The sequence below is a fragment of the Arachis hypogaea genome, chromosome 13 (genome assembly GCF_003086295.3).
Source record: "Arachis hypogaea cultivar Tifrunner chromosome 13, arahy.Tifrunner.gnm2.J5K5, whole genome shotgun sequence".
In the NCBI taxonomy this organism is placed as follows: domain Eukaryota; kingdom Viridiplantae; phylum Streptophyta; class Magnoliopsida; order Fabales; family Fabaceae; genus Arachis; species Arachis hypogaea.
In genome coordinates this window covers 131,298,978-131,357,728 of record NC_092048.1, presented here as the reverse complement: position 1 = coordinate 131,357,728, position 58,751 = coordinate 131,298,978, and the positions used below count along the sequence as shown (strand labels likewise).

The window sequence follows — 58,751 nt, the reverse complement described above, 5'->3', positions numbered from 1 at the left end:
AAAAACTCAGAAACTATACTCAACCCACTCAAAAACTAAAATCAAGTATGGCTAAAGCAAAATCCAAGTCAAGAAAGCAGACATCCTGGAATGGTAACCCCCTAACAGCACCTACTTGACACTAAAAGGTCATCTACCACGCAAGAACCAAACAGACAGCAAGAACAAGAAGCAAATACAGACAACAAACGCACAAGAAAGACACCAATGAGAATATGAAACAACGAAGCAGAAAAGAGAAGGGATTAATGCTTACCTAGATTGGTTGCAAAAACTGGGAAGGAAACAGGGAAGATGCGCAAGGATGCTAGAACGAAGCTTTGGGACCTTTGGGAGTGAAGAAGAGAGAGATAGGAGGAGCAAGACTGGGAGAGGAAAAACTAAGGTAAAACTGTTTAAAACTGCCACTCAAGAAGCGCGAAAGGCCTGGGGGCAAAATGGTCTTTGCATACAGGGTTTTCCAACCCATTATGAGCATTTAATGCTCCACGCGAAGAACGAGGCAACAAGCGGCCATTCCAGCAACGAACAGACACGCGCGCAAGAGTCACGTCCCCTCCACAGACGGCCGACCTGGCGACAACGCACGAAAGGAGAGAACACACCACCAACGACCCTCACGGTCGTTGCTAGCGCGTTGGGGGCACTGTTACGGCCTGGCCCAAACTGAATGTGGGCCGGCCCAACCCGGGCACAACCCGACCCGAACGGTTAGGAACAAGGCACCCGTCCGCTAACCCGGACACGCGTCCCTGACAGCTTCGCTACAGCTGTGCAGGGGAGGTCTCGAAGAAGGTGGGCCTATCCTTGCAGGGCCCACCTTTGACACGGTATAAATGGGGAAGGACCTACCCTTCTCCCAAGGTACGTCACACATCATTTCCCCTTTTTCGCCTGCACACTCTACTGACTAGAGCGTCGGAGTGTCTTTGCAGGTGACACCCCTCCCCCCCCCCTTTTCTCTCCACATGAAGTGCTCGGGAAGTCGTCTGCACCCTCTCCAACCCAACGGCCCAGAACCGTCCGGTACCCGAACAAAAATTACTTGAAAGAGGATGAACTTACATTCATTTAACTAAAAGAAAGAAAGAAATAAGGAAAAAAAAAAAGAAGAAAAAAAGCGCAACATTAGAAAAAATATTTTTCTGTATTTGCAGCAAATTTTGGTGTAACACGAAGATATTTAGGTGTAATACGAAGATATTTGGGTGTATTTTAAGAATTTTTTAGTGTATTTTTATTCTGATAAGTTCTGCATAATTCAAAACTCTTCCTCTTCCTCTTCCTCCTCTTCATCTTCTATTGCCTCTTCATATTCTACTGCTTCTTATTTCGTTTTCTTATAATTCTTCTTTGGAAAAAAAATCAAACAAAGAAAAAAATCATAATATTGCAAAATCAATAGAAAGAGAAAACACGTGAAGCAACAACAACGGTAATAAAAAACAACGACGAAGATGAAACACGCGAAGAAAAAGGAAAAAAAAAACGCAAAGAAAAAGGAAAAGAAGAAGAAGGAAGAGGAAGAGGAGAAGGAGGAACGTGAAGAAGTGTCTTCCATAATAGTGAGTAAGAGCGCACTTTGGAAATAGTTGAGTGACGCGCGTGTTATCACGCTCCAGTGGGTGAATGTAATTTTTGTTATATTTGGCCCAACTTGTAAGACTTGTAAACCAAAACGAGTTGTATGTGTAGCATAACTCATTCATTTTTACACATTAAAATTTAATCCAAATATTCTTTTAACATGTTATCCGATTAAGACTAACATTCAAGTATACTAATAAGCATCTATTTCACATATGGACTAAAATAAATTTAAGTACAAAACCAACATAAAACATCTTATGAAAACATCCACGTTAAAAGATATCTACGTTTGAGTCTAAAATCTCGTATTTGACTCGTCTCCTCTTAGTATCTATGCTAAATTAAAGACAACCAAAATGTTTAAATGATTGATCCATCTTGCTTCATTAAAAAATAAGCCACAGTAAGATATATAAGGAAAAATTTCTCACCACTGAAAGCACGACATCCGCACATTTGAGAAAAATATTACAAATATGTAAGGAACATTACCTAAATTTTATCCTACCTAAAAAATTAGGTCAAGGGTATGAACTTGGAAATTGCTTATAATCGGTAGGAGAGAATGCATTCCGATCATTGTGCTAAAGAACCTTACCAATTATAATTTGACATAAGTTGAAACTGATTCTACTAGTCAAACGTGGTCTTGAAATAAATTGTCATTAAATTACATGCAATACATACCAAGGGGCATAAGAAGTTTCTTCAAGTGGTTCTCACCTGCTGCTTGCATCAAGTGGATTTGGAAAAATGATCAACAAGTCGGCACGTTACATAAACAAGCTTCCGACAAAGTACAACTAATGTAAACTCTGATCCTCCACTATAATCAAAACTTCCTCTGACAAAGAATTTTAGTACATTTAACAGGCCCTATTCGTAGTCACCTGAAATCCAATGTGATCTATGTCACCACAAGAAAGTTACCGATACCCTCCTCTTCCTCTTCCTCTTCCTCTTCCTCTTTCTCGACCACCCCAGCCCCTGCCTCTGCCCCTTGGACCACCCCTTCCACCACCAGATAATCCTTCCAGCGCTCTATTGACAAGCTGATTTGGCAAACCGCCACCACCTCCTCGACCCTTCTTTGATGGAATATTGTTGGATCCATTAGTAGAACCAGAAGATCGTTTGGATCTGAAGTAAAATAAATAAATAAATAAATAAGTTAATCAATTTCAAATATTTATATTGCACAAAGGCCAAAGCCATGAGATCTTTGATATTCCAAGCTAGGGGGTGAATGGCCTAGGTCAGGCTGGGTTTTAGTTAGACCCGGAGCCGATTGTAATATGTTTCCGGGTCTATTTTAAAGACCAACAACCACCCTAAATTAACCCGAAATAATATGGTTAAACCGGGTCAACTCAATAAATTATATAATATTTTAAACCCTAAAAACCTTATCTGTAACGATTAAATTTAATAAATATTATATAATATTTGTACGAAAATAAATTATTTTAAAGCAAGAATAACACAATATAATGTAAAAGATATTAATTGAAATATAAAAACATAACATTTCATTACTAATTCCACTTGAAAGTATGTATTTTATTTATAAAACATGGGCTCAGGCCGAGGCCTCCAAGTCTAACCAATGCATGACCCGAACCCAGCACAAAAAGGACATCGGGTAAAGATAACAAAACCAAACCCGGCAAAATATGCTTGGGGTCCAGGCCAAGCCGGGCTTTGAATACTGTCACTAGGGAAAAAGAGTAAAATGATATTTAAAAGAAGAGAAGGAACTATACCCAGCGGCTGGTGTGGTAGATGACGCAGGTTTTGTTGCCTCCTTCCAAGAAAGGTTGACTCGCTTATCTCCAATGAAAGTCGGCACTTTAGCATGCAATGGCTGATCATATAAATCAAATTAGTAAAAATATATAAGAAAATAAAATAACGTATGTGACAGCACATCTGCAAAAGAAGCTGGCACTGCAGCCCTCTTACCTTTGTCATGGTCAAAATGTTGTTGCAGGTCCGCAACCCGGTTGTAGCATTCTGTTTCTTAGTTTTCTGCAACATCGTGTAAAAATGTTAGGATACAACATAATCAGAGAAAGGCAATACATTACTTCAAAACCACAAAAACTCACAATTTTTTCCTTTTCTTCATCAGTTTTAGCATCAGCCATAGATTTGCTGTTTTCAGCCATTCCTTGTGTTAATTTCTTAATCGTGGCCCGGGTGAACTCCTCAACGTTATTCAACCTGGGTGAGAAAATAACAAAAAAAAAGGTGATCAGAAAACAAAAATCATCAAAGTCTGTACAAAATGGGTCAAAAATGGTAAAACAATGGAAAAAAGTTACTAGTAGACCACTCTCAAGAACAGGACTGAACAGTCACTGAGAACTCACAAATAACAAAGTTTACTTCTTATTGAACTCTGAAAAAGCCTATTAATATTAAAATGTTAATAACCCACCCCTGCTAAGTGCAGGCTTCATACACTGATCAGGTTATAATATCCATTTCATAAAAGGGTATATGTATTAACTTTGGGCTGAATTGACACCCAACTAATAACAATAGGTTCAAATGGCACAATAATCCCCATAATAGATAGTAAAAATGAGAGGTACAATCTATATGGAAAAGGAGAATTTAAAAACAGTTGGGCACCAAAATCCAGAGGATGGGAGAGTTGGTAAACAAGGACAGCACTAACACGATGCCAATTGAGATAAGTAGAAATCATGAATTTTCACAAAGATGTTCCAGGCAGGGAAGCCTTTTAAGGTTATGAAAAAGTTAAAATGTCTTAAAATTTGAAAGAATAGAAAGAGGATATGGTGACATAAGAGTCAAGAATGAATTCTTGGAAGAGATTGAGGCAATGTATAGATTGAATATGTATGCCTTGGTTCTACTGAAGATCACATAACAAGAAAAATCTACTAACAAATATGAGGATATGTTAAATGATCTTAGGAAAATGAAAACAAAAAATCTGGTGAACTCTGTTTTATTTTTATTAAAAGATGGATAATCATAATACCTCTCAGTAAAATCATTGTATTGCTCTGAAAAGTCCTCTCCGAGCCTATCAGATGGCTGACCAGTAACAATCTTATAACCGCATAAACTGTTTGTAGCATTGGGAACCTAAGAATAATCAAATTCAGCCATGCCTTGCATATAGGGTGCCAACGCAACATTACGATATTTTCTTAAAGATAGAGGTAATACCTTGTGAGCGAGGTGATGAAACGTGTACAACAAGCACTCAACATATGTAAAGTTCATCTCCTCCCCAGACTTCTTCCAAGTCATATATTTCTGTTAAGAGCAAGCCAGCTTAATGAAACATAAAAAGAGAGAAGAAATTACACCCATATAGAGCAAATTGATATATTGTCCGTAGTCCTGAGATTTTTTTTTTTTTTTTGGTATTAATTGAGTCTGTGAATGATTACGCACAATAATTAATCACATCATTAATAAATTTGACAAAAAATGAATATAGTCTTCAAAAAGTGACCTTACTTTTGTCTTTGTCAGGACTCATGAATAAATATAGGATATTAAAGTGATCAACGATGAAATAAACTTTGAAGGAATAAACTGATATAATCCAATCTTTTAGTAATCAAACATTAATTCTTTCATAAAAATAACGAAGTAGAAAATTTGAAGGAACAGAGATTTGACCTTTCATATAACAGAATAAACTAGACTTAGTAGACAAAAAAACGTTAAAAGTTTTCATAGCAGGAAGCAGTGCCCTATCCAAGAATTAACGCATTGAAATATGTCAAACATGCCATTTTTAAATAATATATACCTTCAGCAACTGAACAATAGAAGGAAGCATTTGGCGTGAATCTTGCGGTGTTGTGTAAGGTGAAAATTCTGCAAGACTTCTGAGCAAATCTACTTTCCGTTCCCCAGGAAGCTGAGAGGGATAGAATCATTTTAAGAATAAATTGATAGACATGACTATTCTTCCCAACTTAATTATCTAAAGTATTACCTGGTCAAAAACAGGTATTATGTACTTGTTTATATAGTTGAGAAATTTGTTGCTAGATGCACCCCTCTGCAAGGAAAATATCAAATAAATAAATAAGAAAAAAGACTAAACGAAAAACAGTATGAAAACAATAAAGGGGTGTAAACACTCCTTACCACAACAAATGGAAGTGCCATATGAAGGCATGATATCAACCTGTCAATATGATCTGCATCGGAAACCTACAAATTACCAGTTTAAAAAACCACAGCATGAGACCAACAAATAACAATATTAAACATGCAACTAATATTACGCCTAAAATCATACAATCTTATATAAATATAAAACAGACTCTTTTGATACCAAAAATGACCAAGTTTGTGTGTCTAACTGGATGAGAGAGAGAGAGAGAGAGAGAGAGAGAGAGAGAGAGAGAGAGAGACATTGAACTGTGCATCTAGATCAGCTTGCCCTTCAATGATTCCAATCAGCTCTTTCATCCTCTCAGGCGGAGCCTTCTCTCCAAATAGGTTCAAGCTCTTGAGGAAATCTATAAACATTCTAAATTCTATACCAGTTACATCTTCTACACTCTGCGATGAAATGAAACCAAAAAATTCATCAACATCCAAAGACACAACAACAATAGCAGAGAACTAAACTCAATTGATAAAAGTAACAAGATAGGCTGATTAGGAATACCTTTTTTATGAGATCAGTTATGTGTCTTTCCATTTCTTCTTGAGGCTTCAACAGTTCAGCTTTAATAGGGAAAACCTAAACAAAGATATCTGAAACTCAGCATATGCTTATATTTTAATGATGCAATAATAATAATAATATGGACATTATAGTCAAGCTTTCTCTACTCACCTTATCTCGAACAAAGTTGATAACCTTTTCACGAATAACTTCATCTGTACTTGGCTCTTCAACACTCCCAATGTGCTTAAACAAAGCCGTCAAAGAAGCTGCATTGACAATCATGCTATAAGAGACAACCAAAATGCACCACTAATTATAATGTTTGGAATCTATAAATAATATTGTATGATTATCTCAATATTATTAATTAAGCATTCAAATATGCATTATATAACAATACAGGTTTTCTCTTTAACTGTAGCTTTCAACGAAAAAATCATAAGTCCACCAACACTATTCCCTGGAGCTTTATTTACAAAATTATTGAACAGGCAATTAATCCCATCCTTGCTATCTGAGTAAATGTTTCAAGTTTTATCTCTTCATGAATCCATACTATAACATGATACAGGTGATCTTAATTGGGTGCAGGGAAGAAAAACTAGGGGGGATTTTCTAAATAGGACTCACTATTCATCCCAATATTGTGACGACTCCAGCCAATTGACAAACCAATACTTTCAGAGTAACGTATTTCCCAAAAGCACATACCATGTCCATCAGTTAGGTGTTAGACAAGAGTATTGTTAGATTGCCATTTTCTTTTTTCCATTATACATAGATGACAAGGCTTGACACGGATCATGCCTGATGGCTCCGTTGTTTATAGATAAGATTGGCTAGTATTACTACCCGTGAAAGGAAAAAGTTGCACATAGAGTAAATCAAATGTAAGATCAGCTTGAGAATTAGTTTACATGATAATGAAGATTAATATATCAGAAGAAGTTCTTGAATTCAAGTTTAAGCACTTTACTACCAGCTACCAACTATAGGCCTTTGGATTGGCATTTTGCTATATTTCTATTCCTGTGTCACGTTAGTGTACATGCAACTCAGCAATCATCACACTATGCAACACCTAGAATTAGAAGCAAGTTATTTTTGCTTTAAAGTAATGTGGACACACTGTTTTAAATTTTAATCTAGATGAACTTAAGGTGCTTAATAAAATTTAAATCATTCAACTACCAGAATCTGCTCTGCCAGAGAGACTTTTTCCTAGCATAAGGGCAAATCAGAATACCTTTCACATCCTGCCGCAGCAGAGACATAAGAGCCTTATGTACAGCATCACGCTCCACGAATTCCTCTAAATGCAACAAGGGGGCAAAAATCAGAATCTCAATTGAGACCAACATCTTAAGAATGCAAAATCTTCAAACAAAGACTGCAACATACCAGACCCAAGAATTTGCACTAGAATATCAACCATCTTCCCAATGTTTTCAGGCGTATCCTTGCAGAAAAGAGGCAGTCCTCTAATTGCTTGCACCCGTACCTGTACAGCAGGATCATAAGTTCATAACACAAAAGAGGGAAAACAAACCTCAGGAAAGAATAATAACACTGCATTCCTTTACTGGAAAAAGAATAATAAATAAACACAACAAGAACAACAAAACCTTGTCCTACTAGGTAGGATCCACAACATAGATCAAATGACTAACATTGCTCCCTGTCATGTAAAGACAAATAAAATAAAAAGAAACAATAGATAGGCAGAATTACAAGCAGTATAGCTACTGACCCCAAGTTCTTCAGCCTCAACCAGATCAAGATGGGCGTCAAGGGCGGGACCAGAGAGGTCAGGGAAGAACTTGTAGAACCTAGGAATAAGCTGCGCGGCGAGCTGCTTCGCCTTTACGCTCGTCTTCGCGGCATCTATGATTCCCTGGTAATCATTCACATGCTGCCAATCCAAACAAACAAATAAACACGATTCAAGACACAACCATTACACAATCGAAAACCCTAGTACTCCAAACTGAAAAGGAAAAAGTAAAAACACATAAAGAACTTCAATAATATATTTTTCGTTAGTAGTAGCTAAAAGAGAGAGGTGACCTGAGACTTATCGGTGGCAGCGTTGAGCTTCTCGCCATACTCGTAGAGCTTCTCGATGTAAGCAGCCTCTTCGGAAGGGTCAGTCATTGGGATTGGAAGGTTCTGCCACTGAAATTGGAATTGAAATCGAAGGGATAAATTAGCTTGCGACGAAGAAGAACCAAAAGGGGATGGGTTTTAGGTTTATGTTTGATTTGAGTGTGGTAATCTGAGTTGTTCTCACTCTACGTTGAGGAAGAAAGAAAGTGTGAATGGTAACTGACTAACTGTAGCAGTAAACTAGTACTGACCTGAAGAAACAGCTCAGCTCTGGTCTCACGCGCGCGCGAGGGTTGAGTTGGGAATTGGGATTCAGTGATGGAGGGTCGACCTCGTCTTTCGATGGGGGCGAGTTCAGTTTCCTTCAGGTAAACGCTAAACCAATACTGCACCGTTTCGTCTTTTATCTTCTTCACTAGCGAAAACCAACTATCTATCCACTTGGATGTAAACGACAGGTCGTTCTTATTAATTACTACTACTATGCCATAAACGGCAACGCAACCCTAATTAAATTTACATGGACTTCACCGGTTACGGTTACGGTTACGGAAGCAGTTACTTTAGATGACAACTTTGTCAATAATTGTCTCATCGGTATATTTTAAAGAATTTCTCTTATTTATAATATCTTAAGTAATATTTTTTTTTTTTCTATTTTGCTGTTAATAAGGATGTAACTTTATAGAATAAGTGTAATACTATTGTGTTAGACTGTTAGTTAATGTTTATTTTCACGAGATAAATTCTGTTTATTTATATAATTTTCTATTATTATTAAAATATTTTTCTTAACATGCGTGTTGTGTGTTTTGGGACAAGTATGGTAAAACTAAGAGCTGTAAATTTTTGCATATGAAGCCATTTTTTTTAGATTATAATAAAATAATATTTTCGTGTTCTTTTTTATTTGTCAAGATTTTAGAGGTGATAACAATATGGGTAATTTGATCATTATGATTCTACATGCTTTTTTATTAAAATAAATAAGGAAAAAACTTTAATTCCCTAATTACGCATGGATGAAAATAATTTCAAGAGTACGCAGTCCCAATTCATGTACGTCACCCATAAAATGGGTTTGCATGCCAACATAAGAGAGCCGCCCATGAAATGGGCCAGGGTTCCAATTAGGGTGTTCAAATCCAAATCGATCTAAATTAAATCGTTCATCCAATCCAATTCAAACTGAAAACCAATTAAAATCGCACTAATTCGGATTTTATTGGATTCTATTTTTTGCAAACTGTTGGATCGGATCGGATTTCGGATCTAATTTTCATAACCGATCCAATCCAATCCAAACTGCACAATGTACTATAATATTATTATTCTATTATTATATTTACAATTATATTTATAACATGTTCAATTTTTTATACATTTTTATATTATTCATGTATTATTATTATTTAATAAATATTTTATGTTCAAAATGTTATTTATTTATTTATTTTAACTAATCTATAATTTTATTTCTATTATTATGTTATTATTGGCTTTTTAAGATATTGTTGAGACTTGTTATATCATTGTTGATTATTTAAAATTTGATGTTGAGACTTGTTATATATATTTAATTTTTTAATTTATAAAACCGCAAATCCAATCCAATCCAATCCAAACCGCACCACAAGTAAAATTAGTGTTCGGATCAGATGAATTTTTTACTCAAAACCGATCCAAACCGCACCGCGAACACGGAACACCCCTAGTTCCAATACAGGGACAGCAGGCACGAAATGGCACCTCAGGTACAGCGTCCACGAATTGTTGCAACTCCGGGGTGGTACACGTGAATTGGCACGCCATGGGCAAGTCTATCGGGCCAGACGCGAAATGGAACCACATTAGTTGTACTCCACACGAAATGGAGCCCGGAATTTGCTATATAAGAAACACATAGTTCCAATGAGTAGATACTTCCAATGCTCCGATGAAAAGAAAACATCATCAAAACTTGTTGGTCAGACTTAATCTACATTTTCTAATATGCAAACGAGTTGGCAACCGTAACTGGCATTCTGTAAGTCAATTTCGTGATTTCCTTCTTTCCGACCAGACTGGTATTCATTAGGATCACATTCTTCAGCTCTTCAAACACGTCTGCAGAGGAATCATTATTCATAGTGGATCATCACAAACAAATGTAACACCTCTAGATGTGAGAAAAATTTCTCCATTCGAATATACAACAACGTACACATTTTCGGTGGTCGTGGACACTACAAAATACCCACTACAGAATTTTACAAAGAAGAGAAAGACAGAAAAAAGAGAGAGTCGTTGGAATAGAAATTTTCTGTCACACAACAAAAATTTCCATCCATGCTTGCAAACTGCCTGCCCCACCCCTTTATATAGCGAATTCCGGGCTCCATTTCGTGTGGAGTACATCTGATGTGTGGTTCCATTTCGCGTCTGGCCCAATAGACTTTCCCATGGTGTGCCAATTCGCGTGTACCACCCCGGAGTTGCACCAATTCGTGGACGCTGTACCTGAGGTGCCATTTCGTGCCTGCTGTTCCTGTATTGGAACCCTGGCCCATTTCGTGGGCGGCTCCCCTGAATTGGCATGCAAACCCATTTCGTAGGTGACGTGCATGAATTGGGACTGCGTAGTCTTGGAATTATTTTCATGCATGCGTAATTAGGGAATTAAAGTTTTTTCCTTATTTATTTTAATAAAAAAGCCACAAAATACACAATTGTGGTGGAGGATTTTTACATGTCATATCCATGACAAATGGCCTTCTGTTTAAACATTAAGCTTCCATCTTCCAAATGAGCATTTAGTTGTGTTTAAGTGAGATTGCTTCACTTCTTTCACCTGATTTTTCATACCTTTAAATTTTACACAATCATCAACTTGCAACATCAAGCAAGGAAGTTGGAATATGACTAGTAAATTTGCTTTTGAGGCTTTTGATCGCACTCTTAAGAGATCTTATGAGGTTCTGTAACAACAATTCAACATATAAACTTTTTGGTGGAAAAACAATTGTCGTTGGAGGTGCCCTTCGTCAAATATTACCGGTATTCCAAAAAGCTTCTAGAGAAGATGTACTTTGCAACAATTAACTCATCAAAGTTATGATCTTACCATAAAGTGCTTACCTTGACCAATCATGAGATTGCATGAGTTCTTTAAATTTGGGAATCACAGTTTCCTCTGGATATTATTGTTGACACATAACCGAAATTATTGGATAATATGAGTGACTTCAATTATTTGGAAGATAAAGTATTGTTAGCACCAACTCTTGAAGATGATGAGATGCTCAATAAAATATATATATATATTCTTTCGCAAATTCCTTCAGAGGAGAAAGAGTATTTAAGTTCGGACCCATTTTATGTGACAGATCAAGATGTTGGCATTGAAGCTAAGTGGATAACTATTGAATTCTTAAATGAAATGAAATGTTCTTGAACTCCAAATCATAAATAAGTTTTGAAAAACGGAGTTCTAATCATGCTACAAGATTAGTTGTTAGTGAATTGAGACATAATATCATAAGTGCTATTGTTATTACAAGACAGCATATTGGTGAGAAAGTTTTCATTCCTCGAATGAATTTAATCTCATCTGATCCAGTTTCAGAGAAGACAATTTCCTATTGAACTTTGTTTTGCCATGATCATTTATAAAAGTCAAGGGCAACCACTCTCTCATGCCGGTTTGTTTTTGTCAAAGTATGTTTTCACTTATGGACAACTCTATGTTGCTATATCAAGAGTAAAATCCAAAGCTAGCCTTGAGATATTAATTTTAGACAAGAACAAAAATGCATGAGATAGTACTAAAAGTGTCATGTATCAAGAGGTTTTTGAGAAGATTTGGAATAACGTGATATGATAATGCAGTGATTTCCATGAAGATCATACTCTGAATGTAATGCAAAGCTTAGCTTTATTTTTCCCTTGCTATTCATATTGTATTTTCTTAAATGTTATTTGTAGAATTAACAATCAAGAAAATAGATCAATGTTCATAAATAGTATTGATATTTTTCTAGTTTCACACATCCTTCATTGTACTTTATTGGTAACTGGGTAAGTAATGTTTCAGCAAGCAAGAAAGAAACAAGACTACATTTGGGGATATATATATAATTGAAAGTTAACTTCTAGTCCCTTCCTTGCACCAGAAGGAAACACATAAAAGTATTTGAATGCAAGATTTTAACAAATAAAAAATGAAGAAATATCTCCTCTAACCTTGCCATGAGTAATTTCCATTTTGTGTCTCCCTTCACCATAGGCTGCAGACAGACATCTCGATAAACAGGTTCATTTGCAACTTCAATGTCCTTGCTCCAATCAACCCTTCTTCTTTGCTTGTTGCAGCAATTTAGTATTTGTCCAATTAAAAGTGGTCACAGAATCGGCATGTTCAACGCTTGCAAGACATCCTTAAACTCAAAATCATGTGTTTCTTTGTTGAACCTCTCAACCAGTTTGCACCTCGCATCATTCAAATAGAAAGACTGAACAGTTTCTATTAGCCATTCCACCTCAGAGTCAATCAGCTTGCTGGTAAACACAACATCCCCACGGATAAGCACCAAGTCCTTCGTCTCAGCAAATTCTTTGTAAAAGGTCACAGTAAAGTAGGGGCTGCTTGTGTTCCCCTGGCCTTGTAATCTTCAAGACCCGTAAAAAGAATGTGTGGCATCTGCACTGCAAGAAAAGAATGAATATGCATCTCAAGATCAAATTGGAAGAAGAGAAACAAATAGAGACAACAAAACAAATAAATCGTTTGCATCAACATAGCTGAACTGCATGGTATATTCAAGTTTCCATTAGTTATCTGAATAGATTGGGCTTATAGAACTTCTACTAATAACCTAGATTTTTAGGATGTACATAAGGGTCCAAGGTCAGTGTTTATCCTATGTATCAAAAGTCAAAACTGTTCAGACTCTCTTTTAAAAATCATCAAAGATTTGTAACACAGTTTTGATTCACAAGTATAAATTAAATTTAGACTAAATGATAACCGAGATAAAATTTTTATCAAACCTTGAACAAACATTGTTGTATAACCACTTCCTCTCCAAACAGGAATGACAAAATATCGGCTGCCAAGGATAAACAAAGCTGAGGTGAGAACATGAATTTTGGAATGGTACAAATATCGTGATACCTATCTTAATAACAACCAAAATAATTAAAAAAGAAAAAATAATACCATTCTGAAGCTCTATGCTCCAGTAGGTTATAAAGTTTTGCTTTCATGGATGCTCCAATATGACCTCTTCCCAAGTGATACTAAAATAAAACAAGCCAAATCATATTATCATAAATAAATAAACAAAACTCTTCAAAGGAGACATAATAGCTTTATGATGAATTGCATTCCATGATTCCATCAAAGCTAAGAAAAGCTAACTCAAGCTATTCAATATATCACATTAGGCACAAGCAAAAGCATTTTTTTTTTACCAAGTTCCACAAATTCCAGGGAAAATAATAAGATAAAAAAACAAATATAGTAAAAGCAAACAGCAAAGACAAAGAAGAGGATTTTGAGTTTAATCTGATCCTTCTCTTAATGCATATAAGTCCATAAAGGAAGGAATAAAGAACTATTTGATACATGGTAATTGAGTAATAAGTAGCCCGAAAATGAAAGACTTGCATCATCCCAAATAGAAGCAATATCATCAGGATAGCGGTCCTTCAATCTTTCAACATCTACAATGGAATCCAAGGGCTTTGGCTGCAAAGGAGTGAACCCACTGGCGAACTTTGACGTCCTGCAAAACCCAACCGAACCCCATTTCCGGATATCTCCCGGAATCTCCGGCTACTGTGATTTCTGGGTAGTTGCTGCAAAGAAAGTGCGTTTAAGCAGAAACGGGATTCTGGCCTTGGACAAAGAAGCTATGGTCCTTGAGATTGTTGAAGATACCCTTTGCATGGTAGAATTCAGAAATGAGAAAAAGGAACAAATTTGACAATTGAATGAATCAGTGGCAGTGTTTTGTTTTCAGGGGTTAAGCTTGAAAATTTTAGTAGAAGCGATGGTTATGACTTATGAACTTAACTTGGTAAGAGGCCGATAGGCGTAGGCGATAGCTTATGATGAGTTCATTAAATTTGTTGAACAAATTTATAAAACAAAACGTTTCAAGCCTTATTTTGGGCCTATATCCAAGTTAGCCCAAAGTTTTCCCCAAATGGGCTTGCGCATAACATACATGTTGACCAAAGATCAATTGTTCACTACACCAAAAAAAAAAAATCAGTTATTGACAACGAAAACATCACCAATAATATTAAATTAGAGTAAAGTATTTTTTTTTTTCTTTAAAGTTTAATAGTAATTTTAAAAATATCTTTAAATTTTATTTTATTTTAATTTTGTCTCAAAAATTTTTTATTTGTATCAAATATACCCTCCGACAGCTAAATTTTCAAAAAATTTAAGACAAATCCAACAATAATGTATGATAATTATGTTTGATTTGCTTGTATTGAAGGTTATTCTTATATAATTGTTGTTGAATTGGTTCTAAATTTTTTGAAAAATTAGCCATCAAAGGCATATTTGATGCAAATCGAAAATTTTTAGGACAAATTAAAACAAAATAAAATGTAAAGGTATTTTTTAAACTTTTACTAAACTTTAAAGACAAAAAATATATTTTACCTATTAAATTATTAGTAGTTCTCTAACAATAAAATTAGTTTATTTAAAAAAAAAAAAGAGTTCGGAAAGAACCATAAGAAAAGAATTTGAGTGTAATTTTGTTTTATTTTATTTTTTGCTTGTTTAGGTATAGTCTCTTGTTTATTTCATGGAGCATCCCAACCTTTGGTTGTTAAAGAGAAAAGCGACATAAAAAGAGTGAGAAGATAAACAAGATGGATATCGTTGTGTGGAATAGAAATGCTTGTCCTTTTATGGATGAGAAAAGAATTTCTTCTAGTTCTACTATGAATAATTCCTACGTAAAAAAAAATAGAAAATAACAAGCTAAAATGTTTAATTCAGCATTGCCTTTTCACATAACATGATACCACTTTGCATTTTCAACTTTCAAAAGTATCATATGAAAATGGAAGAAGTTTGAACTGAATTTAATTAAAGCTGCTAAGCATGCAAAAGATATATACTTGATTTAATAATGAGGCTCAAATATTTCTAGTGACAATAATATAATTTTTTTTTTTTGTGAGACAATATAATCTTATTTAACAAAACAACAAAAAAGCATCTCTTAATAACAAGCTGACCCCAAAAAATAAAAGGGGTGGAGCCCAAGTGAAAAGTTGTGTCACTTTCACTTTGGTCCCTGAATGAATGACCATAACTCATAAGTCATAATAACTCTTGTCATGAAAAAAGTAGCACCACCCACCATACAAGAGGAATGATATTGCTAAGATGGTCCACAGTCCACTAGCTTTTAGTATGGTTACAACAAGGGCTTTCAACACTTAAGACGAACCTCAGAAAGGAATAAAAAAAACAAACTCAGCAGTTTGGTCATCTTATTTACATACATGCACTGGATTAATTATTCTATGAGCACTTACATTAATTTAGAGTTCCGTTACATGCACTTTTTTTTTCCTTGTCAGAAGTCAAATGGTATTTTTTTTTTTTGGTGATAATATTACAAGTGTGAGGACATAAAATTAATCTCGTTCACTTTAAAAAAAAAATAAAAAAATATGAGGAATTTATAGTTTATAAAATGGAAAATTCATTAATTTGATACTTTAAAGTTTTGAATTGAATATGGGTGTCTTAAACCTTTTATAGTGATCTAACAAATAATTTCAGAACTGGTAGTTCATTGGTCTGGTGATTAAGGAGAATTCAAACTGGTTCAACAAGAAACCCATTATGTATTTTTTCATTTGGTTTTAAGTCTTTTGGATATCGAAAACTCTCCCATGATGGCCTAACACTTTAACTATTTATTGAGATACGCTAGTAAATTAGTTGAATTCTATTATGTTATATCATATTAGAGAGAATGAATATTATCAATTACTTCTATTTTGATAATATTACTATTTTTTTTAATAAATTCATACAAATATACGATATAAAAAAATAATATATAATTATATACGAAGTGGTATTATCAAACATAGAAATTGTAATATCATTCCCCAACATTAAAAATAAGTGAATTTACTCAGAATATATATAAAAAAGAATTGTGAATTCGAAAACCATTTTTTCATCTAGTGGTAGGAGGAGTGGGGTGTTTAGGCTTTAAGTGCACATGCCATGCATTTATTAATTCATGCAAAGGTAGTGCTCAATGCTCAGTGGTTGTTTGTGAACTTGTGGTTCTGCTGACTCTCTCTGTTATCCTTTTCCTTTGACCATGTTTTTGTACATTAAAAATTTTATTCTCACATATTTGTTTAACTCTATTACATTTTTTACAGTGCAAAATAGTTGTGCAAAAACCAATATCCTTTATCCTTTGTAAATGTTAATAGTCATCCCTTACTAGTTTGCTTTATGTCCTTGCTGAGTCCTTGAAATCCAATCCACTTATGAAATTGGATAAAGTATCCAGAGGAACTCAACTATTGGAAAGAACTAAATAAATAAGTGATAAATTACAAAAAGAAATTGACATTAGTACATCCTAATCCAAAGATTTAAGGTATTAAATTTATAAATTTCTTATATTATATACTATTTATTTAATGAATTTTTAACAAATATACCAAAGACTTTTTGCTTAATGTTTTACACTTCAATAAAAGAGTTTTTTGAACACTAATCATTCTATTTCATATTAATATTTTATTTTGCTACTCTCACTTTTTGGTGACTCTCAACTATAATACTTAAACTATTGAGTAAGTTTTATCCATAAAAGTTTTAAATATTAACAAATCTATTCGAAAATAAATAAAATTTGCTTTGTATTAAAAAAAATAATCTACATGCATAAAAATATTTAAATATGTTAATTTCATTCATAAATAGATTTATTATCACTCTAAACTTTTATAAATAAAAATAATAATTACTCATATTTCGTGAATACAAAACTAATTTTGTTTATTTATAAATAAAAAATTGTAGTTTACTCCAAACTATTCTTAATATATGTCTCATATCTATTCATTGGCCAGTCCCATTTAATCTATAGCCAACATTTTTAACGATCTAGAGCTGCTGCAATTCCATATATTCATACACGTGAATGAATCTCTTCATCACCATCACGAGTTTCTTCCTTAACATTTTATCAAAATTTGAAGCCACATATATTTTAATAATGATAGTTCAACTTTACTGTTTTCAAATAATCATTGATAATTGATAAACCAAGAATGCTAGGGGACCAGCAATTTTGATGTTTTGTAACTATCAATTGACCATCAATAGTGTTTTTAATAGTGTGAGATTACATCTAATGGTGGGAAATCACTCACTTTTGTTTTGATGGTTAAGTGCTGGCCAGAAAATACAAAAGTTGTGGCCCCCTAGACTTTTCCTTGATAAACTAGATTTTTTGTCTCCATTGTATCAACTGTCACTGAGATTATATATTCTAGGGAATCCAAATTAAATCAAAATACCATTTAAGAAAGAAAAAAAACAGAGACACCTATCAAGATGCCATGAAATGTAGACCCTACATTATATAAATAATTTCCATTTGACCAAACATATAAATGATAAATCCATTATGGATTATAAACAAAATAGAAGAAACGTCAGAAAAGCTGTTATCAGGTGGCAAACCTTCAAAGTCTCAACATGTTCTTCAAGGAGATGTCTTTTGGATTTTTCTGAATTCTTTTTTTTTTTTTTTTTGGGGCTTTGTAACCACCAACTACTAACTCAGCTTCTTGTTTCCCTTCTCTCTCAGATTCACGAGACTTGATTCCCTTAAAACCCCTTAAATCTGTACCATACAAACAAAACATTTCAACATCATTATCATTATTCCAACCACAATAACACCCTTTTATTTTCCTTTGTCCTAAACTGCTTCATTATTCCAACAAAGTCATGCCTGTCCCTAAATATTCTACTGCTTGTTCCTTCTTCTCATCTCAATTCACTTGTTTGTTTGTTTTCTTCATCATTGTAGCTGGAACTACTACACCATGCTTAGCCAAAATTATTACCAACAACACCACCCGCCGCCATCGTCAGGTCTCAGTTGATTACTATGCAAGAACTTGTCCCAATGTAGAACAGCTTGTAGGGTCAGTCACCAACCAACAATTCAAAGAATCACCTGTTTCTGGACCTGCCACCATTAACCTCTTCTTCCATGATTGTTTTGTAGAAGTAAATGCTTTAGCTTTGCTTGCTTGCATGCATGTAATAATTGCATGCTTTATTGAAATGACTTAAACCCGTGAATGCAGGGGTGTGATGGATCTATTCTAATAGCATCAAAGCAAGGAAGCAAAGAATTGGCAGAGAAAGATGCAGAGGTTAATAGAGAATTGAGAGTGGAAGGTTTTGAGACCGTGATGAAGGCTAAGGAAGCAGTGGAGAGAAAATGTCCTGGTGTAGTTTCATGTGCAGACATTCTTGCAATTGCTGCAAGAGATTATGTGCACTTGGTAAGTAATCATTTCTGAGTTTCAGTTAATAAAAATACTTGATTACTACATTCTTTTTTCTTCTTCTATAATCTTCCTTTGTTTTTCTTCAAGTGTGGCCACCTTGCAAACTATTCTCTTTCATAAGGTCAAGAAAATTTTGCATAGAAATGGCATGAAGAATAGGCTTATTTGATATTAGAGAAATCAATATAGTGGTTATATAATGGATGATGAAATTTTCTTCTCTTTTCTCTAAGTGCTTCTTAGTTTCTTTCATAGTAGATTTACATCCAAACCGTTTATGAAGAAAAGTGTTTTAAAGAAAAACTTCTTGTTCCCCCTAATTGAATAACAGAAAATTTGGGAAATACTAATAATGAAAAGGGTTAAAAATTAAATTATAGACCTAAAATTTTAAGCATTGTGGTCTTACAGAACTTAGTAAACAAAAACAAAAAGGAGTCCTAGAATATATTGCAGCTTTTGTGTTTGCCATTTTTTATGACAATAGATGTATATTTGAAAAAGTTGCATTGCTTTGGAACAGCTTTTTATTTTATTTTACCAGACAAACTAAAAGAAAAAGCCCATTTTTTCCTTCCTAAATAAAGACAAAAAATGTAGCAGTTATGTTGAATAAAATTCTCTTTCGATTAGCTAATTTATCCGCTGGAAAAGACACAAAATGGGTTAGGTATTTTGGTACTGACTGGCCTAGATTTGGGATATTCAAAGTAACTTAGAATGAGTTTGGTTTGTATTTTTGTTTTTAAATGTTTTCAATTTTTAAGGTTTTATAAGGAAAATAATAAAATAAAAAATGAAAATAGAAAAATAAAAATCTCTGAAAATGAAAATACAAATTAAAGGCACTCTTAGTATTTATATCTAGGAAACAGACAAATTGATCTTAATAATAAACAAACGGTAACGGTTAATACATAAGAATCTAATGTCTTTTTTCGATATTGTTAACTGTAGTTTTATAGTGACATGAGCAGGGTGACCACTTTCATATACAAAGATTTAGCAGCATGAGTCAACTTTAAGTTTGTTTCATAAAAATGTTAAAGTGTAGTTAAAAAATTAACTACTAAATTGATTATTATATATTTATATTTTATACAAATAACCAATATTTTTTTATAAACATAACATTATTGTTTTTATGATATCCATAAATTTTGTACTTCCCGAATTCCAGTCAAATTTTATATATACACACACTAAGCAAAGCTTCTTAAACCTTGAGTCTAAATTATTATAACTTACTATTGTCCTTGTCTATGAGATGTCAGATTTATACACGTTGGAGCCTTGTGCTTAAAAGTACTGAATAATTTAATTTCAATTTATGTTTAGTCAAAGATTAATTCATCACAAATCTAAACTCTATTTAAAGATTTATCGTTTGACCAATGAGTTACTACATGCATAAAACAAAATTCGAACCTCTGATACTCGTAAACTAATGAACTAATCACTAAACCAACTAGTCAGTTCAATCAAATTTCTAATTAGATTTAATGAAACGATATGGTAGCCTATCCATTTCAATGGAATAAAGCTCAGCCTTTCTAGTTAAGAATACAAAATAATTCCTTTTCTAAATCAACTAAACGTACATATTAGTCTTAATAAAAATTACAACTACTGTAACAGCTTGAGTTTAAGAAAGCCAACTGGTAATATTCAATAATGCACTATCATCGAAAGGTATGAATCGCAAAAATTACAATGAAAAATGTTATATACTTTTCCTTTAACACGAACTCAACACACATCTATGACTATGAGACTCCAAATAGTGATACACTATATCTAATAATAGAAAAATCTATGAAAAGAATCAATACAGATAATACATCTTGGTCTCAGAAATCATATTTGTACCACTTTTTGATACACTATATGTACCCCTTCGTTCTATGGTACAAAAAACAATTTTTTTTTTTTTATCTTTTTTCACTTTTAATACAAAAAGTAAAAAGTATACACATGAAGTGTATACAAAAATAATGCATATAATATTTTTCCATCACAATTAATGACTATTTATTGTGTAACTGGTGGCACAGGCAGGGGGACCATACTACCAAGTGAAGAAGGGAAGATGGGATGGGAGGATATCAATGGCATCAAGGGTGGAACCCAACATCCCTCATGCAAACTACACCGTTGATCAGCTCATCAAGCTCTTCAACTCAAAAGGCTTAACCATACAAGACATGGTTGCTCTCTCTGGTGCCCACTCAATAGGTTTTGCACACTGCAAGCACTTTGTGAAAAGGCTATACAATTACAAGGGCAACGGTCAACCAGACCCAAACGTTGACCCCAAACTCCTCAATGCACTGAGAATGTATTGCCCTAACTATGGTGGAAACTTGGACATTGTTGCCCCATTTGATGCAACTACACCATTTGTATTTGACCAAGCATATTATGGTAACTTGCAGAAGAAGATGGGGTTGTTAGCTTCCGACCAGGCTTTGGTTTTGGACCCAAGAACCAAGCCTTTGGTTCAGGAGTTTGCAAATGATAAGAACAAGTTTTTTCAAGCTTTTGCAGCTGCCATGGATAGACTGAGTTTGGTGGGAGTGAAGAGAGGGAAAAAGCATGGAGAGAAGAGAAGAGACTGCAGCATGCATGCATGAAGATTGGGAGATGGGACTGACACAATTCTTGCATTCATAACTGGACAAGTGACTTCAATGTATCTTTTATTAAGTTCATGTTTAAGTAATTCATTGTTTGTGTGCAGTTATGTATGCAATAGTTGGGATGACATTATTATTTGTAACTTCGTGTCTTGGTGGATTCAACTTAATTACTTTGGAGAATTGATTAATTCCAATCAGATTAAAGTAAAGACAAAAGAAAAATTAAATAAAAGGAAACCTGCAATTACTGTAAGGTAACAAAAGGAGTTGATCTTACATTGTAGGACAGAATATTTGATAAAGTCGACAGTTATTTCCATCCTATGATTTCATGGAGATAATAGTTGCCGCAGTAAATAGTGCTTCTTTCCCAATCGAGAAAATCTCCATAGATCTAAACCATGATAGATAAAATCAGAAAATTGTCAAGATACTAAAATTATGGATCTTGGGTTACTAAATAAATAATGGATTTTTATAGGATATTTAATCAAATTTTGAAATATATCAATACTTCAACATGGAAGGATACTCAAATTGACATGGTTTCACATACCATTAGCACTCGCAATCATTTTTTATACATTAAATAAATGGGTTTAGCTAACTTGTGCCCCAAGGGCACATGATAAGCTTACCATTGGTGGAAAATTTTAAATGTTTTCATTTAATGAATGCAAAACAAATGCATTGGAAACTTAAATTTTTTATATTTTCAATAAAAAACTTTCTTAAGTTGTAAACTTAACATGTTCCCTTGGCAAATGTTAGCTAAACCCTAAATAAATAAGAGTTTTGTTACGTAGTCATCTCCCAGATAATGCAACTATAAGCAAGCAAGAATAGTGTAAGATTAAAGTCCTGAGAAATTGTGCCCTTACTCATTTGTACTTCTCAAACTTTCAAAAGCAGAGATAAACATCTGACACAAGTCTGCAAGAGCACTGACTCCTCCTTCTGCATTTCCTTCTGACAGTATTGATAATTGCGCCTGAAAGCAAATAAAACCCTTTTTTATTGAAAAAAAGAAAGAACTAATTTAGAAGCTCCTCATACAGTTATTTGGGATAGTTGAGAACATACTTCTACTTCCAGAGGGCATAAAAGACAATGCTTCATATTAGAAAAATGGATAAAATCGCTAGCTAGTCCTTAGTCCCATGAGGTTTAAAGATACCAAATTAGTCATCATCCAACACCCATGATTAAGAAGTTATGTATATGCAGAACAGGTTGGTTTGCCTTTCATTGTTGTGTTCTTTCTCTTCAGTTCACCTTTAGGAGGGTTTAACTCCTAAAGCTTTGTACTTTTATCTCAAAAGATTTATTAAAAGTTTTGTCATTCAAAAAAATATATATGGTGCTTCGACTCATTGAATAAAGACCGGTACCTGAAAACCAAAAGCCAAAAGGAACTGCATTACATCTGGACCAATTTTTTTAGTAATGCTTTTAGTGCCAGTTTTATTTGAGAAGCATTTCAAAGCCACTTCAAATGTGGCATCCTCAGAAGAGCCATTTGACTTTCGAGTGCGAGCAGAAGGCTGCAATTATGCATAAAACAAACAAAATTAAATAGAGATTATGAAACCTGTAGCTTACTATCCGTTGAGGCTCCATTTCAAAAGTAACAATACATAATGTTAAGCAAGTACATTTTCAAACAATCTAGCTGCTGATTACCTTAGTCATGTATTTCCACAGGTACTGCACAACTATTTCCAGTTTCCATTTTGGTTCACTGAAGGTCTGCAATCACGCTCAGTAAAAACAGAACTATTAGCCATAACATAACTGTCATGTCATCAATACTATGTGAATATTATATAGTGAGATTTATTTTGCTTCTTGATTAGTATAACTAGAAGAAAATGTTTCAAAAGGAAAGGGACAATCCTGTACAGACAGTTATTTGCAAAAAGGGTGAGAGGAGCAGAGAGACAATATTCACGCTCAACCTTAAGAAATACGGGGACGGTATCTATGCTGTAAGCTAGTTGATCTAAAAGTATGTCCATCAAAGGTTTTCTGCACCAAAATAGGATGTCAGACATATTTTAGCCAGGAGCACTGAGTAAAAATGAAAAATCAATTGAAAGGAACCTAGAGAAACATAATTAGTTGAAACAACTACCTCAGACCATCTGCTCTTGTTGTGTGGCCTTCAAGATCTGCTTTCTTCCTTGATATATCAAGGTCCATAATCTAAAATAATCCAGAATATTAATAAAAAAAATAAGCTGTTTGAACTTCAAAATACATAATCTTTTCAGAAACTTACCATAACAAAAAACTTATCCATAGAGACACAGGTGTTCTTCACTACTTCATGTAAAGCAAAAGATAATGCAGTATGAAAGTGTTTGGATAACTGAGATTCAGTACTCTTTTGAATCTCTAGATGGTTACTGAGTTCATTTTGAAGTTGAGATAGTTGACAAAAAACTATTAAGCAGTCCTGCATCATGCTTTTGTAGTTTATTTTCCTAGATCCCTGCAAAAGCAACTATGATCAAGAAACAAATCTCTAAAGGAAATGGATCAAGAGAAAATAAGATCTCAACAACAGGACATATGGAATGAAGACTACTGGTATTCATTTACTTAGCATGTTGATCAATATGGTTATTTTTTATTGTTTAGTAGATAAAGTCCTCCAGTGCTTTTGGTGTAATAATAAACAAATACCAGTAAAATATTGAGCATAGACTCCCTCTGCATGTTCCAGTTCATGGTTGCTGCAAGAAAACATTACATAGAATATAAAAAGTAGGCTAAAGTACGGCTGCAACAAAGATGAGTGCAACTTCATACACACCGTTACGTGGTAGAAAATCGCCTTCAAGAACAACGACAAGATATTGAAAGAGTAACATGTTCTGCAATGCCTGCAAGGTGATTACACCGAGAAATAACACTAGTAACTTTTATTTCCTGTTGAAAAATTGCACTTAGTTTGTAACATTATGAATTAAAAGCTTAACATATAGAACGCAAATATCGTTTATCTTTATGAAAAATTATACTTAATTTGTAACATTATGAATTAAAGCTTAAAATATATACACAAACAGTAGGGAAGAGTTGTGTAAATGGAAAATATAGCTAAAAAGTTGACTACATGGAATAGCACCAGCTGGAATTTTATCACATACCCAACGTTAAACAAGTATTCACATATTCTAGAACAGAACATACAATGTTGGTGAACTAACCTTCATGTTTGATGCTTGAAATTCAGTCTCAGATGAAAGTTCGGCAAGCTCTTCAATCAGATGATGAAAGCTCTAAGGTTGGTAAAGAAAAATGAAGAGCGAAATGAGCTCAAGAATTCGATATCAAATTGCAATTTAGTGGAAAGACACCATGGAAAACTCAGAGAAGCTGAAATTTTAAAAATCTAAGTTGAAAACAAACAGAAATAAGTTCGTTTAGTTGCAATGATTTTATATCTACAACAAAATTATCTCTGCCTGCTACGAAATATTGTGCAACACAACAGATTAATATGACTTATTCACATTAAAGGAGCAGAATGAGATAGCTAGCATGCATTTCTATGAAACACGTCAACGGACTTATGCAATAAAATGTATCACTGGTTATTTCATCATCTGCAATTTCGTACATGCATATCCAAAAGTAGCTTCTCATAAATTTGGATAAAAAGAATCAGGTAGGCAATACAAACATCTCAAAAGAAGTTACGGGAAAATATGTTGATAATTTTTTTCATGGAAAGGTTAGGATAAAAATAAAATACATCAACACAGTTAAAACTGTTACACGTAGTGAAAACAACAACTAGTGAAAAAGAAACCAACTCACAGAGGGTTCAAGAGGTTGATCAGGCTGTTTTTTACTTTCTTCACCAACAGAATTGGCATTATCCTGGAACACAAGAAGGGGAGACCATGCCTACCAAGAAGTATTTTGCATTTGTAAGTTCAATTAGCATCCTATATTTGGAATTAAATTTACCTAGAATGAAAGAAAACAATAGATGAGATGACTCATAGCCATTTGTACCTCTTCAGCAACAACCAATTTTGATGGAGAATTAGCAGATGATTTCGAATTATCATTGCCGGTTGAATACACACGAGGGAAGTGCTAAACCCACAAAGAATTTACAAAATTGAAAGTATCAGTTATATTGGGGACTACAAATATAAAGCAGGAATATCATGTGACAGTCAAATACCTTTTCTAAATCAAGCAGCAGCTTATAACTCGCCATTATCACCTCTAAAGACTTCCCAGTCCTCAGCATACGGAAGATTGCCCTAAAGATTTTTCTTCACAAAACAAAACAAAAAAACAAAATATAAAACTCAACACACAAGTAGACACACTACAACAAAATACACCTTACACTTTCAACCAACTTACCCAGTGGGAAGCTTTCGGTGTTTTTGAATAATTGAAGAAGCACGCACGGCATCCAGAAAAGCAATCCCTGCATGTATTATGAACCCTAAGAATGAACAGACACAGAAACTTTTCTATGACCGAAACCCAGTTTAAACACATGGATTTTCTAAGTGAGCGCGAACTCAATGAAGGATCAAGTGAACATGGAAAGAAGAATCAAACAGAAAAATTATTCGGGAAAAAAGAAAGTTTGACTGTGATGGTTACGAATCTTACGATCATCGAAGGCATCGTGAGCTTCGGAGGCATCAAGCATGGCCAACATGCTATCTTCCATTCCTATCCCTCCCCCACCGACTCTGTTCAATCTTCCACTGCTCATGTTGCTAGGGTTCTCCATTTTCTTTTCCTCTCTGGCCAAAAAACAACAAAACTATCGAATTTTTCTGTGTCAATTTCAAATTTCAATAGCATTAAATAAAATTTAGAAATCAAGGGTTTATGTATCTTCCCGCCAAAATTGGCAAACTAAACAAAAAACTTCACCTCACTAGAATTGTAGAAACTTATATATCATTAGACCGACAGATATTGGGAGATAGAAACAAAGACAAGATACAAAATATAAATTAAATACGCTTTTTTATTATTTAGTATAATATTATTATAAGAATTTAATTTTAATATATGGTGAGTATAAAAATAATTTTATATAATATTATACCAATAAAAATAATTACTTTTTATATTGATTATGTGATCTAATTAAACTGATGTGATTGTATAATTATATAAAACACTATATATTGTCAGTGACCTGCAACCTCTTAGGTGAGTATGAGGAGAATATGCCATTTGAGTTATAACTCGTTGGCGCCTGAGGTGTGGTTGAATTCCAATTAATGTTTTCGTTAATAGTTTTTTATTATCTAGGTGAATAATATTGTAAACCTTACTTGTGAAAATTATTGTTCATTGTTGATTGTTTGAATTGAATGTAATGTAGTTGTTCTGATGAAAATTGCTGTCCATTTTATATCAGATTTTTTGGGATAAATCAAACATATTTGGGTGTAATAAAGGAGATTTTAGGTGTATTCACAGGTTCTGATTTTTCAATTGAACGAGAGTGACTTGTATTATTGTTTTTACTCGAATCAAGTTATGAGGTGTGGTTTGAATCTAGACAATGTAGTTTGTTCATAGTTTAAGATTTTACAGTTGAATTGTTTTAGTTTCTGTTTGATGCTTATTGAATAATTGTTGTTGCATTCTATAGTTTATCCTAACTTTTAATATGGTGTATTGTGCACTTTTTTGGGTGTATTTTGCAATTTCTGTGAGATGTTGATGAGGAGTTTGTTCCAAAGGTTGGGATGACTTTTAAGATGCTTGAAGATGCTACAAAATTCTACAAAGATTATTCGAAAGCTATAGATTTTTCTACAAGAGTTCGGAGCACAAATAAGAAGGGTAATGAAATTAAGAACCAATTGATTACATGTAGCAGAGAGGGAAAATGAAAATCGAAAATATCTCCGACCGAGAAGACAAATCTCTCAACTGGTTTAAATTGTCCTGCAAGAATTTATATATACATATTGAAGAACATCGGTGTTTGGATCATTTCGAAGGTCGTGTTGAATCATTCACATTCCTGCTGTCCAAATCAAGTAGAGATGCTTAAACAATACAGGGAACTAAGCATGTTCGTGCGTCGTACAATAAAGAATAATGAGGAAGCCGGAATCAGACCAAGCAAAACATACCAATCATTTGTCGCAGCAGCCCGAGGTCACCGCGAGTTAAATTTTATCGAAAAAGACGTGAGAAATTACATCACAAGAGAAGTGCGGAATGTTTCGAAACTAGATGATGCAAAAGAATTTGGGAAATACTTATTAAGAATAAAAGAGAAGAATAAGAATTTCTTTTTCGAGCTTGAACTCGAGGTTGATCAGTTGATTAAGATTGCCTTTTAGGCAGACGCAAGGAGCAGGGCTGCCTGTGAGTATTTCGGAGATGTTATTTTATTTGATACCACCTACAATACAAAACAGGTAATATTCAGTTATGGTTTATGCTGTTCAGGTAATGTTGTTTTTTAAATCTACAGCGGAGGTGTACATTGCATGTTTTTGGGTGTAGAGAGAGATTATTTCGGCGGATTTAACTATTTTTTTCTGTTTCGTCATATTCAGGTGTATAATTTAATTTTTGGTTCTTTTGCCAGGGTGAATCACCGCGGTCAGTCAACACTTTTCGGATGCGCTTTGATGAAAAATGAGGATACTCAATCATTCAAATGGTTACTCGAATGTTGGCTTCATTGCATGAGATGAAATGCTCCGAAAGGCATTCTCACCGATCAATGCGCATCGATGCAAAGGGCCATCGAGGCTTGTATGCCGACATCAATTCACCAGTGGTGTATTTGGCACACCATGAAAAAGATTCCAAGCAAATTAAACAGTTACTAGAGACACCAAGAAATCGAACAAGAGATGAGTCATGTTGTTTAAAACTCTCTTACGAAAGAATCATTCGATAAGAATTGGAATGATTTTCTGATGAAGTACGGTCTTTAGGACAACAAGTGGCTTTCAGGTAAGGGTGGAAACAGGCCTGGCCTGTCATGTAGTTGATTGGCATGCAGCCTGCTATAGGCTTTTTTCAAAGTACTAAGCCTGGCCTGGCCTGAAGCCTGTTAAAAGGCCTGCTAATTTTTTTTTTACAAAAATAAAAATATTATTTAAAAAAATATTTTTTAATAAACATATTTATATGTAAAATGTCATATTTAATTTTTATAAGAATTCTTAAACTTTAAAGTATTTAAAATATACAAAACTATTTATAATTAAATATAATAAATTTAAAATATCTCATAATTTTATTAATAATAAAAAAATTATTTATATATGTAATTATGTATTAAAAGGCCCAAGCAGGCCTGACAGGCCAATAAGGCTAATTAGTGAGTCTGGACCTGGCCTATTAACATAATAAGGCTTTTATAAGAGTTTGAGCCAGTGTCTATTTTATAACAGGCCAGGTCGAGTCAGGCCAAACACAGGCCAGGCTGCAGGCCCCTGGCAGGCCACCTAGCCTTTTTCCACCCCTACTTTCAGGTAATGTTTTTTTTTTTAATTCTATAGTAAAGGTATACATTGCAAGTTTTTGGGTGTATCTTAGTTCTGATTTAGGTATTTTTTGCAAAATTTTTCGAAGACCGTCATATATGAATTTCAGTTTATCTCGATCACCACTTTCTGGGCTGGGATGAGAAGCACACAAAGGAGCGAGAACATGCATGCTTTTTTTAACAAGTTCATTACGCGGAATAGCTCACTTATTCAGTTCATCAAATAATACGACAATTGCCTAGGAAGTAGGGAGCAAAGAGAGAGAGAGAATCGGATGCTGCAGATTTTCATACCATCATACCATGTGCAACAAAATCCTCAATAGAAGCTCAGTTTCAACACGTGTATAATCACGATAAGTTTAGATAAGTTTAGGAAAGTCCAAGCACAATTCAGAGAAAAGGTGAATTGCATCACAAGATCAAAACACTCTGCTCTAGGCTATTCGGTATACGAAGTTGTAGAACAAGTTTCCAACTCAACATTCAACAAGTTTGCGGTTACATACGATACGGTAACAACCGAAGTTAAATGACAATTCTCATTATTCGAGTCAAGAGGGATATTGTGCCATCATGCACTAAGCGTGTTAAGCTTTGAACGAGTAAACAAAGTATCACCGAGATACATATTGGAACGATGGAGCAAGAACGTAAAGAGGAGACACACACACATCAAGAGTAGCCACGACGAGCCTCTGTTGGAGCTAAGAAGCAAGAGATTTGACGAATTAGTATTTTTTTTGCAGAATATATGTGAATTTGCATCAGAATCCGAGAAGCTCACTGCGATTATGCACTGCGCTTACGATAATGACATGGTTGAGATGCAAGAACAGAAATCCAAAAGCAACAAAAAATATTCGTTATCTCATGAAGATGCTAACTTTGAAGCTATTAACGAGCTTCAAAGCCCTCCACATGTGAGAACAAGAAGACGTCCAAAAAATAGACTAGGTTCAAAGATGGAAAACCATATTGCAAATGCTTCAAAGAAAAAGAAAATGAAAGCTCTAAGCGAGGTAAAAGTGATGTTCTTTAACCAGGGTGGGTAATTGAGTTTATTATTGTTAATAGTTTTGCTAATATATTAGTTTATTTTTTCACAGTTGAACCTTTAATAAAGAAACAATAGAATAAACAAGACAAGAATTGAAATTGAATAAAAAAAAGATAAATTATACTTGAAATAGAAACAATAAGGATAGATTGAAATTGAATACAAAGAGAATCACTCTACTTTCTACCCAATTTCTTGACGCAATAAAAAAAGGACTCATCAACCTAACTTGTCAACGCCATAGTTTGGGAATCGAATCGAAGGGACTCCTCAACCTTCTACTCAATTCCCTGATGCAACAAGAGAAAGACTCATCAACCTCAATTGTCCACACCATGGTTTCATCACGAAACCAAGAGGGGGGTTTGAAACCTCTAAATCATTCTATACTACGACTACAATAGTTAAGGAGGTATTTATAACCTCTTATTAGGATAAAACAAAGAAAACCCTAAAGCCTATACACATAAGGCCCAATCTAGTAATTAAATAAACAAAATCAAAATACATTTAATTAAAACATTTAAAAATGTAAACTAATATCTTCTAAATAACACTTGAACTCTTCATATCACGAACATTTGAAGCGCGTATCAACCTTTTTTATGGCGGATCAGTGATGCAATCAAATTTCAGCCAATATCATGGACATGTTATGAATTATCAGTCCAGAGATTCAGTAGCACAAGACAGGTTTTGGGGTGTAGAGTGACACTATCTGAGTGTAGCGATGAATATTTTTGAGTGTATTCTGCATGCTCTTATTTTGACATTCTCTTTATATATATATATATATATATATATATATATATATATATATATATATATATATATATATATATATATTTGACATGCTGCTGTTTGTGTTGGAAATTAGTGTTTTGAAGGGATTTGTTTGTTTTATATTTACAATACATATACAATTCAATACCTAAGAAGGGTAACAATTTAAATTTCTGAATTGTCATAACTCATGCTTAGATTTTAAAGAGAAATATATAAACACTCAATAAGGGTGTATTCCATGTTTTTTTGGGTGTATTATAAAAGAAATTCGACGTATTGGTATATTTGATATTTGTTTTCCTTTATTTTTTAGAACCTGTAATTAACACCTTTTGAATACAACACAGACAGCTCCATAAAATTTTGTTAATGTAAACAAAATTTATAATAAGATTGGATTAAATATTCACAATCTATACAAAAAGTATGTGTTTAAACTAATCATAAACTATGCAACATTCAATCACTATCAATATCATCTGAACCTAACTAACAATAAGGACTCAACAATGCTGCAGACGGCTTGGACAATCTGATTGCTTCACTTTTTTAAATGGCTCTATCTCTATCTTGATTCATCTCATGAAACAGAATCTGCGAAATGTATTCAACTCTGAAATGGTCCACCTCCGCCTACAATTTAAAGAAATTTCTTTTTACTAAACTCCATTGATTTAGCAAATTAATAAAGAGTTATATATTTTTAAACATAATTAATTACCTGTGTCCAATTCTTCCAGTCATATTTGTCCTTTTTAATATTTTTCGGTTCAAGTATCTCGAGCCATTTTATTACATAAACCGCACAATCGAAGCTAAAAACAAAAATAAACTAGCAAAATAAAATAGGACAGCAAGAGAAAAGACAAAATTTCTCAAAGAGAAAGATTTATACCTCGTTTTCTGCCCCCACAATGTCAACATATTGTGGTTCAATTTGATCATCCTTTTTAACGAGAGGTCCCCCCTCCTCCCCCGACAAATACCCTCATTCTAGAAATCACATAGCCCTAAAAAAAAGTAAAATATAAGAAAGACTACATTTAAAAACCTTATTACATCAAATGATCCAATAATACACCTTATTTTAAATAGCACTACACCCAATTCCTATATTGCTAACAACGGATAGAAACCAAGGAATTTATAGAGAAAACAGAATCAGCTTACAACAAATCTATTAAGTTTCATTCTTTCTTTCAAAGGACAAGTCTTGTGATGGGGTCAATGATACGAAATTTCCTCTTTTTAACATCTGCTATTCATATCCACCAATGTTCTCCATATCAAACTGGGGCAAATATTTGAAATTTGGCCAGACGGAACAATGTTTCAGTTTAATTGGCACCTAACGAAAGAATTAGGATAAGAAGTTTTAGAAACGAAAACTTACATACGGATGGGATGCCAATTTTTGCATGTCTAAATAAGGGATGAACATTGAGTAGTCCTGAATGTCAAAGGGCCTTTTTATTTTTAAATGTAAGAACTTGCCACCGCCATGATTTCCCAAAGCCATATTCTGCAGAATTTGTATAACATCGAAAGAAATAGTTACTACACACAATACATTACATGAATACGCCGAAATTTGAGCTTAATACACCTTACCACAATATCAGGGGACAGGTAGTAAACTTGTTCTTCAAATCTTTTGATTCTTGTTTTGTTGAGAATTAGACACATTGCGGTCACAATCTAAAAAAACAAAAAATCCAAATTAATTACATAAATATTGCAGTCATAACTCATAATAAAATTATTAATCTTATTCTAATATTACCTCAACTTTAATATATGTACCAGCTTTTAAAGACGCAAAGTGAATTTTTGAGATCTCCATCGGTTGTTGAGCATTGAGGATGTACATTGACTCCCACTCATTAGTGCTTCCATCTGCATAGGTTTTTATATTAGTGGCCCAGAGGAAACACTTTTCTTTGAGGTCGCCCAACACCTCGCTCCTCCTCGCAGGAGTTTCAAACTTTTCAAACTTTTAGAGCGGGAGACTTCTATCCTCTACAAAATTCAAGGCCGCCGCAACTCCTATGTTTGCAACTTGCTCCACAAGTTCCTCTAAATCTTCAACCAGAATCAGGCTCTCTTGACTCTTTCCCTTTTCAGACGCCGATCACCCCTCCTGAGTCAGTGTTTCTTCCTGACTCGAATCAGTAAAGCCAAGGTTGAATGATGGCATAGGAAATTCTTTTAATACAAAAGATATTGCCCTGACTATCATTATCAATGTAGCAGTGGCTTGAGGGGCTGGTTGACTGCATGTTGACATATAAAATATTATAAGAATAAGAATAGACGAATGATATCGAAAGAGAGTTATATTTTGTAGAACTTACATTTTAGAAGGAGCTGCTGCCTCTGTGGGTGTGGCATCAGCAGGTTGATGGGGTTGTGGAGTGCTACACAGTTAAAGAAAAAGTTTTAAATAAGAAAAAAAAAACTAAATCCACCTTAATTCACCAGAGGTACACCCAAATAAGAACCAAATACACCTATATATAAAAGACATGTAACCAAATATTATTCCTTACCCCTTAATTGTTTCTTCTCTAATTTTTTTGCTCGGAGAGTTTGGAGGGGTTGGTTCACTCTCCATAGGGCTTGGTGCTCTCGTATTCGACGGAAGCAGACATACTTAAAGCGGAACTCTAACCAAGACAAAAAATAAAAAGCTAACAAACTCCCTTAAAATAGAGCATTAGAAGATTGAAATTTAGTTGTAAAACTCACATCTCGAGCGGTTCAGATTGCGAATGTGTCTCTTTCCGAACAATGATCATCTGTTGTTGAGCCGGGTCACTGAATGATTCTTCTTCTACACCAAACATGAAATCCACCAAAATTATGTCAGAATACACTTGAAGCATTGAATAGAAATACAACCTCTGTTTTTTGAGAACTTACGACATAGTTGCAAATTTTTCTTTTTTTTTCTACCTTTTTTTTCTTGAATAAAACATTAAAGGATTTTTTTCTAAAAAAGTATATATACAGAATCAGAAGCAGAAAGATGGTAACACAAGAATTAAGCAAATGGCAATAGAAACAGAAATTACATGCTATCACTGGGTTTGTTTATACTACTTTGATCCGTCTGTGTTCGAAACACAGGATCATTTTCACTTTCCAAGTTTGCTTCCGGCATTCTAAGGACAAAATAAACATCATTCAGTATAAATAGACTATTTAATTACATCAGGATCTACGAAATTCTATCAAATAAAGGATCTTACATTTTGGGTGAATCATAGTGAGCTTTCGTCAAGGGGATCCCAGCTTCCGGTATGTCTGCCCTTTTTTCTTTCATCTTGGAAAAGCAAAAACAATCATCAGCAACAAAAACACCTTAAAATCGGCAATATACATCCAAATTCAACATACCCCTGTGTAGCCTTTTCATTTATTTTTTTTCTTTTTGATTCTATAAAAAATTATTGTATTTCTTCAGTTCTGACAGTACATGCAAAAGAATATGTTAACAAATAAAATTTTGATGAAAAAGAGTAAGATAGCTTTACAATGTATCTTACAAATCATAGGATTCAATTTGTTGTTTAAAAGACGAATCATCAACAATGTGCTTTCTTTTTATGGATTACATCTTGGAAATAAAAAAAGTATCAATCACACAAACACAACAAAATTGATGATAAAATACCCCCGAAAGCAATGCATACTTTTTTTTTGTGGAGTTTGAACTTTTTTCTTTGATTTTTTTATTATTAGTTCCGATTCTTCACTTCTGACAATAAATGAGAAACACTTTACTAATACATAAAATTTAGATATAAACAGAAAATATAGTAATGCAATGATAATTTCAGAATCTTACTCATCATCAGATCCGCTTTCACTTTTTGAAGAGGAATCCTTCACAATCTGCTTCCTCTTTTTGGATACCATTATCGATAGCAAACAATTATTAGCAAAAAACATCCTAAAAATGACAAAATACACCCAGAAATATTACTTAGTTTTTTGCTGTTCTGGTTGGTTGTTTTCTTTTTTTTTTTTGTTTCTCTGAGTCTTGTTCAGACTCAAAGAAAATAGCAATATCACTCTCCGATGAATCACTCTCTAATGAACTTTCCTTCTTCTTTTTTGTCTTTTTCTTTTTTTCTTTCTTTTCTTCTTATTTCATTTTCTTCAATTTCTTTTTCAGTTATGCCCTCTTGACGATGCCCAAAAACAGTTAGAACATTAGTTTATACCATCTGTATAAATCAAATACACCCAACTTAGAGAAAGTATTTTGTTCAATTACCATATGGCCATCAATTTCAGCTTTGATCCCCTGAACTAGTAGCTTCCTATCCTAATGCATCACCCAAGGTGGTCTAGGAATTACATCTGTTTTCTTGTTTCTGTGTTTTGTTTCATGAAAATATACAATCATCAAGGCATAGAGACAGCCATCAATGGGTTTTTTCTTTTTCAAGTGGTGCTGGCTTATGCCTTTGATGATGAAATCGAGGACTTGGCTACCCTAGTTCCACTCCCTTATGTTGTCCAGTCAAAAAATTGGAGGCAGGTAGACAGGAGATACTTTGTTTATGGTAGTCGGCAACAAGAACGCTATTTGAATATAAAGGATGAAAATCCTCTTGAACATTAGGCGATATTAATCAGTGTCAACACCAATATCTATCATATCATCAGTCAGATTCTGCAATATTTTCCCCTAGAACCTTCTATAAAGTTCTTTGTTCTCCTTAGATAGCTCTTTAAAATTAACTTTTTTGGGAAATAGGTCCCCTATAGAAGCAGCAAAAAAGATAACCAATTACACTCCAAATCACTTGAAATACACCTAAATACCAGCCATATACACCTCAATTTATTTTTTAATTACATGAGATCAGAATAATATATTACAGAGAATTTAAGTATAAAGGTTTTGTGTAATCAGTTACCTGATGCATTCAGGCCAAGGACAGCTCCTATTTTTTTGGGTTTAATGGTCAATGCACCGTATCGGGTGTCCAATTTGTTTTTTGACAAATTAAAGGAATATGCCAACTCCTTCAAGATTTTATGTGGTACATTCATCGGAGGGTTGTGCATCAAACCATCAAATCCTAATTCTCGGATGATGGCCTTCTTTTCTTCGCTCATGTTTTGGAACTTTTCATTCAATAGTCTTGTGGAGCATCTTAAATCCTTGGTTTGCTGTAAACAAACCAAACGAGAATCATTTAAATAAGCTATATTTATAGAAGGAAAAATTGAGTTGTTCTAAGATATATGTGCCTATATTGTATTTTTTTTCCGCTGGATTCTTACTTGCCATTTTTACTGTAAGGAATAAAAAATATTGTTAACAGATAAAAACATCACCAGTACACTCCAATTTGTATGATATATACCCAAAACATCACCAGTTACACTCGAATACGCATGATATACACCCAAATACCAGCCACATACACCTCTATTACTTTTTGGATTTACATAATATTATATGAGTTCAAAATGATATTCAAGTTATAACACCCTGATTCTCACAGAGTTATTCTCAGAAATTCTGTGATGAGAAATTCGATAAATATCTGAGAATCACCTCATTATAAAATAATAAGGCGGATTTATACTTGATAAGTGAAAAAAATAAATATGCTGTGAGAGATAAAAGCGTGTCCTAAACCAAAAAAACCGTACCAAATAAACTCCACCCTTTCATAATCAAACCGATTTTTTTCTCCATTATTAAGCCACATTTTTCTTTTTTTTCTTTCACCACATTTTTCTATCAAACATCATAAACACCATATCTTTAATTATTCATTTGATGAATTAATTAAAGAGAAGTATAAATATATCATTAAAATTAGTCAAATATGAACCAACACACATTAAACCACTTTTTTTCGGTTCAACCAAACCATAAGCATATACATCATCAGGAACCTGACCATGATTAAAGCCCTAATCTTCTTCATTATTCCTCTGATAACCAAAACAGAGAGAAGCCTCCTCCCAACCAAGGTTACACCTCTTGGTTTCCTCATATGATAATGGGCTTTGGTTAGATGTTCTCTGGAGGAAGAATTATGTAACTCTCTTCACCACCTCACCCCACTTCTTTTTCTCCTATTTATACGCCCACCGCTTCTACTGGGTCTCCCTTTTTCAATGCAAGAAACAGAAGGCAGCAAAGAGAGGGAGAGAGAGAGAGCAGAACCAAGACGGAAAGAAGGAGAGACAGGACGAGTTCCTCCACTTCTCCTTCTACTTATTTGAGTGCTTGCTTCATCTGGGTCATCACAGACACTCACAAACAGAAGAAAGAAAAGAATGAAACGGAGCTGAGGGAGAAGGGAGGAGTGACTGAAATTTCAATTTTGTGTGGCTAGGATTTTTAATTCAAGGAAGAAGCAGAAATAGAATTTTGAACTTCAAAAGAGGTAAGGGATAGTTCATAGGCAGAACATCATTTTGGTGCTGAATGTGCTTGTGATGAATGATGGTTCATTAGGGATTGATAAATTATTGTGTGTTTGAATAATGATGATTGATGATTTATTATGTATGGAAAGGAATTCTGTTTAGTAGTGCAAAAAAAGTATATGTTTAATTAAATATATGTGCACTTGTGAAAAGGGAAAAATGGTGAATCTGAACTCTGAGGCTGTGCTAATCACTTTAGTAATTTTGATTAGTCAAAAAAGAAAAGTTGGAATTGTGGTTTTGGAGGAATATTAGGCTTGAATATAGAATTTGGCATGTGAGGTTGTTGGAATTGCATTGTGCAGAATTTCTGCAATTTCTGCATAATTTGCAGCTGAATGAACGAATTTTTGGGAGTAGTCCGGACCACCTTTTTGGATGAAATTATTTTTCTGTAAAACCTAGGTGTGTCTTGAATGTGCCATAAAATTTTCAAGGGGTTTGGCCAAGTGGTTTAAAAGATATGAATTTTTGAAAACAATAGCTGCTGCAGAATTTTTCTAGTTTTCTGGTTCTGCAACGTCAATTTCAAACCACTGGAACTTTTGTTTTACGTAACATTTTAAGTTTCTACCAAAGGGGTTTTGAAGATCTGTATCTTCACTTTAATTGAGTACAAATTTCATATTTCATATCTATTTTGTAGACTTAATTAAGTCACTTGGAAGCTGGGTTGCTTGCTAGAAATTCTGAACTGATTTATGAAAATAGGGCATTACTTCCAATTGAGAATTAATTAATCAAATGAAGTGATATGAACTTAAAACTTGTTTATTCTAAAACTTAGGAAAGTTGAGTGTAATCTACCCAAAATTTAGAAGCAATGGATTAGAATTGAAATTATTATGGATTTTATAAAAACACTGCTGCTTGCTGTTTTTCTGAATCTTTACAAGTGCAGTAGCAAAATTTTAAAACCTTGTATAAAATTCAATTCTAATCCAAATGCAGTAAAATCTAATTCAAAGTAAAGGTTAGGATCTCTAGAGTTACTTTGATAAGAGAGATAGTCCGTGCGTAAGCTTTCACAACATAAAAACCACACAACAAGACAGCGAGGTGCTGTTCCAACAAACCTAGAATAATAGTCTCGGTTTTTCCTCAATAGCTGGAGATAGACTGCCCAAAAAAATACGATTCTTAGTTTTTTAGAAACTTGAGTTCAATACAAACATGTAGACATAAAGTTTGCATGAATCTGAGTCCGTTTGTGATATTAATCGTTAGATAGAAAACCGGTCGCCAAAAAGGTATTAGGCTAAACAAGCTAAGAAATGAATAAGAATGCAAGTTACCCCTAGGAAGGTTAAAGTTAAAAGGGTGATGCAGAGGTATGCTTAGTAATATGGTGATGTGGAGGTATGCTTAGTTATGTGGTGATGCGGAGGTATGTATATTTATAAGGTGATGCGGAGGCATGATGAAAAGACAGGGAATAAGAAACAATGAATGAAAAGGATAGTTGAATGTTATTGGTTTGACTGGGCCTTTGTGCCAAACTGCTAATGCAGAAGTGCTCGCCTGACTGATAGCCTAAGATTGCTAATGCGGGAATGTCTACCTAACTGATAGCATATTGTATGTTGAATGGGCCTTTGTGTCAAATTGCTAATGCGAAAGTGCCCGCCTAACTGATGGCCTGAGATTGCTAATGCGGAAATGTTCGCCTAACTGATAGCACTATTTCTTATTGTGATACACATTAAAATGTTATTATGATGAGGCCTAATTGACACGGGTAACCGTGATACCAAGGTGTCTAACTGACACAGTAAAGGAACCATATTAGGGGTTCACTCCAAGTAACGTCGGGTTACGGGTAGACAACCGACGCATGAGCTCATGGCCTGCACTAGGAATAGGCATGCATCATAAATTGTTTGCACATTTGATTGTGATTGTTTATTGTTCATTCTTTCTGCAATGTGCCATCTGCTTATTGTTAATTCTATATTTTCTGATTCTTGTCAGTATTTTAAGATTATGACGTAACTTTCTCAAAGCTTAGAATAAGATAATAGAGTTAGGAATAATTGTCATAGAGAATAGCGTGAGAACGGCATTCATCCCAAAGAAAGATGTCAAGAAAGAGTTATGTCAGAGCCCACGATACGGAAGTAGCCGAGAGAGTTAGTAAGCGAGTTATTACAATAGAGCCAAAACTCTAGGTTTCACGAGAGAGATGCGCTTTCACGATGTCACCTTACTGGGAACTATATAGGTTCTCACCCCATTCCTTTTCCCTTCCCCCACAGATGGAAGATCCAGACTTAATCGTCGCTACAGGTGTTATATTCAGAGAGATACCAGAGGAGCACGTGTTTTCGGACCCTACAGGAGATGCTCGAAACTAGTCTTGAGCTGATGGTTGCAAAGTTGTGCCTCGACGGTAGAAAGAATATACGAGAGATGGTATCCATTTCTTAGACTTTACTTTCCCTCACTTCTGTAGCATTTTTGAGGGATAGGACTTGATATTTTCTTTTCTTTTAGCCCCGGTACCAGCTTAGGGGTTTTCTATATGAACCAGGTATCTGGAAAGTTGTCAGTTGTGTGTATATATATATAAGTATGTCAAGTTTATATGAACTAACTTAAGACGTATATATGTATGAAAGATTTTATGTGATCTTATTGCTAAATTTAATTTTGCTGTTAGTCTGGTGTTTATTTTATATTGTATATCTCTGAAGATGTTCATGGTTTTGTTAATAGGTTTGTTAAAAAAAGTATGTGATAAAAATAAGTTAACATACGCGATTCTGTTAGTACGAAAAGCTTATATGTAGTAAATATTATCGAGTCTAGAGTTTTATAGGGCTACTGGGAAGTAACACCTGATGACTGGCAGTGATCCGGACCTGTCGAAAATCGGGTCGTTACACAAGTCAACCAAACATGCATAAAATGACACCAGAAGTACAAGGACAATACTCTGTTTTTTGTTACACATGATATAGGACAGCAACACCGTACCATTTACATTTGAATTTGCATTATATATACCAAAAACATCACCAGTTACACTCGAATACACATGATATACACCCAAATACCAGCCACATACACCTCTATTATTTTTTGGATTTACATGACATTATATGAGTTCAAAATGATATTCAAGTCAACCAAACATGCATAAAATGACACTAGAAGTACAAGGACAATACTCTGTTTCTTGTTACACATGGTATAGGACAACAACATCAGTTACACTCGAATTTGAATGATATATACCCAAAACATCACCAGTTACACTCGAATACGCATGATATACACCCAAAACATCACTAATTACACTCGAATATGCATGATATACACCCAAATACCAGCAACATACATAATATTTAATAACAACAGCACCTATTACAGTCGAATTTATTTGAAATACAGTCAAAAGTTTCTATTCATACAAACTCAATTTGAAACATGCAAACATGCAAAAAACACATTAAAATATACATTAAACTATTCGCAAAAGAGTACATAAACCAGTTATCATCGATTTGAATAGTTTGACGATAACAGTAACATTTATTTTCAACCAAGAACACATAATGAATACACTTAATAAATAGAAACACGACGATATAGTGTTTCACGTTCGAAATGAGAAATAGAAAAGTGAAAAACCTGGAAGATTAGTGACACAGTACTTTGAATAATCTTTTGGTGCTTTTTGATGGAGATTTTGAAGTTTTCTTATTAATTTCCTTGAGTGTTGGCGACGATTTTGATAGTTTCTTCAAAATTTTCGAACGTGGTTTGAATCTTGACAGTTGTGGTTTTGATCGAGGAAGAAGAAGAAGCGTCTTTCATAATGGTGAGTGGACGCGCTATGGAAACCTTTGAGTAGCGTGCGTGTTAACACGCTCGTATGCGTGAGCGTCCTTTCTGTTGGGTTTGGCTCAACTTGTATGACTTGTAAGCCAAAAAGACTTGTATGTATAGCAGTATGTTTGTATTATGTTTTTTTTTTTAATTTTACTATATATATATATATATATATATATATATATATATATATATATATATATATATATATATATATATAGTGATAAATATTAGAATTAACGAAATATTCTATTAAATAAAATGAATATATGCTTAACATTTAATTGAATATTTTGTTTTGTTTAGCGAAATATTCTATTCATTCCAACCTTTTAAATGGTAAGAATTTAATTACAAAATTTAATAGAGTATAAGAATTTAATTGAAAAAAATATATAAAAATTTAATTAAAAATTCAATAAAATTATAAGAATCGATAAAGTAATTAAATCTTATTTATATTAATAATATATAATTTTATATACGCACATAATTTTTATATATAATTATAAAAGATTATATAAATTATAATTGATAGATAAATAATATATATGATTTGAAAAAAATTATTTCACGTGATAAATGTATATTGAATATAGATACAATTTCAATCATACAATAATAGAAGTTAAAGGGTAATTTATTTTTCAATTTTTAATAAATACGGAAACAATTGCCTAACTTATCACTTATGCCATATACAAGAGCTAGTTTATAATAATAATGTTACAGATTGAAATAAAATAAACATAATACCATAAACTTCATATATACCAAAATATTGAGGGATGGGAGGGTGATGAGAAATTTAATTTACAATCTACAATATACAAATAGAGTAAATGGCAACGGAAATAATCATATTTTCTAGGCGTTTACAAGTATATCAATGACGTGGCGTGAAGCGAGGTACATATTGTAGTATGCCTTTTCCGTAGGGTGTATTGAATCCCAGAATACATATTTTGATGCATCAGAGCACAAATGTGAAGCTCTGTTACACAAAAACGCTGCTTCAATGTAACCACTTCCACAACAACCACTATCTACCTCATCAAATCCTACCAAATTAATCTAATCAAGGTTAGACTCATCATCAGGTAAGTTATAAATATATATAATTTTACTATTTTAATGCCTAATATTTTGATTAATTTTTAGTTTTGTCGCTAATATTTAAAAGGCGAATTCTATTATGAATATGTTAATTATATAAGTGTTGGTAAAATTAAATTTATATTTTTTTTATATTTTGGTAATATCTTTTTTGTTTAATTATTTTGTTGATTTTTATAATCTCACTTAATTTTTAATTAAATTTTTATATTTTTTAATTAAGTCTCTATACTATTTATTATTTTGTTAGGTTACTTTTATGATAAAAACGTTAAAATTAATAGAATAGTTCTCCAAAATACACGCAGTTAAAGATTTAATTAAATTTTTAATTATGAATACCTTCAATTTATAAAAAAATATTTACTTAACTCTAATATTTTTATATTAGAAATGACCAAATTATAAAATTAAAAGTAGTATGGAGATCCAATTTTAAAAAAATTATAGAGACCTGATTATAAATTGAATAAAACTATAAAAATTAATAAAATAATTATATCTTCTTTTTTTAATAACATTTTTTTTAAAATATCATAACCACTATATTATAAATATCCAAAAATAATCCTATTTAAAATATTCTCTGTATCAAAATATTTAAAATCTAGAAATCAAGCAGATGATTCGACGCTTACCGCCATTATTATCATCAAGGCCGTGAATCATGTTGGACAAGGGTTCATATATGTCAACGTAGTAGATCTTAGCACCGGTAGACATAGAGGAATTCAATTGCATGAAGTTCAATTGGTTTTGAAGGATGAGATTATGATTTCTTGCAACAGAAGAAAACATGTCGACACAACCACGTTCAAGTAAGGCATTGTTGGAATTGAAGGTGATCATGATTGGCAAGCATCCCATTGGAGGTAGTCCAACCACACCTAACTTTCTAGCACCTTCCCTCAACAATTCCTGAATAATGAAGCCAAATACTTAATAACACTAATGAGGAGTGCTAGAAACCAGTAATTTTTGTGATTTGTAGTTATTAATTAATTATTATTAATATTTTTAATAGTGTAAAATTATATTTAATGGTATAAAATTATTCTTTTTTTTTTTTTGCTAATTAAGTGTTAGCCAAATTTAATAAAAATGCTAACCTCTTAGACTTTTTCTTAATGTCAAATGTAAAATATGTGCACAAAGGCAGGAGCGGAGCTAAACATATAGAAAGGGGGTAATGGCCCCCCAAATTTTTAATTTTGTTAAAAAAAAAAGGAATAATAAACATAGTCCCTCTTTTTTTTTTTTTCCAGCCATTCTCCTTTTTTTTGGTACACTTTTTCGGTCATCCTTTCATTCATAAAAAAATTAGTCTATTTTTATATAACATTAACAAAGTATAATAGTTTTAGGTTTAGTCTAATAATTTATTTTATTTAAAAAATAAAATATAATTTTTTTTCTCAATATCTTCATTCACTCAAATTTCTCACTTTTACTTTGCAGCAGGTAATAATTTTAGTAAATTATTAAACACCGTCTCCCTAAATAGTTAGTCTAGCTTCACCCCTGCACAAAGGCATTTAAACTAATAATATTTTATAAATAGGACTATTATAATTTATTATTTTTAATGAATAATATTTAAAAATATTAATTAAATGGACTAAAAACGTTGAATTGATGATTAAAAATTCTGACTAATATAAATTAAAATTGTTGATGTTTGAGATTTTTTCTTTTATAATTATTCATTCATGACTTTTGTTAAAAATAATAACATCAATCAGTTTAGAAGGTAAAAGATTGTGTTGTAATTTTCTCACCAAAAAGATCATGTTGTAACTGCAATAATTTGTCCATAAAAAGATATATACATTAAAAAGTAAGGTAAGTTTAAGTTTGTTATTGATTAAAGAAAACACAAATAAAAAAAAAGAGTATATATATATAGTAGATTATTCAATCCATTATTTTTACAAAATAATCAAATTATCCTCACTCCTAGCTTCATCTTATTTCCTTGTGTATGTTGACGGTTTTTTATTGCTATGAATTAATTATAAAAGTTAATTAAATTATTAATATCTTCCTAACCTGTCATAATTCTAAATATTTATATTTCATCTTTTTATACATTATTTATCATCTATCTATTAATATACATGCCAAAGTAGGTTACGTTGAATGAGATAATTTTGTTAATTTCCAAGCTGCCTGTCACGGCCTTGGACACTAAAATTTACCGTAACATGCTGCTACCTACTATATTCACATATATAACATGTCTTGAGTTTTCATTAGTATATGGAAATTAAACACTTTATAACACAATTTAAAAGGGGAAATAGTATACTATTATTAAATAGTAACCCTGTAATTATATTAGAAAGCAAAACTTGGTAACCAAACCTGTATGAAATCTTGTACATGTTGAAGTAAAAAGTGGTGGTATGCTATGAGGGAGTAGGTCTTTCTTCGTATTGGCAATGTAAAATAATTAATAACAAAGTCATTTGTCCCTGCACTTATAAAAAATATAGCGTTCTTCATATGATCTTCTGTTTTCTGTTTACCAAGAATCTTCTCCAACCTATTTTTGTATTCTTTGAAATGTTCCAACTGTTTTCGAATTGAAATTACATTCTGCAATTAATAGAGAGACCAATGTAAATTAAATAAAAATTAACCAATCTATGTATATTTAATACTTCTATCCATCTATATCTAAACATAAAGAGGATTTAAGTAAGTAATTTTGTATAAAAATATTTTTAACCAAATTGACAAATTAAAGCTAGGCATGAAACATATATTTGAGGGAAAAAAAGGAAATTATAACCATTTCAGGGATGTGATAAATAAGATGTAGATAAAGAAAGAGAGTAGTGTTATAGATACACTGAGAGTTGGTGTAAGTGGGTCATAACCAGAACCAGCAGAGGCAAAGCTGACTCCTGTGATGAGTTCTTGATTTGTGAGATTTGGATCCAAATATGGTGGCAAAAACTCTTTAAGGCCTAAATACGAAACTGTGCATAATAATAATGTCATATCACTATAGCTAGTAAGAAATTAAATTTAATATGCACATACAGAATCAATCAAATTAAAGTTGTTACCAATAAAATCAGTGCCTAGCTTTCCATTGGTGAATCTTCCAGTGGGAACTTGATTTGCAAAATCTCTACCGTAGGGTTCAAAATTGCTCTTGAAAGCAGTCCTAATGTAGTTGTTGTTTCCCGGGTCTACTGTGGAGTCTCCAAACACATATAAAGCAGACACCTTATTACGGTTGTTTGAAGCTCCAATCATTGTAACCGTAAAGCATAACAAGCAATAAATCATGAAAATGAAATAATAATAATAAAATTGGTGCAAGGGACGATGTGCATCTGATGAGATTGCCATGATGAATACCCCGAAATTAAATCTTATAATAGGGAAATATTTTCATGCTCGTGAATTTCGTAGCATTTCTCTTTGGATGAACTAATTCCGGATATTATAGAGTGCAATAATATAAGATCGATTTTCATGACCGAAATATATATGGGGTATCTCACGCTTATTTCAAGCCTTCAAGGTGAAAATTTGGTAGCATTGGTTGGCAAGTTCAACAAACATTTCCAAAACCTTCGATAGATATAGCTTCTTAAGTCTTAACCACCTTTGTATATAGTCTTATACAATAATGTTTAGTTTGACAAGATATATTTGACAAAAATCGGTGACTCAAACAATTAACAAGTACGTAAAATGTATATACAAAATTATATAAATTTAATAAATTTCTAATTGTGAAAATTTTTTATATATTGATTTGTATTTTACCATGTTCAAACAAGTCTAACAGAGTAACAGACTCATTCATTTATTTTACAGGTCTAAAAATGATTTATTGACAAATTTTAAATTTTAAAATAGCTTGAATGTGTATTTATTTTGTGACTCATATTAGACCAAACCGAATACAAGTGGAGTATAAATGTTTGGGAAGAAATCTTAGAGGATGTTCTTCTACAAGATATACAAGCAATAATAATAATACTGAAGAAGAAGATTGTACTATGGTGGCAGGCCAATCTGAAAATTGAGGGAGGCGATGATGCGAAATCAAAGGAGAAGAAGATAGAAGTAATTAAGGCAAGACGAGATTAGAGATTCATCCCAGAAAGGTGCAAGACTGTGGCTTGGAACATTTGATACAGCTGAAGAAGCAGCTTTAGCTTATGACAAAGCCGCTTTCAGAGTTCGGGGTCCAAAGGCAGGGGAAGAATTTGGAGATGTTATGATGATGAATAATGAACAGCCTGCAACCAAGAAAATGGCAAGCTTGGAAAGCATGCCAGAATCCAGATACTCAGCTTGAAGGGTGCGTAGAACAAGACAAGACACTAAGAATAAGATAAGATAAAGATATAAAAATTAGTATTCTTATATTTTGTTTGTTGATAAATTCTAATAAAATTATAAAAGTCTAATTTATTCTATTTTTTTATATAAAAAATTTAGACACAATGTATCTACTTTTGTATTATCTGTCAAATATAATTTTCTATCTTTGTGTTCCTCTCTCAATGTCGTTCTTAAAAACAAACGCGCTGAACTTCTTGTGTTTTAAGGATTCAAAAATGGATATTTAAAAGACTTAATTTCTTTACGTCACTAAAATAGTTATATAAAGTGGTTGATTACACATAAAAATTATCTGAATATAGAATGAAGATTGAGGAAGAATGCTAAACGGTAATATTTATTATTTTTTACTTGTATTTAGTTATTAATATTTAAAAGTGTAGATTAAAAATATATTATTGAATTATAAGACTAAAAAATTAGATTAATAATTAAAAATAATAATAAAAAATAATAAATTATGCTAATCTTTGAATATTTTTTAAGATTGAATTGTATATGCTCTTCAATATTTATTAACATAATACTTTTTGTTTCCTTATTGAAAATCTGATTCAAAATTGACATTAATTAAATTATTTAATAATTTTTAATTATTATTTTTATACGAAAATAACTTTATATGACTATTTATCATATTAGTAGTTGCTAATATTTATTCATATGATCAGTACATTTTTTTTGTACAAGATATGATTAATTGAAAATTTTTATGTAAATTTAGAGTTATACTAAGTAAAAGTTTAATTTTAATGTATTTATAGTGTAAAATGTTTTACACAGTCGTGTAATTATATTCGTTTTTTTAGATGACCATTCATGTTATCAATATAAAAAATTGTTATTTTAACGGATGTGATGTTATATAATTGAATGCACGTATTAAGCCATTAAATTATAAAATTGAAAAGAAAATAGATTAATCTATGCTCTACTGGGCTCCTTTGGATACAGAGAGAACGGAAATCTCGATGTTAGGCCTGGCCCATTATGTCTCTTGGTGACCAAAATCTTTTTAGACTCCAAAAACATTAAAGAACCCTAATCACAGATCACACTTCCTTGGAATACGGGGTAATGCCTTCAATCTGACCAGAAAAGCTAAAAGTTCTTTTTGTAAGCAGAAAAGCTAAGAGTTCTTCTTTAAGGACTGAAAAATTCCCAAAGCTAAAACTTGCCCCATCAATTTCTTCCTCAAGCAGTCAAGCTTCCATGGTCAGTGGGACTCTCAACACATTTACCGGGATTTTAGCATGGTTCTGAAAACCGAACCGGACCGGCCGGTTCAACCGGAAAAACCGGGAACCGGTCACCTAACCGGTCCGGGTAACGTTAAAAACCGTTTGGCAAAAAACCGGTAAAAGAACCGGTCGAACCGGCGGTTAACCGGTGAACCGGGAGAACCGTCCGGTTTTTTTACGGTTTTTTGGTTTGAAATCAGAAAGGCTAAACGACGTCGTTTTGGCCTATTTAAAAAAAAAAAAGAGAAAACGGCAAAAGCAAAACGCGTAACCCTAAATCCCTAATAATCACAATCAGTTTCCAGTGATTTCCCCTTTCCAGTTTCCAGAAACCATTCTTCACCCACAGCAGTTCACCACCGAGCCACCACCCCGTCCTGCTTCTGGCCGAGCCCTAAATCCCCTAATCAGTTTCCAGAAATCACCAAGCTCCAGAAATCACCGAAGCACAGTTCACCACCAAGTCACACACAGCCATCAGCCCTCTTCGCAGTCGCATACCCACCAGCCCACCACCACCAATCGAGCAGCCACAGCAGCGACCACCGCAACCACCACCGTCGTTGCCGAGCTCGCCAACTCCTTGGTCGTCGCCGAGCTCGCCTCCTCCTTGGTCGTCGCCGACACCGCGTCCTCGCCGTTACTCGCCTCCTCCTTGGTAATACTCTGTTCTTGATCTATTTGCTGCCTTCTGATTTTGACTTATGAGCTCGCCTCCTTCTGATTTTATGTGCTTGATTTTATGATTTATTTGTCTGCGATTTTGATTTAGTTGCTGCCTTCTGATTTTGATTTTCTGTGCTTCGATTCTGTTCATGATTTTGTTTACTGGCTTCATTATTTGTTTGTTTGCTGGCTTCATGATTCTGAGGTTATTTGTTCATGAATTTGTTTGCTGCTTTATTTGTTCGATTTTGATTTTGATTTTTCATTTTTTGAGGTTATTTGTTTGTTTGGTGGCTTCATGAATTTATAGTGAAGTATGACAATATTTTGCTCTCTGCTGGTCCCTTTACTGTAATAAGATTGCAACATTTCCGTTTTGGATTGAAAAGGAATTTTATTAAAGAGAAGAGCAGATATCAATGAAATTAACAATTTGTTATAATGAATTCACAGCACAACTTACAGAAGTTGGAATTTTGGGCACTTTTTCAAATCTTCCAATTTTTTGTTGTTTAATTCAGTGTAGTTTTGGCCATCTAAATTAATGTTGCACACAGTTCTAATTCAATCCTGCTTCCTGCATTTAGTAAAGAATGGCCTTCATCTCTGGACTACCAATGAATTTGGTAGCTTCTTTTTTTTTTTTTTTGGGAGTGTTTGTACATGTCAATGTAAGGTCTATTATAAGACTGAATATGATGGTATTTTAACACTTACTATTTTTTTTTTTTAAAAAATGCATGCAGGATAACGTCAGAGATATGGTTGATAATTTTCTTGAATTTGTTGTGAACAATCATCATGTCAACAGGGAGCGAGAACCAGTATCAATGTTACAGGCATTTCAAATATCTTTGGTCAGAACAGCCATTTCAAATATCTTTGCCTAATGTAGCTGATTTTTCAAATACAACTTCTTTTGATGGTACTTCTAATGATGGTGGCTTTGGATTACCTGTTTATGATGGAGATATTGAAACACTTAATAATAATTATGATTTTTGATGAGTTGCACCTTTGATTAGTTGAAAACTTGCTAGTAATTGTTTCTTTTGAATGTAGAACATTATGGGTTTGTCATTACGTGCATTTTTTTTTGTTTAGTTATAAACGTTGATGTTTGAAGTTGTTTGTGAACCTCTAATATTAAGTCATGGATAGTTTATTATGTGAAATTTTAAATTTTATTAAGTTAGAAATTATTGAATTTATATATTTAAAATTATTTTCAGGTTTTTTAATAATTTTATTTAATATTTTATTAAACCGGTTGAACCCCGGTTGAACCCCGGTTGAACCAATAAACCAGTGAACCAGTGACCTCACCGGTTTATTGACCGGTCCGGTTCTCGTAACCTTGGATTTTAGACATAAGATTTCTCCATTCCATGAACAAATTTTTTTTTTCCATTTTTGTTTTTTTTTGGGCTTCGGCCCGTCTAATCATTTATAGTGTATATATAAAAAAAAATCACCAAAACATTTATTTGGTGACTAATTTTAATATAAATGTAAATAGTGGATTGCAAAATTATTAATAATCCATGGTTGATATATTTTCCATGTTTTGTTCATAACCCAAGGCTCATATATTGATAAATATTTTTTAATTTTCTTTTAGAAGTATAATTAGAAACGAAGGCACCCCCAAATATGTAGGTGACAACAAACTTTTTTGACATTATTTGCATCATGACATGGATACAATAGTTTTGTTCTTTGATTTCATCATATTGCATTGGTTAATTAAGCAAAACCCCTTGCTTTATCATCATTCCTTCCCTCCCTTCTCCCACACTTAACCAACTAACACCAGCACTACCACCTACTTTTGTTATTACCCTCTCTTAGTCTTGTCCTTGCACTTCAAGAAAAAGAATATGCTTTACACTCCAATCATTATAAATTTCAACCAATTTGTTGAGCCACAACTAAAGTTGGTTTGTAACAGACTTTGCTCCTAGGTTGTTAACCTCCATATAATCCACCCCATTCCTTCCACGTTCTTTCATTGTTTCAAGTTCAATTTTCTCAGTTAATAAGGTTAGAATGAGTACAGCCAGATTTATCAAGTGTGTCACTGTTGGAGATGGTGCAGTTGGAAAGACATGCATGCTTATATCCTATACTAGCAATACCTTTCCCACCGTGAGTTTTTAATTATCATCTTAATTTTTCTAGTTATGCATTAGAAATGGAAGAATGTGAATCATGGTTATGCTAATATTGTTTTTCTTCCTTTGCTGATTATTTCATAGGATTATGTTCCAACAGTGTTTGACAACTTCAGTGCTAATGTGGTGGTGGATGGTAGTACTGTCAATGTTGGTTTATGGGATACTGCAGGTTTGAACAGATATATGTAATACTTTAACATTTAAATTTTGGAGAGCTTAATTTTTTTGAGACTAAACCTTCCATCTTAGTTACTATTTGGAAGAAAAAGACATATTAGTCCACTTTGTATTATACCAAATGATTAATTTGTCACATATATTCAAACAGTTGGAATTCAGTTTACTAAATACTAGGGTAAATTGACAAATAAAGGGACACACTATTTTTAAATTAGCCCCTATGATTAGGGTAAAGGGTCTAAATTTGAACTAATTTGTCTATGTTTGTTATCTTTTTAGAGAACTTTATTGATACTTTTTTTTAGAGATTAATCTGTCCGAAATGTAAATTATCAGGAATTTATTTGTTACTTTACTCTAAATACTAAGTATGATTTTGTCCTTCATGTTTTTGGTCATGAAGAAGAATCAAGATGGTGGGTTTGTTGTTTTTGTTAGCTTATGAGTTTGAGTGAATAACAGGACAGGAAGATTACAACAGGCTAAGGCCCTTAAGCTACAGAGGAGCTGATGTGTTTTTATTATGCTTTTCTTTAATCAGTAAAGCAAGTTATGAGAACATTTCCAAAAAGGTTTTTTTCTTTCCTCAAATCCTTATTATGCAATTTAGGTTTTGCTTTTTTAATCTGCAACTTTTTTAAGTCTTTTTTTCTATACAGTGGATACCTGAGCTGAGACATTATGCTCCAAATGTGCCTATTGTGCTGGTTGGAACAAAACTGGGTAAGATCAAAATTCCATCGAAATAGTATTAAAATCATAAGAGACAATCTTGTGCATATTCTCATTTCTCAATATTTATCATGTTAGTTACCACTTTCTCATTGTGCATTACTCTAATTCTGCTTCAATTAACTTTTGCCAATTTAACTCGTCTGCATACACAGATTTGAGGGAAGACAAGCAATTTTTCGTTGATCATCCTGGAGCTACAAGAATAACAACTGCTCAGGCATGTCCCAAACAATATATATATTAAATGGCTGCATTAAGAGCTTGAATTTTTCTGTGTGGATAATGGAATTGACAATGCTTGTGGTGTGCACTTTGCAGGGTGAAGAATTGAAGAAGATGATTGGTGCAATCACTTACATAGAGTGCAGTTCTAAAACACAGCAGGTAAATGTTACAACTTAATTGGATTTAAGGTAGCCATAATTCTCACCCTTTTTTCTTCATGTTGCAGAATGTGAAGATAGTTTTTGACTCTGCAATAAAAGTTGCACTGAGACCACAAAAACCAAAGAAAAAACCACGCAAGAGAAGGACTTGTTTTTTCTTCTAAGTAGTATTTCTTATTCAGTTGTTCTTATTGTATTTCTGAAATCATTAATATAACAGAATCGAAAACACTAAACTTTAGTGTTTTTTATTCTTTTACATTATTGCTGCGAAGAACATTAGGCTTCTTTTTAAGTCTGGAAAATGAAATTTAGTACTGCATTGTTGAATTAATTATTTTTTTTCTCCAATTTTCGTTTCTCTGTAATATTGCATAGGTCCAATATTTGGATTTTGAAAGTGGAGTATCCACTTTTGCAATTGATAGTTTTTTGTTTCTACTTTTTACTTTTTACCCTGTTTCTTTCAAATAAACATGTTAGATCATCATAATTATAATATAATATCTGAAATTTGTCCAATAACATATTTAAGTTAGGCCTTAAGTTGTTGCAGTTAAAATTATTTAGTTAAAATTATTTAGTTAACATGTTAGATGATATTTAAAATTATTTTATATAATATAATATCTATAATTTTTTTTTTTTACCAAAAATAGGAGATTTGAACCCACAACCTCTTAATTGAGTATGAAGAGACTATGCTATTTAAGCTATTACTCATTGGCATATAACATCTATAATTTTATATCTATAACATCTGTATATTACATCTAAAATTATATTATTTTAGCGATAATTAATGAATAATAAATAAGATAATTTTAAACTGTTTAAATGGATTTTTTATTTTGAATCAACCCTTATTAATCTAAATGTTACCTTTCTTAGTCAAATCAAAATTAAAAGAAGGATTAGCCTCCATCAATAGGTACTTTCTGACCCAATTTATGAGGCCTTTGAACTTAATCTTGGTAACTGAGTTGAAAATTCACATAGAGTATCCCAAAAAGCATAAAAAAAAAAGGGAGCTACTCAAATGAAGATGCAAAAAACATCTTTTTATGAAGATGTTTTGTATAAAAGTATGATTTATTGATTTGGCCACACTTCAAATAAAAACAACACTTTTATAACATATCAAAATCTAACCCTACAATCTATCATCTAAGGGTCAAAAAGAAAAATCATCACATGAAGACAATTATAACATCTTCATGGGAGTACCCACCAAAAAAAAATACTAAAGAAACAAACTGAATTAGTCACAATTCATGAATAAAAAATAAAAAAATATTAGAAGAATATTAGAATTTATTATTTTTAATTATCAACTCAATTATTTTTAATTTAGTAATTTAATAATATATTTTAGCCTATACTTTTAAATATTGATGGTTAATTGATGATAAAAAAATATAAATTCTAATAGCCATTTAATATACTTCATAAAAATATCTATAACCATATATTTTATAATTATATGTTAAATATAAATAAAAAATTATAAAACATTTAGAGGATTTATTTTGAAATAAATTAAAATAATTATTTATTTTCTAAAACAAATTAAAACATCTTTATATACATAAATATGAAGTTTTGAAGATATAAAGATGTTTTAATTTATTTCAAAAAAAAATTTGAAGTTTTGATTACACACTCAATATACTAACGGAAGTGTTAGGCTTGAGTGGAGAATTTGTTTGGGTCTACATAAAATTGTAATTATGCACCAATGACATTTTTTTTAAGCGTAAATAAAATGCACCAATAACATTTACTATAAGTTATGATGGGATATCAGATATGTTTATTAAGGCCCAATCCCACATTTTTCCCTTAGAATCCAAACCAAAGATTTTTTGCTTGAAACCAAAGTCTAGATTTGTACTACATGGAAGGACATCTCTTTGTCAACCGAATCTGGAAGGGAGTGGCCAGTACGAGTCATAAGTGATGAAATTGTTGCTGAGTGTGATGCTCATCCGCTTTATCAAGAAAACTTGGAAACAGTAAGAATAAAAACAAGAGTAATAATATTACATGGCAGATAAATATTATTATTTTTTATTAATATTTAATTAGTAATAATTTATATTTATATTTATAAGAATTTTATCTATAAAAATATATAATTTACACTTTTATTACTATAATTAACATATATAAATTAATATCGTTTGCACTTATATTTTTTATAATTTATAAAATAATAAAATTTAATTTATTTATTAAAAATAATTTAGTAATTATACTAGTCAAATAATGACAAAAAATACTAAAAATTATTAGCTCCCAAAATTTTTTCTAAAATTAATAATATCTTTTTATATATCTAAATTTTTAACTACTTTTTTTTATCAAAAGATAAAAAAATTTGAAGTCGCGATTTTTTAAATAAATATGGGAAGAATGTACTATTTGAATTATAACTCGTTAGCATGAAGTTTTAACTACTTAGCATAAATATAAATGATGGGATTCATTCTTTTCTCTCTGGTCTTTTAGACAAGCTAAGCACAAATTGTATAAGTACTATAGAATTTTTCAAAGACCAAAATAATTACTATTTAACTCTTATCTTTTGCTCTCCATATGCACTTTCTTTACACGGTTAATTTTATCAAAATAAAAAATAAAGGGAAATTAAAAAATGGCAAAAAAATATGTTATAATTTCTTTTTTTTTTTTTAACTTGTAAATAAAAGAATATTCACGGATATTTTCCTTCTTCTATTTCTTGTTTTTCTTCTTCAAATGCAATTTTGTATATTTTATTATTAAAAATAAAATAATTTATGCATATCTAATTAAATGCTTAATTACAAAAAGATAGCTCATAATAATAATATATTAAAATGTCTAATCTTAGAAAAGATTAACATCAATTTTTCCAACCTTAATTATTTTTCTAAATAATATAAAAATAAAATTGATGAGAAGATAGATAAGATGAACATGAGATGCGTATTAAATAAGAAAAGAATCTCCATAAACATAGAATTAATGAAAGAATCCCCCAACGCTCCCAACTCAATTTAATTGCTTAAAAGGGAGGGTGCAGGAACATGAACAAAAATCAGTGAAGGTGGTCGTGGATTGGATTGAATTAAGGGGTTATTAGTACATAGTGTTGGACAACAAAGACATACATACATGTTTCCATGAGGGATCTCTTTCAAGTCATGCATGATGAAAATAAATGGCTACACCACCAATGGGGTGGCACAACTTTCTGTCTCTTAACTCAAAATTTTCTGTGCCCAGAGGAAATGTAACATATATAATATTAGTATTAGTATAAACTATATATAAACACGGTTTTGGTTCCCCTCGCATGGCAGCAATGGCAACAACCCCATATATGTATGTAGTTGCGGTATACCATGTGCACCAAAATTAAAAGCATTCAATCTCAGCATGTTGAGTATTTACTGCATGCATGTTAGCATTTACTGATTCTTGTTAATTTCCGCAACTCTTGCTTCCTACCACGCACAGTCACACATACACTCATCTCATCATCTTTAATTTTCAGGATTAATTATTTCTAACTAGGTTAACTAACACATGTACTATAGCCTATAGGTTTCAAATGTATGGATCTTATAACAACGGTTTGTAGTTGTAGATTCAAGTTTGAAAAATGTTAGCCTGTATGTGACACTGAGATATGAATATTAACAGAAAATCGTATTTGATGGATGACATACAAAAAAATATTTCGTTTAAAAATATTAAATTAATATATTTTTTGTGTCCTTCTTGATATAGAGATATTGACAAAAAGATACTATTTATTTTTATTTTTTATTATTTTTATTAATTTTTTATAATTTTTTTATTATTTTTTTTCTCAAATTTTATTATAATTTTTTATAATTTATTTTAATTTATTACTAAATAAAATAGAAGAAACAACCTTAGAGACTAATATTTTAAAAGAGTTGGCTAATATTAGTTTAGATGTAAGGTAAAAATTTGAAAAAAATGTTAGCCATCTTTGATTTCTCTTTGTCTACAGTTATGGGGAGTTTCTTAATGTAAATATTTTTAAGTGTTTATATGTTGAGCATTTAATAAATTTAATATAGATTTTTCATGCTGAACTCATCGATCTAAATTTTTAAATATAATAAAATAAAAATATAGATGCTGCGTATACTATGCTAGTAAATATTTAATTTGATATCATTTTATCAAAAAGCCATTAGAAAAGCAAAGTAGAGAGACATAAAGGTTAAGCATTACTATGTTGTTCTTTTTATAGTTGTATAGTTAAAGTTAACATACACGAAGCTAAAATTTTGGTAGAAACTCAGGTGCAGTACGTTGATATCTGAGAGCTGTCAGATGATTTGATTGATTTAGCTAAATTTTCATCTAATAGCTCTTAGATATCAACTTCACGTGAAGTCGTTTCACCTAAAATTTTTACTAGATTTCCTTTACTTTGATATATATATAATACACTACTGTGTATCCTTGGTCATATATAGTTATAGTATATGGAATATATATTATTAGGAAAATGATATTGGCAGCAATTATATATAATACATAGTTGGTAATCATAATCATATATATAAATAAAAAAAAAAGTCTTGTCTATTTTATAGATATATCCAAAGAGAAGTATGAAAAGTAGTTTAATTTTGTATAGTATTGGTAAATTGTTTTTAGAAATTGTGAGCAATGATATAGAAAGTTGTATGTGTTTGTGTTTATTATGTAATGGGATGGGATGTGAATGTAAGAGTGGGAGACTATAATCATGGTTCTCCCAACCAATAGTAAACTATATACAGAAACCCTACTTTTAACGCAGCTCTATCTCCCATCACTCGGAGTCATCACAATGACTTGACAGAGAAAAAAGAAGGGGCTACAAGGAGAGTGGTCCATGCAATTGAGACACTACTTGCTCCATTTTCCCTCTCATTTTTGGTGCAGACAAAATGGTCGGAACAGAAAAAAGAAAAACATGATTAGAAAGGGAAAATAGCAATAAATATTAAGGTGGTGGTGGGTAGCCAGAGGATCAAGCCCCTGTCAGCTACTACCACACACTTACAACTTCTTCAAATCCAATTACACATTCATTTTTATTAACAAAATAAATTGTTATTGTTAATGCACGTTTTGCATTTTCACATGCTTCTATAGATAATTTAATTGATTTGACTAAATTTTCATCTAACAGCTTTCAACTATCAACTTCACATGAAGTCGACTGCACCTGAGTTTTCATCTTATCAGAGCTCGTTCTTACTTATTATTAGTTGTCCATGCATCATGGTCCCCTTTTGAAACACATACAGTATGTCGTCAGAATGTATTAACAAGTATTTGTCTTCGGGTACTGTGTACTCTTCATGTGTTTAATTAATATAATGATCATATATATAAGCTAATTCATGTGTCGTAATTAATCTTAATGATTTAAGGGAAATGTTAAGCGGATAATTGGCAAGTACAGAGAGAAAAGTTGAACATTTCTTTTCCAAATTGAAAGTTGGATGATTATTAGTAAGAAGACAAAAAGAAACAGTTAATGTGTATGGCGGATTCCTTGTTTTGTTATTGACGTGTTTGGGTGCCACATTTTGCATATAGAGTATAGGGCCTCAATTACCTAGCAAACCTAGCTAGCTGTATATATATATATATTTATATATTTATATTTATGTATGTATCTTCCAAACAACACATTATATTGTGTGGTCATTCTCTGAAGCACTGACAGCTGAATCACAACGTTGGATCATAAATTCTTCTTTTCCATGAAATAAAGACAATACCTTCCATGGCTGATTAACCATTCATCCTCTCCTCCTCCTCCTCCTCCTCATATTCAAAGTGGATATCATCACGTCATATTATTCACTGAATCTCTTATAAAGACAAAATAAAAGAATTCTCAGTACTTTGGTGTAATAATATAATCAAACGTCTTAGTCAGCTATGAAACATCCTAACTTTTTTAATTGATTGATGATATAGCTACACAAGTCTATGTAACTTTCTTAACTTTTTGCTCAGGTGATTTTAGTTATATACTTTTATTTCTTTTAGTTATATCCTTGCCAAAATTCTAATTTGATCATTTTTTGTTTAAAAATGGATACGTTATGAAGTGAAAATGTTGATAATTCAAATTCTAATTTGATTAACTCTTCATTTTTACAAAGAACTTTAATAACTATAGAACACTACAACTCTTCAAACAGATTATTATTAGACCCCAAATATAATATATGCAAATCATATTCACCAACAATATCACAAAGCTCCTTAACAATATTTCAGTTAACTCTCTTCTATTCCATGATTATGTTTTCTTATGCATATTTGTGTTGTTTTGTTGTTATTTATTTACTTATTTATTTTGACTCTTCCAGATTTATAAGTTTATCTTATATGTGAATTATTAAAAAATGTTGCAATTAAATTAGAATATTATTGTCTATTTATAAATGTTGCATAATTATTTTCTTTAATTTATTTTTATTTAGTATTTCTTAATAATTTTAGTATAGTTGGTCCGTCCCTCTTGTTAATTAGGGTCTAATATATGGTGGTTCTTATCACAATTTTTTCCTTAGATGTAAATGTAACAAT

The 58,751-nt window shown here is 32.4% G+C and overlaps 5 protein-coding genes, 1 long non-coding RNA gene and 1 pseudogene across 10 annotated transcripts; 3 read left to right on the top strand and 4 right to left on the bottom strand.

The window, feature by feature from the left end:
• Window positions 1-1,947: 1,947 nt before the first annotated feature.
• Window positions 1,948-8,967, bottom strand: LOC112733570 (apoptosis inhibitor 5-like protein API5). 2 transcript variants are annotated; one of them, XM_025782577.3, is made up of 17 exons: window positions 8,623-8,967; window positions 8,333-8,440; window positions 8,016-8,177; window positions 7,667-7,766; window positions 7,512-7,577; window positions 6,434-6,531; window positions 6,263-6,337; window positions 6,004-6,153; window positions 5,734-5,799; window positions 5,579-5,644; window positions 5,390-5,500; window positions 4,795-4,884; window positions 4,604-4,710; window positions 3,699-3,813; window positions 3,553-3,618; window positions 3,354-3,454; window positions 1,948-2,730 (listed from the first exon to the last, which is right to left on the bottom strand). In XM_025782577.3, exons 2-17 carry the CDS (start codon window positions 8,417-8,419, stop codon window positions 2,517-2,519), a joined length of 1,674 nt encoding a protein of 557 aa, XP_025638362.1. In that variant the 5' UTR covers window positions 8,420-8,440; window positions 8,623-8,967; the 3' UTR covers window positions 1,948-2,516. The 2 variants fall into 2 exon arrangements, with proteins under 2 accessions (XP_025638362.1, XP_072068700.1); XM_072212599.1 differs by lacking the exon at window positions 8,623-8,967 and having other exon boundaries at window positions 8,333-8,616.
• Window positions 8,968-12,352: 3,385 nt separating this feature from the next.
• Window positions 12,353-14,453, bottom strand: LOC112733568 (uncharacterized; annotated as a pseudogene).
• Window positions 14,454-17,964: 3,511 nt separating this feature from the next.
• LOC112733566 (negative regulator of systemic acquired resistance SNI1) lies at window positions 17,965-26,622 on the bottom strand. Of its 3 annotated transcripts, none has more exons than XM_025782573.3 (16): window positions 26,242-26,622; window positions 25,984-26,050; window positions 25,796-25,889; window positions 25,621-25,704; window positions 25,420-25,509; window positions 24,807-24,878; window positions 24,410-24,479; window positions 24,280-24,329; window positions 23,873-24,085; window positions 23,726-23,796; window positions 23,550-23,619; window positions 23,275-23,340; window positions 22,983-23,135; window positions 22,473-22,582; window positions 21,869-21,985; window positions 17,965-18,923 (listed from the first exon to the last, which is right to left on the bottom strand). In XM_025782573.3, the coding sequence occupies exons 1-15, from the start codon at window positions 26,363-26,365 to the stop codon at window positions 21,913-21,915; spliced, it is 1,407 nt and encodes a 468-aa protein (XP_025638358.1). In that variant the 5' UTR covers window positions 26,366-26,622; the 3' UTR covers window positions 17,965-18,923; window positions 21,869-21,912. The 3 variants fall into 3 exon arrangements, with proteins under 3 accessions (XP_025638358.1, XP_025638359.1, XP_029147555.1); XM_025782574.3 differs by having other exon boundaries at window positions 18,162-18,273; XM_029291722.2 differs by lacking the exon at window positions 17,965-18,923 and having other exon boundaries at window positions 21,814-21,985.
• LOC112733567 (peroxidase 19) lies at window positions 18,064-21,771 on the top strand. Of its 2 annotated transcripts, XM_072212598.1 has the most exons (4): window positions 18,064-18,665; window positions 18,746-18,946; window positions 21,007-21,290; window positions 21,388-21,771. In XM_072212598.1, exons 1-4 carry the CDS (start codon window positions 18,381-18,383, stop codon window positions 21,404-21,406), a joined length of 789 nt encoding a protein of 262 aa, XP_072068699.1. In that variant the 5' UTR covers window positions 18,064-18,380; the 3' UTR covers window positions 21,407-21,771. The 2 variants fall into 2 exon arrangements, with proteins under 2 accessions (XP_072068699.1, XP_025638360.1); XM_025782575.2 differs by having other exon boundaries at window positions 21,007-21,771.
• Window positions 26,623-36,898: 10,276 nt separating the features above from the next.
• LOC112733565 (uncharacterized) lies at window positions 36,899-40,079 on the top strand. Its single transcript, XR_003168252.2, has 2 exons — window positions 36,899-37,378; window positions 39,677-40,079. It is a non-coding gene; the product is annotated as an uncharacterized lncRNA (long non-coding RNA).
• Window positions 40,080-41,966: 1,887 nt separating this feature from the next.
• LOC112733564 (GDSL esterase/lipase At5g45960) lies at window positions 41,967-46,733 on the bottom strand. The gene is made up of 5 exons (XM_025782572.3): window positions 45,446-46,733; window positions 45,225-45,355; window positions 44,736-44,969; window positions 43,010-43,289; window positions 41,967-42,316 (listed from the first exon to the last, which is right to left on the bottom strand). Exons 1-5 carry the CDS (start codon window positions 45,732-45,734, stop codon window positions 42,123-42,125), a joined length of 1,128 nt encoding a protein of 375 aa, XP_025638357.1. The 5' UTR covers window positions 45,735-46,733; the 3' UTR covers window positions 41,967-42,122.
• Window positions 46,734-48,239: 1,506 nt separating this feature from the next.
• LOC112733563 (rac-like GTP-binding protein RAC13) lies at window positions 48,240-52,461 on the top strand. The gene is made up of 8 exons (XM_072212601.1): window positions 48,240-48,641; window positions 49,396-50,797; window positions 50,908-50,995; window positions 51,469-51,578; window positions 51,666-51,729; window positions 51,894-51,958; window positions 52,060-52,125; window positions 52,193-52,461. Exons 2-8 carry the CDS (start codon window positions 50,699-50,701, stop codon window positions 52,289-52,291), a joined length of 591 nt encoding a protein of 196 aa, XP_072068702.1. The 5' UTR covers window positions 48,240-48,641; window positions 49,396-50,698; the 3' UTR covers window positions 52,292-52,461.
• Window positions 52,462-58,751: the final 6,290 nt, after the last annotated feature.

What these genes read in the sequence shown, in the direction of transcription:
- LOC112733570 (XM_025782577.3), bottom strand. Translation starts at nt 8,419, where the DNA reads ATGACTGACCCTTCCGAAGAGGCTGCTTACATCGAGAAGCTCTACGAG. An exon ending in GCTGCGGCAGGATGTGAAAG is followed by an intron (nt 6,532 to 7,511) that starts GTATTCTGATTT and finishes TTGTCAATGCAG; the next exon opens with CTTCTTTGACGGCTTTGTTT. An exon ending in TCTACCACACCAGCCGCTGG is followed by an intron (nt 2,731 to 3,353) that starts GTATAGTTCCTT and finishes ATTTTACTTCAG; the next exon opens with ATCCAAACGATCTTCTGGTT.
- LOC112733567 (XM_025782575.2), top strand. Translation starts at nt 18,381, where the DNA reads ATGCCTGTCCCTAAATATTCTACTGCTTGTTCCTTCTTCTCATCTCAA. An exon ending in TCCATGATTGTTTTGTAGAA is followed by an intron (nt 18,666 to 18,745) that starts GTAAATGCTTTA and finishes CCGTGAATGCAG; the next exon opens with GGGTGTGATGGATCTATTCT. An exon ending in CAAGAGATTATGTGCACTTG is followed by an intron (nt 18,947 to 21,006) that starts GTAAGTAATCAT and finishes CTGGTGGCACAG; the next exon opens with GCAGGGGGACCATACTACCA.
- LOC112733566 (XM_025782573.3), bottom strand. Translation starts at nt 26,365, where the DNA reads ATGGAGAACCCTAGCAACATGAGCAGTGGAAGATTGAACAGAGTCGGT. An exon ending in ACAAGAGCAGATGGTCTGAG is followed by an intron (nt 23,620 to 23,725) that starts GTAGTTGTTTCA and finishes ATTTTGGTGCAG; the next exon opens with AAAACCTTTGATGGACATAC. An exon ending in TGTGGAAATACATGACTAAG is followed by an intron (nt 23,136 to 23,274) that starts GTAATCAGCAGC and finishes GCATAATTGCAG; the next exon opens with CCTTCTGCTCGCACTCGAAA.
- LOC112733563 (XM_072212601.1), top strand. Translation starts at nt 50,699, where the DNA reads ATGAGTACAGCCAGATTTATCAAGTGTGTCACTGTTGGAGATGGTGCA. An exon ending in GCTGGTTGGAACAAAACTGG is followed by an intron (nt 51,730 to 51,893) that starts GTAAGATCAAAA and finishes CTGCATACACAG; the next exon opens with ATTTGAGGGAAGACAAGCAA. An exon ending in CAAGAATAACAACTGCTCAG is followed by an intron (nt 51,959 to 52,059) that starts GCATGTCCCAAA and finishes TGCACTTTGCAG; the next exon opens with GGTGAAGAATTGAAGAAGAT.
- LOC112733564 (XM_025782572.3), bottom strand. Translation starts at nt 45,734, where the DNA reads ATGGCAATCTCATCAGATGCACATCGTCCCTTGCACCAATTTTATTAT. An exon ending in CACTTACACCAACTCTCAGT is followed by an intron (nt 44,970 to 45,224) that starts GTATCTATAACA and finishes TATTAATTGCAG; the next exon opens with AATGTAATTTCAATTCGAAA. An exon ending in CCTTGATGATAATAATGGCG is followed by an intron (nt 42,317 to 43,009) that starts GTAAGCGTCGAA and finishes TTAATTTGGTAG; the next exon opens with GATTTGATGAGGTAGATAGT.